The 72,089-nt window shown below is 30.9% G+C and overlaps 2 protein-coding genes across 2 annotated transcripts; both read right to left on the bottom strand.

The window, feature by feature from the left end:
- Positions 1 to 18,627: 18,627 nt before the first annotated feature.
- Positions 18,628 to 21,701, bottom strand: LOC134683290 (G-box-binding factor-like). The gene is made up of 3 exons (XM_063542482.1): positions 21,542 to 21,701; positions 19,731 to 19,849; positions 18,628 to 18,965 (listed from the first exon to the last, which is right to left on the bottom strand). Exons 1-3 carry the CDS (start codon positions 21,645 to 21,647, stop codon positions 18,765 to 18,767), a joined length of 426 nt encoding a protein of 141 aa, XP_063398552.1. The 5' UTR covers positions 21,648 to 21,701; the 3' UTR covers positions 18,628 to 18,764.
- A 5,796-nt stretch (positions 21,702 to 27,497) lies between these two features.
- Positions 27,498 to 67,352, bottom strand: LOC134683289 (uncharacterized). Its single transcript, XM_063542481.1, has 20 exons — positions 67,267 to 67,352; positions 58,027 to 58,731; positions 56,589 to 56,715; positions 55,630 to 55,779; positions 54,811 to 55,131; positions 54,233 to 54,385; positions 50,947 to 51,027; positions 49,337 to 49,444; positions 44,914 to 45,228; positions 42,381 to 42,563; positions 41,840 to 41,884; positions 39,511 to 39,567; positions 38,075 to 38,131; positions 36,934 to 36,987; positions 36,106 to 36,254; positions 32,030 to 32,054; positions 31,520 to 31,714; positions 29,124 to 29,229; positions 28,175 to 28,348; positions 27,498 to 27,638 (listed from the first exon to the last, which is right to left on the bottom strand). The coding sequence occupies exons 2-19, from the start codon at positions 58,708 to 58,710 to the stop codon at positions 28,207 to 28,209; spliced, it is 2,952 nt and encodes a 983-aa protein (XP_063398551.1). The 5' UTR covers positions 58,711 to 58,731; positions 67,267 to 67,352; the 3' UTR covers positions 27,498 to 27,638; positions 28,175 to 28,206.
- Between the last annotated feature and the right edge of the window lie 4,737 nt (positions 67,353 to 72,089).

Here is a 72,089-nt window from a genome sequence, read left to right as displayed (position 1 = left end):
GAAGAAGCAAACAACCGTTTAACGTCAAATTAATCAGTTCTTCTTCACTATAGGTGCAAATCCAGGTGGACATCTTCACTGTAAAAGCAATAGATGCGTGTCAGATAAAGATATGTTCACAGCACTGACCTTAAATCAAGCATCACTTTATCAGACTCGTATCTAAAACTATCCGTCTATGTTTCGTTGCAGATTTCATACTCCCCAAGTAGACCCTCTTCAAAAGTCAACACATTGGTGTTAATTTGGCGTCATCCGACAAAATTTCCAGCAATTGTTTAAAAGACTAAGGTTGTTTTTTCCAGATCTAATAATTTGGTTTAAGTAGTCTTTACTTTTAAGATGTTTTAATACTTTTTTTAATTTGCAACTTCTACATGTTCTTTTAAGATGGATTATTTAATATTTCGGCAAGCGCGTCGCTTATGAGTCTTTAATTGACTAAACAGGCACCCGACCCAAATAATCACATTTATTAGAATGTTTTCAATAAAAGTAATACAAAATCAATCAAAAACAACATAATGCTTTATATATATTTAATTCATGACTTTTATGGTATTCTAGGCATTATCCGATTCTAGGAAGGAACATACAACTATATAGGCAATTATAATATAATTCATGACAACATTCTCTGTTTTGGTAGTGATTACTTGTTTGTAGATCTAACTTTACTGAACATTCCAACTGTTTACAGTTATCTCTACCTATAATGCACTTGGACAAGTAGTTTCAGAGGAAAATATTTTTGTACAAAAAATAACAAAAATTTAAAAAAAATGATTACATTGACTTTCAAGTGGAATAACACCTGAAAGAGTCAATTGACAATTCAGATCATGTTGACTTATTAGAAGGGCTTATTCCCCATGCTCAGTTGAAAGATCGACCTCACCATCTAATAAAACAGAGCGTTTTCTATAAAATGGGAATCATGGAAAAAAAATTGTTTTGGGTTACAATAATTCATATTTTGTGAAGAATCACACTGCATCTTCCAGAAAATATACTGAATATGGTATTACCAAAATGCTGGACTTTTTGATAGACAATATATTTTTTGAATTTGGAGGATTTATATTTCAACAGACAGTCGGTATTTCAATGGGTACTAATTGTGCACCCCTGCTGGCCGATTTGTTTTTCTACTCGTATGAAGCATAATTTATTCCGAACTTACCAAAAGACAAAAAGAAAAAGCACCTTGCAAAATTCTTTAATTTTACTTTCCGATATATTGATGATGTTGTATCATTGAATAACTCATATTTCAGCCAAAACTTACATCTCATATATCCCAGTGAACTTGAAATTAAGGATACTTCTGACACTAGAAGGACAGCTTCATGCCTTGATATTTTCCTAAATATTGACGCAGATGGACGACTTCACACGAAAATCTATGATAAACGGGACGATTTCAACCTACCAATGATCAATTTCTAATTTCTCAGCAGTATTATACCCTCTGCCCCTTCGTATGGTGTTTACATATCACAATAGACCACTTTCGAGTTCATCCGTCACCGGAAAAAAACTCGTCAATTATGCGCGCCTTGATGACGTTATTTAACAGATAGAGGGGCTCGCCTGTATCTATGCACTATTAACGTTCATCAAACGTCCTAGTGATCGTCTTTGTGAAGGATAAACTAGACATAATGGTTGTTCTGTAGGTACTCAATGACAATTCCCCAATTACAGCAGTGCTGATTGTCAATTTTGAGAATACAATTTGCCGAATAAATCGTACAATAAAGAATTATAGTTTTCCAACCACTCGCTCAACATTAGAATGGAAGTGACGACGCCCTAAACGCACAAATGACGTTCACTAAAACCAGAGTTTTTGGCGGAAATGCATTAAACTCGAAAGTTGTCTATTGATACTTTATTCTCGTGCTTGTTCACACTATACATACTTCATATACAGGAGTGTGCTCCTTACGCAGAAACTGCTCCAACAAAGTTATGAGGAGCACAGATTAAAATTGACACTCCGTATATTTTATGGACACCATTACGACTTTACCAAACTAGCTAAGGACATTTTTACCACATGGACATTGGTAGATTGTGGTTAGTCATTATGTCGTCTAATCTTTTAATTACCGAACGTGACTTATTCCCGATTGTGACTGTTTTACTGAGTGTGAATTCGCTTTACTATAAGACGTGTTACAGTACTTATCCCAAATTCATGTATTTAGTTTGATGATATATTTGCAATTCTCTTCGGATTTTGTCAAATGTGTTGACGTCTTTTTTATTATATTCATGTGTTATGGTAAAGAAAATTAATCACCGCCTTCATTTATTAAATTTGATTTTGTTCAATGTAATCTGTACGATGTTTTACGTTTGAAGCTAGTTTCAAAACAAACCGGACATAGCTATATAATATAGTTAATTGCTACCTTAGTTTGCTATTAACAATTGTTGCAATGTGCATTGTTATGCAATGTAATATCAGTATTTAGTTCAAATATAATCTTAAATCAATCCTTATTATATCTTATTTTGAATAGTTTTAGTCATTCTAATGTGACGTCATTTTTGTGCTGTTTCAGAATTTCAAATGTTACGTAATTTATGTGCCTTTTCACCACTTCGTATATGACGTCACTATTTTTCACATTTTGCGTTGAGGCCTTGACTAAGTCGGATGTGTCTATTTTTTGTGTTGGTTTATGTATGTATCCGGTTTTGTTTTCTGTAATTAGTTAAAACTTTAGTTTTATCATGTATATCTTTTATATTCATTTGATAAAATTTACTGTTTGCAATAGCATAAATTGTTCTAAATAATAAGGATGTTCTTATCCCAAGCAGAAAACCCTAGCCATATTTGGCATAACCTTTTTGAACTTTTCATCCTCAGTGCTGTACACCTTTGTACTTGTTTTGCCTTTCGAACTTTTATATATTGGCGTCACTGGTAAGTCTTGTGTGGACGGCGCGTTTCTGGCGTATTAACTTTTAAACCAGATGCCTTTTGTTAGCAATTATTCGTGTGTTTCTTTGTCTAATATGTTCACCTACTTATTTGTATTGTAATATTTTAATGTTATATTTAACTTTACCATTAAAGTGCGATTATTGGCATGCCACAAAACCAGGTTCAACCCACCATTTTTTTCTTGAAAAATGCCTTGTACCAAGTCAGGAATATGGCCATTGTTATATCATAGTTCGTGTCTGTGTGTGTTACATTTTAACGTTGTGTTTCCGTTCTGTCGTTTGTTTTCTCTTGTGTTTGAGTGTGAATTCACATACAATAAGACGTGTCACGGTACTTGTCTATCCCAAATTCGTGTATTTGGTTTTGATGTGATATTTGTTATTCTCATCGGATTTTGTCTAATGTTTAGTTCGTTTCTGTGTGTGTTACATTTTTATGTTGTGTCGTGTTCTCCTCTTTTATTTAAAGCGTTTCCCTCTGTTTTAGTTTGTTTCCCCGATTTTGTTTTTTGTCCATCGATTTACGAGTTTTGAACAGCGGTATACTACTGTTGCTTTTATTTACTTTGTTAAACATTTTCGCTGTGTACAGTTAACTCTATCTACAATAATATTCAAGAAAATAAACAAAAACTGCCAAATGTCCTAAAAATTACCAATTCAGGGAAGTAATCAAACAGCAGGTTGTCCGAGGCGAGTAAAACTTTCAACAGTAGATAGATCTTCATGATTAAGTTTCAGAGATATAAGCTAAACTTCTTTTTACCCCCTTTCTATTTTTAGCAATGGCGTCCATCTTGGTTGATGGGCGAAGTTTTCAGAAACATTTTGCTAAACAATATTTCCATAAGGATGGTTCAGGCTAAGTTTGGTTTAATTTGGCTCCGAAGTTACTGAGGATAAGATTTTTGTAAAAGATTACAAAAATGTACAAAAAATTGCAAAAAAATGAATTTGAAGGGCAATAATCCTGAAAGGGGTCAATTAATAAGCATGTGTTTCTCCAAGAAACTGAGACAAATATCCAGCAAATATCCATCATGAGAAGAATAATGGCAATAAGAACGTTGGACAACCACAAATTATATCGAGAGTGAAGTTGATCATTTTAGAGAAACTTAATCCACAAAGTAATGACAAATGCATTGTCGGAATGATGAGCTGTCGGAATAATTGGATGTCGGAATAATGGTTGTAGGACTAGCGTGACGTCACCTTGCCGGACCCTATCCGGCTAAATATAATGCAAGGTTGGACGGATGTTTTAAAATATCAAAAATCGTTTTTGAGTTATATTGTACGAAGTGTGGACGACGGACGGACGGGCAATGGTTATACAACAATACCGTCATAGTATTTTTTAAACGGACATATACAAATATTTGATCCTTTCAAATCCAATTTCTTCAATTTTTTCAGCTATTTCCATTTCAACTATTGAAATCTATCATCGTTTTTGTAGAATATAAATTTTACATTTTTGAAGACATTTTTATGTTGTGTCGTGTTCTCCTCTTTTATTTAAAGCGTTTCCCTCTGTTTTAGTTTGTTTCCCCGATTTTGTTTTTTGTCCATCGATTTACGAGTTTTGAACAGCGGTATACTACTGTTGCTTTTATTTACTTTGTTAAACATTTTCGCTGTGTACAGTTAACTCTATCTACAATAATATTCAAGAAAATAAACAAAAACTGCCAAATGTCCTAAAAATTACCAATTCAGGGAAGTAATCAAACAGCAGGTTGTCCGAGGCGAGTAAAACTTTCAACAGTAGATAGATCTTCATGATTAAGTTTCAGAGATATAAGCTAAACTTCTTTTTACCCCCTTTCTATTTTTAGCAATGGCGTCCATCTTGGTTGATGGGCGAAGTTTTCAGAAACATTTTGCTAAACAATATTTCCATAAGGATGGTTCAGGCTAAGTTTGGTTTAATTTGGCTCCGAAGTTACTGAGGATAAGATTTTTGTAAAAGATTACAAAAATGTACAAAAAATTGCAAAAAAATGAATTTGAAGGGCAATAATCCTGAAAGGGGTCAATTAATAAGCATGTGTTTCTCCAAGAAACTGAGACAAATATCCAGCAAATATCCATCATGAGAAGAATAATGGCAATAAGAACGTTGGACAACCACAAATTATATCGAGAGTGAAGTTGATCATTTTAGAGAAACTTAATCCACAAAGTAATGACAAATGCATTGTCGGAATGATGAGCTGTCGGAATAATTGGATGTCGGAATAATGGTTGTAGGACTAGCGTGACGTCACCTTGCCGGACCCTATCCGGCTAAATATAATGCAAGGTTGCACGGATGTTTTAAAATATCAAAAATCGTTTTTGAGTTATATTGTACGAAGTGTGGACGACGGACGGACGGGCAATGGTTATACAACAATACCGTCATAGTATTTTTTAAACGGACATATACAAATATTTGATCCTTTCAAATCCAATTTCTTCAATTTTTTCAGCTATTTCCATTTCAACTATTGAAATCTATCATCGTTTTTGTAGAATATAAATTTTACATTTTTGAAGATATTTTAAGAATTTCTGATACATGTAAAAAATACCTATTTGGTATTGATACTCATATGGTCCAGCTGGCAAATGTCCTACCATACGTGTATGACCCGGCTGTATTTAATAATATGACAACATACAATTGTGCAAAGTCGGAAGTAAATAAAACAATGCATTCTCAAGACGCACTGCGACATGAAAATAATAAAATTTCACCCAAAACTGTGCAGACCTTATATCACCATAACAACTGTGTAAAGTGTTAAGCCAATTTCAAAAGGCATTTTCAAAATACAGCGCGACACGTAAGAAATATATTCCCCCGTTAAATATTTTTTTTCAAAAGAAGTCCAACTCACGAACCTAAATACCTAAATAAAAATGTCACCAACAATTAAATAGACCTTAAGACTATAACTACAAAGAGTTTAAAGCCAATCAAATATGGCATTTTAAAGATATGTAAAAACATACCTTCCTTTTTTTAACTAATAAAAAAAATCCCATAGTTCTGGAACGAACAGTCATAACTTCACCAAAACGTATACAGATCGTTTGACCGTGCCCTGATCACACCATACCGGATAACTCGCACGGATGAGTAAATTTGTTACGATATTCATCAGGTTGCATGTTCGTTCTACATCCGTTATATATGTTACCCGTACATTTCATATCCTATAGCCTTCATATCCGGTATCCATGTGATATATATCAGTTAATGTACCAACGGAGGGAGATCTGAGGCTAACGACCGGAGAAAATATTGTCAGCGGACAAACCTTTTCTTCATCCGTTCGTGCTATCCGTTTAGGTGTGACCAAAGCGTATATATAAACAACTAAGTTAGGTTTAAAGTCAACTACACGCCATATTCAGCCTATTTAAGACGGACGGTTATATACGTTTAAATATCATAATGCGTCTATTTTTTAAGGGGGAATTTTATACTATAAAAATAAATAATTTATTTCAAAACTATTCAATTCAATTAAAACGCAACAACAAATGGAACATTACTTTGTCTAAAGATTGAAACCATTTATCTCCCATGAAATATATCAGTATCTATGTAATTAACAGGATTTAAAAGATATTTATAAAAAATATTTGTTCAGGGAAGAATATATTATTCCGTGGTAGTAATGTTTAAACATCCATGATTATACTATTCACACTAGATGGTCTCATGGTTAGCGTGCTTGTCTGAGTACAAATTGTCGTAAGTTCGAATCTTTGCCAGCTAGATCAAACAAAAGACTTTGAAATTGGTGTCCGGCTAAACATGTCGAACAAGGACAAATCAGAGTTTATTCATCATTCATGCACATATTCACATCATGAATATGCAAATATTTTATTTGCTTCTGTACGTTAATCAGAATTCATTCACTCACTCGTTAAACTAATTTGATCGATCCAAATGAAATAAAAAACATGTGCAATACCAAGGTTATTAAATTTTTTTGTTGCTTTTATTATAGTAGATAATGAAGTAACTGTTATAAAACTTTCAACTTGTTGTATTGCGTTTTTGTATGTACTCAGTATTGTGCAAGTTGTTGAAATGATGACTGCTAGCACCACACTAAAAATTGCGGGAAATTGATATCGCCTTTCTCTGCAGAATATCCATGATTTACACGTTCTTATCGCGTCAGTGGAAACTGGAATGCCAAAAAAATGAAGGCTTAAATATATATCTGAACTTTTTTTCAAAATCAAACATTTTTCATAGAAAAACGTTTCACGGAACTAGTAAATATTCCGAAACATGCTTTAATACAAGGGCAATGAAAAAAGGGGATTGTAGTTAGAATCAGAGGCATGTAATATAGTGTTGAGGGATAGCAAGCCCAAAACTAGCAAACTGCTAGGATCCGCGTCACCTGTTTCTCGTCTTGATTTTTACCCCTTAAAAAATCCCTTCCAAATTATAGATACCAACTATATGAAGGTCCGTATCTACATGTCAAAATACGGACAATGAGAATACTTTTTGTACAAAGATATAAGGAAAAGTAATAAATTTTCATATTACAATGAAAACAAATACTAATTATTACCATTATAACTAAGTTTATAACATTAGAAAATTAATATTTCTGAATTCTGAATTCCGAATTCTGAATGCTGAATTATGAATGATGAATTCTGAATTGAAGGTGAGCCTTCTCGACTTTCGTATAAGGGGACACACAAAAAATTAGGTCGATAACACGAAATTGTTATATCGAGATCTCGAATTATTATACCGTTATCTCGATTGATCATATAGAGATCTCGAACTATTATATCGTTATCTCGATTTATTATATCATTATCTCGATAAAACGATAGTGTTATAACGAGATGGCGAATTATATATCGTTATCTCGTTTTATTATATTGCGATCTCGGATTATTATATCGTTATCTTGATTTATTATATGAAGTTCTCGGATTTTTATATCGTTTTCTCCATGTACATGATGTAATATATCGTTATCTCGATTTATTAAAATGAGATCTCGGAATATTAAATCATCATCTAGGTTAAATATATTGACATCTCGATAAAATGAAACTGTATTTCTGAATTAGTCATTTTGATGTTATCTAACAAATATTCAAATTAATATCAGAAAAAAATCAATGCACTCCTTAAAATATTAAACCTAAATTCATTCATCAATTTAGTTTCGGAGAATAAACTAGTGGATTTTCCTTACTAATTTTTAAACAAAAATCCTTGCTTCAATGTATGGACGACCAGAATACCAAAACATATATAAATATTAAAATACTTAACGTTATCTTGTTTTCACGTTACCTTTGCTGTTAATCATCCCTTATTCATAAATATAACATGTCCATTGTGTTGCAATAACAATGAGAAGGGTAACGGAGGACCAAAATGCCAAAATACGCGTGAAAATATTGAAAATTATAGCAAATTTTGAATAATAAAATGTACTGCTGCGACCCTTCAGCCACTTATTACAAATATATATGATACTTCATTCGAAAGCCTATTAATAGAGGAACAAAAGGTATACAGTCAATATGTCCCACAACTCATATAAGAGGATTACCGAAGGACCTAAAAATATCAATACGGGTGAAAATTAAAATAGCTTATTTTGAATAATGGAATGAACTTCTGTTCAGTATGTACAAGGTAATACAGAAATTTACAAACCTAGTCCGCACATTAAACTATCAATGCAAGCTTACACTTTTTACAAAATTATCTTTATATATAGAGATCGATAGCAGAAATGTATTTCAACATATATGCTTAATATAAAATCTGCTTGTCATACCGGTATTGTTTGTTAGGAAATAAAATGGAAAAAAATGCCACTAAACGCATCCGTTTGCTAATTAGACTTATTAATGAGATACATGTACATGTAGTAATTCTACTTTCGTTGTTTAATTACGGCATAATATTATGGTCTTTATCATAATTTTTATGACATCCAAAATTTAATGAAACAATATGTTCAACCATATCTACTAACAAGATAAAGCTGATAAGTTACGTATTCTGAAAGGAACAATTGAATGTTACTTTACTAATATGTTGACATAATCATCATATCATATAGGTAGTGTAATTGGTCAGACCACGAATTAAATATCCCTATCTGTTCAACTAAATTTTGCAATTTTCACAGTTTCTAAGTATATTACCTCAAGTTTAACTTCATAGAAACCAGGTATATCCTTTTAAGAAGAAAAAAACTGACCTTCAAAAGAGTTGCTCCAAAAATAACCCCTCGTTTTCTGAAAATCTGTAATTAGTATACTATGGAGCGCATGAATCCTCAATTGTTAATGCAAACTCATAGACAAGAAAATTTGGGCTTAAAATGATGTAAATATATTTCTCTTTCACCAAAAGTTTCATTTTTGCAAGTTTGTTAGTTAGTTGAAGCAAACAACGACATCAAAAGCAATATTTTGTGTCAGAGTAGGGCTATTTTTACATACGTTCGAAATTGGAGAGATTTTGCACTTTTCACAGCTTTCTAAAAAAGTGATCTTAAGTTTAGCTTCATTGAAACCATTGAATTGTACATGAATCAGCGTTATGCATGCAAGTTTACAACATACCTTTAAGCCTTCTAAGGAAAAAAAATGAACTTCAAAAAGAAGTACTCCAAAAATAACCCCTGGTTTTCTGGAAATCATAAATAAGTGTACTATGGAGCGCATTTGGAGCGCATTAATCGTCAATGTTAAATGCATACTCATATACAAGTACAGTTGGTGGTATGACACCTAGGTATTTAACTAAAAATAACCTGGACGAAAGGCGGAATTTCTTAATTACCCATGTAAAATAAGTTTATGTTGGTATGGGGAGTGGAGTTTTCTGCCTCGAGATATTATTTAAATACTTATGATCATCTATAATCACAGACCGGCAAAGAAGAAATGCGCTTTATTTGTAAACTGTTAACCACTTAATTTGTCCTTTGTGTTTTTATAAAAGCAGTGTAATTTAATTAATCATAGACGAACGAAATATTGCTCTGTATTGATTTTATGTTGTTATTTTGCATGCTTTTTCTCAAACATTTGTTCCTACATTTTTTTTCCTCCCATTTATTTGCCTATTTTGGCCCATGAGATTAAAATGTCCTGAAATATTTACATTCAAAATGACAAAGATGTCCCACTACTGTTTAATGCTACTATTTTGATAATTAAAACAGGTGAAATTTTTACCTAGATTACCGCGCATTTAACCTTGCACTATTACAAATTAAATTTGGTTTCTTTTAATTTGTATTGGATAATAATAAGAAAAAACGAAAAAAAACAACAACACATATTTAAAAAAAATATATATAGAATTTACACCAGGGGTGTGAAAAAAATAGCTAGGAGAAACGAGTACAATATGTATCAGGAAATCAAAGATGAAAACATTTTAATTATACAGGTATTCTTGCAAATTAAAATCGTCGCTTGTATGAATATAACAATTAATGTTTATATAATGTGTTTTGGAATAAACAGTAAAAACATTAACTATGCTCAAATCTAGTTTTCCCAAATTTACATTGATATGAAAGACAAAAAGCTATCCTATGGCACTTTAAAATGTTTTGTTTTACAAATTTAAACAATAACGTGTAATGTAATATATAGACAATGTGAAACGTACCGTAAGACATTATATTATTTAGGAATCTCCTCATTGACTTAAACCTTTTATGTCCGCGTTTTAAATTTCGTCAAACGTATTCCGTACAGAAACTATTACACCTTTTTAATTTAACAATAAAAGATCGACCGACAGTTAAAAAGATTTACGACATAACACTCAATAATGTTTTTTCCCTATTCAGTATATTGTATGTTATGCAGAAATCTTTATTTTGAGTCTCATCATTAAGGATAATCTGGATTTTTACCTATTATACGATTTATTCAGTAAAAGATATCTACTTGAATTATCGATCAAAAATATATAATTTCTAATATCCGTTATTAATATGATGATAATAAGATGTCGTCACAAAGTATATACTTGTTTATATATTCTAAAAATAATCTTGCAATATTCCTTTTCTATTATGCATATAATTTGTACAAAAATCATCAAATATATAAATATGGTCGTAATGCATTACAGAATGCTGCTCTATACGTTTTCAAGCGAACTTTGAATATATAATTTGTCATGTGACCATTTCTGTAAGAACCGTATTAGTCAAAATGTACAACATTGTGATATAACTTATTTAGAAAATCAGATTGTTGATCAATATATATGAAACGTCCTTGAAATTTCAAATGATATCTTCTTATAAGAGTATGCAAATATGTAAGTTAACGAAAGAAAAAATATGATAAACATGATAAAAAGAAGCCTGCTGAATAACGAGAAAACCTTTTCTCAAATTTGTAGAAAAATAATAAAATAAATTTAAAAAAAACGTAACTCTTGAATATTAAATATAAATTATAACTCACCTTAGTTTTGACAGAAGCTGCCTTTGTGTCTCATACTTCCTCGATCAATACTGTTGACCTTTTTTTGCACGTGAATGATTATCAAAAACAATGTTGACTTGTGGTTCATTCAGAATAAAACACCTATTCAATCATACCCAACTATATCAGTCCTATTCAGGACCGATAACTCTGTCGATAGATATTATAGGGTATACAACATTGTTAAAACCAGATCAATCGTATCATACGTCTCTGCTGGAATGTATACAATAACTCTTTTTTTTTACACAATTTAAACTTTATATCGATTCATTGCCTGGATTTAGCTTTAAATATTGAATCAAAAAATAAATAACAATAAAATCATATTCAATGATCGAAATTCATTTAAATTAAAATTTGAATCAGAATATTTCTTTGAAATAATTATAGAAACAGGGTTGTTTATAATTGTGGCGATTAAAATTCATCATTGGCGAAAGAATTTGGCGAAAGAAATATATATAACGATTTATTTTCAGCCATCTTGTTTATTTACTTTTTTCGGGTTTCTCTGACTTTACCGATCAGACGATACTCGGAATTCACCTTGAACTCGTTAAGATTTTGACAGAAAATCAATAATCAGCTGATTGCATTCATACTATCGACATCAAAGGACTAATTAATAAAGGTGTTGATTGTATGATATGGCTTCTGTCACATGTCACAAAAGGGATTTTTGTAACCACTTTGCGACGCACGTGTTTGAAGCAAAATTTTTACGCTTCCTCTCATGTCCAGAAAAGACAATTGTTGTCATGACGAAAGATGTTCAAAAGCAAAATAGGTTTCTGATTTAAAACTTTATCATTTAACTTTCAAGATCATTGATTGGAGTGGGTACTTTAAAGTCGTTTCAGTGACACACGTGTTTCAAGCATATCGTTTTACTTATTTACGATGGTCTAGAAAAGAAAACTGTGGTTATGAAGAAATCTATTCAAAAGGTTGGCATTAGAGTAACCCTTCAATGTAATGACTACACCATACACGAGGGATCCATTCCAAGTGATAAAATGCTTTGTTTTGTTGTAAAAAACACTTCTTATTAAGGAGGGGGGAGGGCTGGAAAAAAGGAAAATTTAAAAAGAAAAATATATTTGTGTTACTTGGCGAAAAAAAAATAATAAAGTGGCGAAAAATATATTGTTTGGGCGAAAGAGTTAGCGAAAACAATAATTGACCCAGGGGAAACCCTGCATAGAAACATATAAATATTTGAATGCCTTTAAAGCAAAACATATTTTTTTAAAGCAATTTTCATAATATTAATATTCTCCTTAAGTTTATTATGAACCATACTTCTTCTGATTTGACACGGGAAGGAGAAGATATGTATTTGTACATTTTTAAAATTTTTGTTGTATATCACAAAATTTAAACTCTGGTATACCGGTAATACATGTATACACACTGACAGGATGTTGAATGTCACCTGGTTGCTTTTGGTTTGCACGTCTACCTGACAATATATTATGATGTAACATTTAACCAAAGTTAGATTTTACCTGTCCGGTCAAGGAATGTAAAGGTATAGAATATTTATCTATTATAATTGGACATCGTTTTTTTCTCTTAGGAAGACATTTTTTTTTTCTTAAAGGAATGTTTAATATATTTCTAAAGAAAAAAAAGAATATACAGAAAACTTTAAAAATATTTAAAAAAAAAAGAAGATTTTTTTTTTATTATAGATATTGTAAACTATTTTCTGGTAAAAGTATCTCCTGGATGAATATCTGTCAAAATAAATGTTCCCGTGTCACACTAAAAATATTTTTTTTTATTAAGAAATTTTGAAATCAATGATATCGAAATATCACTAAAGGAAAATAACAGAAACATCAGAGATTCTTTATGAAAAATTAGATATAATCTAGGAAAGTCTTACTATAGAAATCATTGATTTGATGCAACATTTCCATATGATACATCAGCCGCCATTTTGAAAAATCTCGGAAAATTCTCTTTTTTAAATCGATGTTTGACCGAATTTGCCCTGAAATTAAACTGTTTTAAGTAGTATTTTTCGCCAGCTATATGTTTGAATATACTTGATCGATTTGCAAAGTTTGAGTTTTATTTACAAAATTTCTTTATTTGTTGTTAAAGTAGACATGGATATCGGTAAGTTAGCATTGAGTCAACGGAGAAATGACGAGAAAAAGCGCATGTTTTACGATGTCGATTTGGCCGAATTTAATCAAAAATTAAACTGTTAGGACCAACATTGTTTGATTGAATTATGTTTGAATATCAAGGATTGATTTGCAAAAGTACGAAAACGGATCAGGTTTATGAGAAAATTAAACCTTATTGAAGAATACATGCATTTTATATGGGGAAATATAATACCAAATGGCGGCTATTATACGTCACAAAAGTCACGTGATGTCTAACTTAGTTGAATATGACATACGATATGCAAGGAAGGAAGGTACTGGAGTAGAAACTTTTTAAAGCGTTGAAAATAGGAAAATATAATATAACTTTTTTTTAACTATAAATAGGTTTATGGTGAAATATTTGTTGATATATCATTGTCCAATCTATTAAACAAGTTTTTGATAACAACATTTCGAAATTTTATATAAAAACTTTAAGAGTCTCTGTAGTCAAACTTATTGCTTTCTTTTCTAAATGTTTATCGTTTTTCTTTAGTAGACAAAGCATTATAATCGCATTTATCTCACGAATATAACTAAGGAGTACGCAAAAATGTATGGAAAACTATATTGTTCAGCCTTACATATTATCAATTGACATAATATTTCATGGTTATTACAGCCTTGATCAATTTATCTTTTTATGAATGAATGCAAACATATAATATTTTGAGTTTGCAACCATTAGACTAAAACAGTTGTGTAATAAACTAAAACACAGTGGGCGAGAGCTTGAATAAGAAGATCGACAGGAAGCAAAAACACAACTACAAAAAAAGACTTGAATAAACGATTTTAGAGTTATCATATTTACTTACAGTTTGAGCAAACAAAATTATAGCATATAAGTAAATCTTGCTCTTCTAAATAAACACTCTCTTCAGATATTTTTTATTTGTGTGGTATACATGTACATGTTTGGTTTTGGACATTTTCTTTAACTTAGATCCGTTACATACATGTTTTAACCCAGTTAAAGGATTGCTTGCCCTAACATAGAAATTTGGATAAAGCTCAGATTTTTGTGGAATATTGATCACATTTCATTTCCTTTTGCAATATTTCGCTACAGTTGTTTAAGTTTTTGTTTTCGTTTCTTTTTAGACATTGTGTTGTCGGTTTCGTTTAGGTTTTTTTTTGTCCCATTTTTTTATATTTATATAAATTGATATCAAAGTATAATTATTTGTTTTCATCCCCTTTTTATATTAATGTTAATTAATATGAAAATAGAATATTTAACTAACTTATATATTTGTTATGTCTAAATGATATGACAGTTAGTAACACTATCGAATGTTCAAATGGCACGATTCAAATACGAAGAAATCGTACGAACATTTTCAATTCAATTCGGAAATATATCCGTGTACAACAACATATAATTATTATTTTAAATATTTACATTAACTGTATGTATCAGTTACATTTCAGTTAAAAATATTGTGCATATAGAGTTTAATATATTTCTAAGGTTCTACACTAAATTGTGGTTTACCTCTATGCTAGCTGACATGCATTGCTTTAGCAAGTTTGAATGAGTAGGCTAAAATTTGGAATGCATGTAAGTATATGTTGATTTAGCCTTCACTGTACTATAGGAATTACAAATACCTTTTTCGAAGTTCAGTTAAAAATAATTTTATTTTACCAGACCTTGATGAAAGTTTGATAAGACACCAAATTGAAATACAAATGACTGTTATAGACATTAATGTCCTTACGCTATATCTTTTGAAAAAATTGAAACCCAAAAAACATATATAATTTTCCTTAAAACTATCATGCAATACACAATTCATTAAAGGGATAAACAATCTGAAAAAAAACTTGAATTAAAATTATTGCTTTATGTCATCATTTAGGAAAGAATTTGCACCTCCCTCCCCTACCATCGAAACAAAAGAACAGTAAAACTAACATGAACCTAAATTACTTATTCAGGTGCAGGGTAATTGTTACCAATTTAAGTCAAACCTGACAGCATTTTGTTCAAGTATACAATCAGAGTGCTTAAAAGGGAATTGCAGTTGTGATATATATAGAAATAGCAATCAAGTGTAACTGATTTATGAGCATTTAACAGAATTTTTAATAACATCTAGAACACTTAGCACATTTCGTTTATTTCAGTATAGACTAAAATACATTAATACAACTGTTGACTTTGTATGTATTGTTTTTAGGTGATAAAAATCTTCAAAATTGTATACAGGAAATATGAGCAGAAAACAAAGAAATATAACTCGTATTACAAAACTTAGAAAAAGTAACCCTGGGAATGAAAATAGACTTGGATTTAATACGAGAAGAAAACGCTATAATAAAATCTCTATGTAAATTAGGACATGGCAGACATCTCCTTACAGCAAGTTATACAAACATTCTGAAAAATGACGTAAACGTAATGTACAAATTTCAATCATCAACAGAAATATAACAAATGATGTGCAGAAGAAATGACTTCTACAAACAACGACTACGTTAGAATATGCCTGCTTAATATGAGAATGTTTATCAATATTTATTTAAATGCAATTGCATTAAGGCATCGGTTATATACGGCTGGTGATCCTTACATGTCTTAAATTTAAAACAAGTGGCCCTTTATTCGTTATAAACAGAACGTTTGTTTAATCTTACATGAAAGAGTGTTGTAATCTGTATAATTTCGTAAAATGCGTTTAAACAATGTTAACATTTCATTTCATAGTGTGTTACTTGTTCATCAACCCCTGGAATAGCATTTTCATACTGTTCAAAAATGAATAAACTCATCATAGATACCAGGACTAAATTTTGTAAATACGCCAGACGCGCGTTTCGTCTACAAAAGACTCATTAGTGAAGCTCGAATCCTTAAAAGTTAAAAAGGCCAAATAAAGTACGAAGTTGAAGCGCATTGAGGACCAAAAATTCCTAAAAGTTTTGCCAAATATATCTAAGGTAATCTAATTTTTTTCAACAAAATTCAATAAAGAAATTTATTTTAATATAAATATAGTATTGCTTTTAAATGAGCGAGTTTTCTTCGAAACATACTTAGGCCTACGCAAATCAATGGAAAACAATAAAACAAACTCCTACAAAAAAATGGTGATCTCAAATGTTCCAAAGGTAAACAGTTTTACTGAATGTTAAACTTTTGTGATTAAATCGTTTTGTAGTAAACTATGCTTTCACTTCAGAACACCTGAGATCACCCCCGGTTTTTGTTAGCGTATATCTGTTTTTTGCCATGACGTTGTTAGTTTGTTTTCGTAAAATAGTATTAGTTGTTAAATGTGGAACTTACCCATTGTCATCTTTAACGGTTGAACGGTTTGTAATATATTTATTTGTAAACACAAATCTCCTATCATTATTAGAAGCAAAAGCTCTGGAAAATCATATCAATTTGGAGATGTATATTCGTATGCAGGTTCTGCCATAATGTGCCAAATAATACAAAGGTTCTAACTTCCTCAGCAATGGTGACAACAGCTCTGTTGTTTTCTTTCTTTTTTTGGTTCAACAGATATACAGCTACGTGTATATGCAGACATTAAAACAACCTTAATTAAGGTAAACACAGAAAAGCGCTTCGGATGCACGACTTTCATAAAGTATGAAAAATAAATTACCCCTTCAATCATGTAATTAACATGATTAACCTTCTTTACATGTATTTGTCAATTATTAGATGAAAGTCAATTTTTGCAACAGATTTAACGGCTTCTCTTGTTTCTAAATAAATTTAATATTATTTAGAATTATGCAGCCAATTAAGTCACTTAAGTCTGAATTTGTCTGTGAATGGACATTATCTATAAAACGGAACGTTATGATAAAGGTTAACGCTATTTTCTTACCAGTTTGAATAAGACGATCGTTTCATTATTTTTACACGTAATCATCGATAGTAGCAGCAAAACCTCAGCTCTTCCATGATCTTCGTGATTGCAGTTGAAATCATGGCATGTAAATTAAGGAATGATAATAACATTTAAGGTTTTGAAATGAAACTTGACCATTCACAACATAATTTGAAAATGTCCCAGTTAACAAATGATACCACTGTTTTCCTTAAGTCAAAATATGAAATTATAGCAGCATTAAACGTTATTGAAATATTAGCCACATTTTCTGGTCTTAAATTGAATGAAAACAAAACGGAAGGCATTTGGATAGGAAAACTAAAAAAGTGGAAAGATGAAGTCGATGATATAAAGTTTACAGATAAACCCGTTAAAGTGCTGGGATTGTATGTCGGCATAAATAAAGCAGAACGCGCAAAACTAAATTGGGAAAATAAGTTCACTTATGAAATCTTTGGAGAAAAGGCATCTCACTATCATCGGTAAAATCTTGATAATCAAATTACTTATTATTCCACAATTCACATGCTTAGTAAGTATGACAGTCATAAATAAAACGTAAATTGGCAATCTAGAAAGAGAAATGTTTAATTTCATTTGGAACGGTAAACAATATTTTAAAAGTCATCTGTGTCATCAACGAATTGTTTTTCCCGTTTATTTGTGTACCATATCATAAAGTAACAACTACTAGTGTAATAAATAAAATTTGTAATGAAAACGAAAATGTTAAAAAAAAATCTGAAATTTTTGTACCCGCGAGCCTCCTTAAAAAAGATGGTACACATCATCATGTCATGTCCTGTAGATGAATTTTGTTATGTAATTTTAAGGAGTTGCATGATTGAAATAAAGTGTGGAACAAGACAATAATACCTGATTCCTTTGTATGGTGACAGCTTCGTTGTTAGGCAAAACTATCAATGACTGATGACCTTTCGTTGGCTTAATATTGTATTACAACTTATCGTTTTGTCTGGTACAACTCAGAAACCAGATAATCTTACACTCACCTATTACAATATACCTAAATAAGAAAGCAATGTTGTTCTAAGGCAATTAATGATATTTGATAAAAATTTCATACAAATAAATATTAAATACTTGCACAAATCTATAAAATGACAAAACATTTATTTTCTTGGTCATTATAAAATCTTTAATGAAAAATGTCAAATTGCACTTCTATCTCAAAAGATATGTAATCTCATTCTGAATATTTTCTTCCTCCATAATAACAGAAAACAAGTTTTTAAAACAAATCATCGAAGTCGAAATTGTCTAATAAGTTTGATTGATCTTGATCCATGACCTGACCTTGCTGACCCATCTGCATTGAATTAGGGATCATCTGTTGTGCCCCTCCCATCACATTATGTTGTCCCTGTGAATTTGGTCCTCGGAGCTGTTGCTGCATCATCATTGGTGACTCTCTAATCTGCTGGCCTTGTTGCTGTGATGTTCAATTTAAAAATTAATAATCTTAATGACTCATATCAACTCCTAGCAGGAGTTTAACTATAACTACATAATCCGCACAAAAAGCAGCATTTACTTGCATTTTGACTTGTTGATTGACTCTTGTTGCTACTACCATGAATACATTTGACAAAGAAATAGTTGTTGTAATTTATTATTACTGACTTCTTCATTGTTTCTTATTATTACTAGCTCGAGTGTTTTTTCTACTTGGAAATAGTTGTTGGAGTTATTGATTATTGTTGTAGCTTACTGTAATACCAATTGACTATATAGGTGTTGTTGTAGTTGTTTATAACCGCCTTTTTGATTGACTCTTTTTGTTTTTAATGATTTTTTTTTTTGGATTTTGTCGTTGAAGTATACTGTATTGTTGATTGGCTAAGGGTCTTTTAACTCACTTGCTGACTCCAGGGTAGTGGATGACTACTGACTTGTTCATAAGCTCATGTTGTTGTAACTTACCTCTTGTCTAAGCAGTAGTTGTTGTAATTGATAATCATAGATTTGTTGATAAATCTTTGTTGTTGATACTTCCCCAAATTCATGTTGACTCAGTGTAAGTTGTTGTGATGATTACTGATATGAGTTGACACATGTTGGTGTTACTTACTTCAATGGCATTTGTGTTAGGATTAGTTGTTTCAGTTGATGATTACTGACATGTTGAATAACTCTTGATTTTACCCATCAGTTGTCTAAGCAGTACCATTATTAATTGGCTTATGTAGGTATTTACCTGTTGACTGAGCAAAAGTTGTTGAAGTTGATGATTACTGACTTGTTGAAGAAATGCTTGTTGTTGGTGTTGATGTAGCTGATGCAGCTGTAATCTTTGTTGATGAAGCCTTTGTTGAGCTGGAAAACAATGAAGGTGGTTTGATAAACTCATAAAACAAAATTATGGAAATTGGATATTGTTCTACACAAAATTTAAGATCTGTATTAAACCTTAGTTGTTTTCTTTTTATATCTGATTTATGCTGGGGAAAAAGCAGGCAAAAAATAAGAAGCATTCCAAATATTAGTATAGAACTTTTTTTACTCTTATAAAATTAAATTAAAACCTGAATTTTGATTTAAAATCATTTTGATACACTGATATCATTGATATACATCAAATGCTTGAATTTTGGAATACAGCTATTGACATTGAGTATACTCAAAGCTATGGTGGGATTACTTCAAAGAAAATATAACTTTTCATCTCCATACAGAAATTAGTTTGTGTTTGGCAGGTCTGAAAAGTGTTTACATATTACAACTCATCATTCTTAAACTAATGATCAAATATAAAGCGACAATCTGTTAATTAATTTCCGAAAGTTCTGTGGCGAAAAAATTGTTTTTATTCAATATGTTGAAAAATTCATAGTATCAACAAAGAGGATGTGATAACCTCATATATCTGGAAACCACACACAATTAATACTTATTTCTTATTTCTGTCAAGATGTGGACCCAATATGAAGTCATTCTTTTCAGTTATTTTCTAAGAAAAGGGCGATGAATATAATTGGACAGGGTGATTACAATCCAGAGATATAATGAAACCGCTCCACATTTAATCCTTATAACGATTGATTAAGACATATGACATGTAGAAGATGAAGCCCATGTTATTTTATCGTGTCCTTTGTATGATGATTTTAGAAAAACATTATTTGATGAAGCAACACATTTTAATAGTGATTTTATGTCTTATGATGATAAACAGAAATTAGTGTTTTTATTTACAGATAATAATATGATTCGTAGCTGTGCCAAAGCCTGTAATCTTATTTTAAATAGACGTAGAAATGTTTTATACTGTAAATAATGTTAATGTCAATATGTTTTATAATAGATGCATTCTTTATATAATTTTTAATGATATAGTCTCTTGTAATTCTGTACAGAATGGCTCTCATTTTATATTTATATATTTTTACATTTAATGTAATGTTGTATTATATTTTATTGAGAGATGAGACTTAAATAAAATATTGAATTGAATTGAATTGTATTATTTATATAAATGTATATAGTTTTTTACAGTCTTCTGTTGAAAATCAAAAATACCTTCAATATTATGATTATAGTGAGCTTTAACGATACGGTATTAAAACAATCATTTCATACGAAAGTTTTGCTTTTCTATGATACATTTTAAATGTTAACCTTTTTGACCTGATAGTTTTAATTTTAAAAGAAATGCAAAAAGTCTTCAGACTCATCACACGAGTGCTATAGTTTACAACACGTTTGCAGATGACTTAAAGCTGATTCAAATACAATATATACATATGGCGATTTGGTGTCACGATATCACAGTAGCATGGGTTCGAATCCCGGCGAGGGAAGAACCAAAAATTTGCGAAAGCAAATTTACAGATCTAACATTGTTGGGTTGATGTTTAGACGAGTTGTATATATATATATGTATATATATGCAAGTCTAAGTAATTCTGTATTGATCTAAGTACAGAGAGAAACCATATATGATTCATGCCTATGAAAAGAGAGCTGTGCAACAAATATAAATTAAATAAATTATTGATTGAGGCTTACTGTAGTGTAAAATGGAGGGATCTTTAAGTCTTATTTTCAAACATTGTTGGTAAATTCTTCTGCTTATAAAATTGTAATTCAGGGTATAAATAGTGTCCCTGACCATTTGTTTTAGATTACTATACAATATCAACAAAAGCTTCCAACCATTGATGAATAGTTTCTTATTTCAATCCTGCAAAAAAGTTCAATAATAAGATTGAAAAACTAATTCCCCTGTGTGTATTACAAAAAAATCATACTGGGATTCATAATTATTTAAGGGATGTCTATTTTCTTTGATTTAGTGGGTAAAGGTTTCTCTGGCTTCTAAGCTAGCTTCCACTGTGCTTAAACGGCTGTGGGTAACTTAAATTACCCACAGCCGAAGATGGCAGACTCGTTGATATATAATTGATACAAAATCTATGTTTTGTGACGTTTTTCGTGCTCCTTGTAAATATTGATAGGATTATAGAATAAAGAAATTACTTATCATCACAATAAATTTGTTAATTTTTAGTTCACATTTGCGCAAGGACAACTTTTAAAATATGCATAAGATGTCTGTAACTTATTAGTCAAAAATAATCAGACTGTCCGTAACTTTATTCTCGAATGTGGGAAACTTTTTTTTTTCAAAATTATTAGACTGACAATCTGAACAATATAAAGGACAAGAAACACTATTAAACCCCTGAATTATTACCTAGATTTATACAATTACGATATGCTACAAACTAACCAAGAGACAAAAAGAACACAGCTATTAAAAAGAGCGTCATGGATTTACCGTTAATTTTTCCCAATTTTCATCTTCCGCCAATACAGTAGATTTTGAGCAGGTATTAAAAGGAAGGACCATCAGTATATATTATACAGATACCATTACGTAGTTCAGTATTTTGTGATTTAACTTTGTAATGCCTGTAATGAGTCATGAATATGACCGTTGTTTTCCATTCATTTGGTGTGTTAATTTGCGCTTTTGGCTTTGCGATTTGATAATGTACTTTCCGCTTTTAATATTCCTTTGAGTTCGGTATTTTTGTTATTTATCATTTCTTTAAAACATTTACATCCATGAATATCGATTCTTTAAAAATAACAGATATCATGCTAAAGTTACGGACATCACTATTGGTATAATGAAAAAAGTTACGGACAAGTTGTTTTCAAGTTTCGAACATCTTAAGTGTTTTTCGTGCTGTAATAGTTTATTTCAAAGTATTTAATCATGTTTTACATTGCAAACTTTCCCTAAAATATTGATATAACTTTTTAATATCTGAACATTTCTGTTGTACTCATGGTATTGTTATTATATAAGAACAAACTTTCTTACCGACGCCAGGTGGCTCCATCTTGGACTGTGGGTAACTTAAGTTACCCACATCCATTTAAGCACAGTGACTTTGAAATAAAATATCCATATTACAATACTATTTTTCCTGTATTCACGAAAATTGGTACCAAATGAAATTTTATCCACAGCATCTTGTATATAAGGGAGGTTAAGTAAATAGTATGAGATTTAACTTAGACATATTTATGTAGCAAAATATGGTATCCCTCTCAACTAATATTGCTTGCCTTTGTATTTCAACATACTGACATCGATCATTATAAGATCCCATTAATAGAGTTATTGATACCTCCATCCATTACATTAACATCATATATTGACTACTTTTTAGCTTTGTATTTTAACTGTTCTGACATCATAGTCACTTTTTTAAAAAGATCAGATGTGAAAGAACTGTCCAAAAGGAATGAATCTCAATTGTTCTCACTTTAGGGTTCTAAGGGGTTTTATTCACAAATTATTTTAAATATGACAATCATATAAGGAAGAAAAGTTATCAGTAACAGGACAACAGTTTGTTGAAGATAGTTTATCATTTTTGTACAGTAAATTCAGAAATAATCGTGAGATTTTCACTAATGTGAATAATGAGATTGCTTAAGTATCGCAATCATACGAATTCACATTCTGATATAGTGTGCATATATCTGTATGTATCTTTATCTAAAATCTCAATAATTAAACTTCCTTGTTGGTTCAATTTTCAAAAATCACAATAATAAATGTGTGAATTAATTTCTGAATTTACAGTAATTCACATTAGCATATGTTAAAAACCTTGTTTATAATTGTTTGATTTACATCAGCATACACAATAAAGAACCTTTTTTATTATATGTTTAATTCACATTAGCATACATAGAAAAGAACCCATCTAACTATAATAATAAATACCCAATGTCCCCTATTTTTAGAATTAGCAGAGGGAAAGGAAGTAAAATTATAAGATACAGTTTCCTCATCCAAAAGCCATTTATCCAATATGATTGTATTTTTAGAATGACCTGAAATAAAATGTAATGCACCATCGATTTAACAAAGTATGGGATGCTTGCCATGCATCATGGGATAGCCATCACCATCGCGACAATGTACCTACCACTATACATATTTGGCGGTGGACCAAAATATATCTCATCTAAAAGGATACAGCAGGAAATAAGAGTAATAATGTTGAAGAAGATGGATTCTAAAAATAGTTGTAATGTAACAAAAATACTACTGTTTTATAGATGAAAATAAAACATAGAATATATCTATGGGTTGAAGAAAAAAGAAAGGTTCCTAATATTTGAAATCAAAAACTTAAAGATATTAAATAATAAGATAACATTTCAACATATCTATCAAATCTTTAATTTCTAATCGGAACTTCATTTATACACCACTTTACAAACCAATTAGGAAAAAAAATTATTTTAAGTACCTTTGTTTGTTCTAAAATAATTCTAATTCATACTAGAGGATCTGTAGAGCCTGTGTAGCTTACCTACAATGGCCACTTTTTGTCGGAAAAAAGTATGGAAGGGCAACAACTCTATAGAGAAGTATTGGTAAATAGTCCTGCTGGTCATTTTCAATTTTTAAACTTTCTATCAATATACTGTACTTGTATCAAAAATAGTTATCAATATAAAAAGCAAAAATGCAAAAAAAGTTGTAAAAATTAGCATTAAAAAGCAGGTTGCTATCTAAAGCTTCTATTAAAGGTATTAATAGAAAAGGGTGGGAATCGTCATTACAGGGCAATATAACTTCAATATTAAAGGAGTTATGAGTCAATTTGACCAAAATGCTGTATTGCAGCAAAAATACTTTTTTTTCACGATCGAAATGAAAGTGGATTTCTCTAATATGAAGGCCCATCCATATATTATTCCTTATAAGTTTTGGTATGATGGGGCAAGGTATTGTCAGAATCAAATGTGATTCTCCTAAACGGTAAAACCTCAATGCAATGTAGTATGTACTATCATTGCTGCGATGAATTCCACATTTATAATAAGCATGACATGACAGAGTATATAGGTCATGCATAAAGTCAACTTTGAAATGATTTAGTTTTTCATGTTCAGAAAAAATTGCAAAACTCATTCCAGAAGGTTTATGAAGTTTTTAGAACTCAATGAGGCATTTATGTTTTTGCTTTAACCACAAAAATGGAATGTTTAAATTTTTACACAATGGTTACCAAATTATGGTTTTCAATCACATGGCCTTTCAGACAATAAATAATTTTGACATAAAATATGAATAGAAAATTGTCACAAGCTCATTCCAAAACTTATTTTATAACATCTTAAAAACAGAAGTTAAAATAAAGCAGAAACAATAAAATGTTAATATAAAATAAAACACACATCACATCAATTTGTTTAAGCAGACACCAACCTAATAACTGTTGTTCTGTTCGTTGTTCTGGTAATTTTGCTTCCTGGATCTTTTGTTGCTATAAAGAATAAAAAAAATTCATAGCAAAACAAAGAAATATTTTTTGTCTTCTCAAAATGATTCAATTGTATCATTCTGACTGACATATATCTGCTATATATTTGATGTATAAATATAAACATAAACCATTGAATTATGATAATGTGTGAATGTCTAAATGGGAAAAAAAAGCATGGATACAGCATTATACATAAATCTTGTAACTTATAAAGTTTTTGATTCTTCATAATGTTTTTCTATACAATGATTCTATATGAGTATTTATGAATCCGGTAATAAAATTTGATACAAAATAATAACTTTTTTGGTTTATTTAGTAATCAAGGGTACCAGGCTTATAATTTAGTACACCAGATGCGAGTTTCATCTTCATAAGGCTCATCGGTGACTCTCAGATCAAAACAGTTATAATGCCAAACAAGTACAAAGTTGAAGAGCATTGGTTTAACTCACAGCATAACAATGATTTATTTGCAATAATGAGACCCAAATATTAAAGCTATATTTTAATTCAATAATTACCATCGCCTGTTGTTGCTGAAGTTGCTGCATGTTCCCAGCCTGTGGCACCTAGTAAAGTGAATAATTGTTGTCATACTATATATTTTATCCTCAGAACAAAAACCAATTTTAATATATCATGTAGTATTGATCATAAACTGTACATAGATTCAATATTTAGTTACAAAAATTGAAGAATTAGAAAAATTGATGAATTTTAGAGTATGATAAAGTACTTCTGTTGTTTTTATACTATAAATTATAAGTCTTTAACAAATTTGAAACAGATAAAAAGGGTTTGCAGTTTAGTCAGGTTTCACTATATTTGGTAAGGTATTAAACTCCCTGATTAATAGATGTCTATGCCAAGTCTTTTATCTTTCTATATATTTTTATAAAAACACATATATGTGTGATGCTGTTATTACTTTATATAAAGCAGAAACTGAACAAATTAAAACAATGTCAGTACCATATTTGAAGTCTGTGTAACCATGCCAGTAGATGTCATTGTATGCGATGGTCCAGGCTGCTGCATCTGAAAAAAATGTCAAATAAACTTATTAATTGATGTTTTTTTTTGTTTCTTTTAACAATATACCCTTATCATGATGAAGTTTAAAAATTATTAAAAAAAAACAGATGATTTTTTTGGTTCTAAAAGATAAAGTAGCCTTCCCAAAATATATTCTAGACACATGATTTGTACCTAATTTGAGTTATTGCCTTTCAAAACAAATTCTACTAATTTCCTGAAACGAAAGGTAATAGTAAAATAAAATAGGGATACAACTATTCAAATGTTACACTCCAAACATTGGACACTGTAGTTTTTTATAGTTGACTGAAAACTAGTGAAAGTAACAGAATTGTATCCTAAACGAGATGTTTTTCATGTTAATTAATTAACCCTTCTAGTGTTTTTTTCTATAATAATCTTTTTTTACACAAAATCTACTTGATAAATGAAATTTATAGGCACAGATATTCTTCAGTTCTCATATAATAACTATAGGGGTAAAATATTACACCTATAACTTTGAACAATAATTACCTGTTGGGAATTTGCCATGCCTTGTCCCATTTGTAAACCACCTTGAGGCTGCTGTACAAATTGATGTGGACTTCCTCCAGCCTGCTGCTGGGCCCGTGCTTGCTGTAAAACATAGTGATTGAACAATCAAAGAGGAAATAAGTTTAAACCATTCCAGTTGATTAATTAGCTTGTGAGAAAAAATAGGCATTTGCCATTAACATTTGTGGCTGTATACCCAACTAATCACTGTATAAAGTTCTGCCTTTATGAATTATAAGTCTTTTATTTTTTCCTACACTATATAGGGATACAAAACAAATGTAATAGGCTTTCAGTCTAGGATTTCAATTGAAAATTATTATTTAACAAAAAGAGGTATCAGAAAAAATTTCAGTCTACGTATATACTGTAAATGCACAAATTATTGCATGCATTTATTATTGCTAATTTCTGAAAAATATGGATTCAGATATATGTATCAGATATTAGATGCAAGTTCTTATTATTCATGTTATTGCAATACTCATTCTGAAGCATTAATTGCAATCATATAAACGTTGCACTATTTTTTCAATTTGCAGTGCATGTTAACTAACTAGCAAATAACTTACCTTCAGTTTATGGGTAACTATCAAATTTCTTAAACCATCAACAAATGCTTTCTGATCATTAGGGATCACCCCTATAAAGGCCTTCCTCTTGTTACTAAATAGGATGAGTAATACGTCACACTTGGTACCAGGAGGGAAATGACCACAACCAGCCTAAAATTAAATTTGAGTAAAAAATATAAATTATGTCCTTTATTATACACATTGATATCCAAAAGCCCGGTCCAAGAGCCGACTTACACATCAAAACATACAGCTATCATCTGAATAGTCTACCACTATCACTAACTGGTTGATATTACACACATTTACATTTAGGCACTGTACTATTGACCTGTATCATTTGTTTGACTGACAAGATCATGTACTGTCACCACAATATAGAACATGGGAGGTAATTTTGTATTTTCTTTTGATATCTACACTTCTTATATGGAATATGTGGTAAGTTGATTGATTTACTTAAAATAATCAAATAACATCAACTTTATTAATAATAAAATATATTTCCGTATGTTTCATATGATTTTTAAACAATTCATTTTGTGGTTAAAAAAGAAAATCTAGTTATAATTCTTAATGTTGTTTTAATTTCAACAAAGCTGAAAATACTAAGTATAAAATTGAAGCTGTTATATTTTTGGTATTATCAGTTATATTGTTTTACCACATTCATACAATTAACTTACAAAACCAGAACTCATTGTTCTGCGGAGATTCCTTAAAGAGTCCACGTTGTAGTTACCGAAGTGAAAGGACACTTGACGAGAACTTTTATACAATGGCTGAAACTGTGGAGAGCTAAGCAAAGACCGCGTGGTATCAACTGCATTATAAGTTCCTTTGGCCAATTTGTAGTAATACTGAAATACATCAAGTAAAACTGTGAATAAAGGATTTTCATGAAAAAATTTACTTAATCCATAATTTTGATGTTAATATATGTTTTCAGTCTCAGCGTCTCTTAGTCTTTATAAAATATCTGTCTCTTAGTCTTTTTAAAATATCTGTCTTTTAGTCTTTATTAAATAATCTGTCGTTTAGTTCCATAGTTTGTAATCTGTAAAATTCAGTTGTAAATCCTACTTTAAGATGATTAGTCATTTAGATGCTAAATCTTGACATGTCTGGTACATTATTCTTTATCCGAAAAGTAGAAAAGTAAAATTTTGCATGAATTTTGAAATATTTTTCTAAAGTATACATTTTATTAATTAAGTTCTAGAATTCCATGACTTCTACTTTAGTTAAAAGACACTATTGAGAGTTGACACTGTAGTTGACGAGCCATTTGAGGCTTTGTTGGACCAATACTTACATTTTTGGGTCTGTAGCCCCTATTGAGAGTTGACACTGTAGTTGACGAGCCATTTTAGGCTGTGTTGGACCAATACTTACATTTCTGGGTCTGCAGCCCCTATTGAGAGTTGACACTGTAGTTGACGAGCCATTTTAGGCTGTGTTGGACCAATACTTACATTTTTGGGTCTGCAGCCCCTATTGAGAGTTGATACTGTAGTTAACGAGCCATTTTAGGCAGCGTTGGACCAATACTTACATTTCTGGGTCTGCAGCCCCTATTGAGAGTTGACACTGTAGTTGACGAGCCATTTCAGGCTGTGTTGGACCAATACTCACATTTCTGGGTCTGCAGCCCCTATTGAAAGTTGGCACTGTAGTTGACGAGGCATTTTAAGCTGTGTTGGACCATTTGATATAATCTTCTCCTGATATTCAAGCATACCTGAGGTTTTATTAAAATTAGATAAATTAGATTTAAGCCTCGCTCACACCTTACCGGATAGCTCGATCGGACGCCTAACGGATAAAAAAAATTATCCGTTGACAAAATTTTTATCCGTTGGGAGTCCGTTGGTGTACTAAGGGACATGCAACGAATGCCTAACGGACACACAACGGACATTGAACGTACGTGAAACGGATACGTACCGGACAGAACGGACGTCGAACGTACATCCAACGGACGAGTACCGGATAAATCGGACATCTAACGGAAGCGTAACGGATAAAACGGATGAACAAAATATTCTGAAAATTAAAGGCAATAAAAAGTAAAAACACAAAAATACCGAAATCCGAGGAAAATTCAAAAAGGAAAATCAAAAATCAAAAGGCAAAATCAAAAGTCCAAACACATCAAACGAATGGGTAACAACTGTCATATTCCTGACTTGGTACAGGCATTTTCTAATGTAGAAAATGGTGGATTGAACCTGGTTTTATAGCTAGCTAAACCTCTCACTTATATGACAGTCGCATCAAATTCCATTAAATTGTCAACGATGCATGAACAAAACAAACATACTCAAAGAGTAAAAATGTCAAAAATAGGGGTACAACAGTCAATATTGTGTTATCATCTTAATATCTCTACATAAACAACAAATGTAACAAAGAAGCACAAAAAGGCATACATTAATTTAACATTCTCATTTTGCTTTTCTTATACGGCTGAATTTATCTATGTAAAGTCTACCCATAATGATAGAAGGTTTCATTACTGGTTTAAAAATGCGCGTTTGAAATTCGCACAGGTAGACATAAAAATAATTGTCGTATGACGGCATACATAAATGAAGACTTACGTAAAGTTGATATAACAAAAACAGACTTAACAGTAAAAGTAATAATAATAAATAAAATAATGGTGTGGTTCAAAGTATGACGGGATACATAAGAACAGTTTCACGTCAAATACGGCTGAATTTATCTATGTAAAGTCTACCCATAAATGATAGAAGGTTTTCATTACTGGTGTAAAATAGCGGGTTTGAAATTCGCACAGGTAGACATAAAAAATAATTTTGTCGTATGTCGGCATACATAAATACAGACTCACGTAAAGTAGATATACCAAAAACCAGACTTAACAGTAAAAGTAATAATAATAAATAAAATAATGGTGTGGTTCAAAGTATGACGGGATACATAAGTACAGTTTCACGTCAAATGTATATCATGAAAAATAGACTAAACAGAAAAAGTAGTATTATTGAATAAAATAGTTTTGTCATTCATAGTATTCAAGATCCTTAAGTAAAAGTAATATCAATCAATGAAATAATTTTGCCGTTCAAAGTATGTGGTTTCTAAAAATTAAATGCAATAAACCATGAGAAATTTCAATTGGCATTTGTCCGTTTTACATTTGGTAGGCATCCGTTTTATCCGTTATCCTTCCCTTAATGTCCGTTTCACATCCGTTTTATCCTTTAGGCGTCCGTTAGGCGTCCGGTAGACGTCCTTTGGTGAATTAGTCTACCGGATCTCCAACGGACGCATAACGGACTCGTAACGGATACAAAACGGACGAGTACCGTATAAACCGGACGTCTAACGGACGCCTAACGGACGTTCAACGGTCATTTTATCCGTTGGACGTCCGTTCAAAGTTTTGAACATGCTCAAAATTTACCACCGGCCAGAACGGACGTCAACGGATAAAACGGACGCTTAACGGACGGCTAACGGATATGGACGGACGCCTAATGGATAAGAACGGACGTCTAACGGACATGAACGGATTGAAAAAAAGTTATCCGTTAGGCGTCCGTTCGAGCTATCCGGTAAGGTGTGACCGAGGCTTAAGAAAAAAAATCTGTTTCACTTCATAAAGGATATTGTATGTACAACTAGTGGAGCAGATTGCTATTTCTTCCATATTATCAATTTCTCACAACGATTTTAGTTTTGTTCATGTTGTTCAAATTTCAAAGTTTTCTGTGCGGTGTCTTCTCTTTTTTTGCCATGGTATTGTCTGTTCTTTTACTGTTTTTTTATTCTGACAGCTGTTGATATTTTCTTGAACTTGTATAATGGAGAGATAATACAATTTACAATAATAGTACTGTTTACTCCACAGCTATACAAGTGATATGTTTGTCCTTTTTACGACATATAATATTGGTAAAGGAACCATTTGTGCTGTAATTCTAAACACAATCTATAATTCAGAACTCTATTGACATGAATATCTAATACTGTATTTTTATTTAACAATTTGTTCACATTACCTGACCATATGATTTTCCTGTCTTTGTTCTGTCCTTGTATTGGAGGATTTGGAATGATGGAAAGGTTACCAGGATCTATTCCAGCCTGGATTGGTTGTTGGGAACCAGATTGCTGTGGTAATTGGATGGATGTTGACATGATGCCCATGCTCTGCTGCATAGGGTTAGGAGGATTTATTGCTGGCATTCTGATGGCTGAAAGCAATAACAACAAATTAATGATTAAAAAGATGTAAAGACCAATAGAAATGCAGATGTGTCTATATGGATAATAACTATAATTTAAAATAGTATCATTAGTTACTCAAATATTTAATCCGTAATTAAGAAACTTCATTTTGGGACATTTTATTTTATTTAAGCAGTTTTGATACCAATTTGCTCAAGTCCAAATGAATATGATATATGTTTCGCTTCAAACCATTTTAAAATTTATCTGATTACGATTCCCGCTCCCTCTCAAGAGCATATGAAAATATATTATTTCGAAAATATTTTATTTTCAATTACCTTGATTCCCTGTGTTAAATTCCCCCTGAAATATATAAACATTTCACTTTTTTAATAAAGGACAACATTTTAAGGTTATTTTCTATATTTACAAATATTCAGTACATCTGGTGTGATATATAACACTTGCTTATTAATGACTTATGGTGTGATATATAACACTTGCTCATTAATGACATGTGGTGTGAAAATGTGATTTTATAAACTATAATACATATATACCAGTGTATGATTGCTGTTTGTTATATATAGTTTCAATCTGAAATTATTAGGGTTATTTCCCTTGGGAATCTTGTGTTGATTTCCAAAATTAAAACATATGATACAAACAAGTCTGATCAAAGAACCTAACTAATCGAAATGATGTATTTTAAACAAGGCTATAACAATTGAAGATGATAAAAAAAAAAAAAATTAAAATCTCAAAATCTAGCACTCCATTTTGCAAGTTTTTGTTTGTCGAGTAATAAAGAATTTGCCTATGTTGACATTTAAGATGTCTCAAATTATTTTTCTCACCGAAATGCAAAACTGCAAAGATTTTATTATTAAATCACCATAAAGTATTGAAGCGTGTGAATGCTACTGCTATTATTATATAAGCTATTAAGTGAATGTGTATATGAGTGGGTGGGATTATATAGAGTTGTCTACATAAAAATATAATTAGAATATATCAACCATGTCAACATAAAAATATTTCAAAATCTCTAGTCCAATTTCATTAACAAACACTTTTCTCTTCATCAACTATGAGAAGATGCATATATTCGAGCAAAAGTCAGTGACTCTTGCTCCAGTATAAATTTTTCAACGGCGTAAAAAATGTCAAAACTGATTTTTTTTAATTATTTCTTTTAAGTGTTTTCTATGCATACTAGAAAGCTTTCTTTAAATGGAAATCTAGATTACTTGTTGAAATATTATTTAAGCTTAATACTTTCTTTGAAGATTGAAAGGGAGATGAGATTAATGATTTCAGATAATCTCCCATTGTAACTTATTAACAAGTTGTAATTCTAACCATGTCTGATTCTTATATAGATATAGAACACTTTTTAAAAAAAAATATAATACGAAAGCTTAGATTAGACATTTTTTAAGCAATTAAAAAATTACTACCTCTCACCTTTCAAATGATTCTTTACATTAACAATATGTATAGAAATTTGAACAACATTTTCATAATAGCAATCAATATCACTAATGAAACCCCTGCCTGCTAAAAGTATAAGGTGACCAGGAAGTTGTTTAGTGATGCATCTGAAAACGCACAACACAGTATAGACTTATATAGAACCTGAAACAAAATTTCAGAAATTCCTGAGAGAGATGCGACGAAATATATTCATTGGGCGGACAGACTGACGGACAGACAGACATGGATAAAACAGTATACCCCAGCTTTTGTAAAGCTCGGCTATACTAGCAATAACTGATAAAACTTGAACAAACCATCTGCATAAAATAATCAAAAGGGTTAAGGAATTTATCTCTGTAATATTCAAAATCTTTTTTCTTCAATTTTCCTTTGGAAATTTTTGGGTCTCAATGCTCTTCAACTTTATTTAACCTTCACTGATGAAGAGTCGTTTATCATGTTTATAGCCTGGTTTCTTTGATGATTTTTTTTTATGATGAAGACTGCATAATTAATTACGCTATCAAAATGTCATTCCTAAATACGATAAAAAGCAAATAAATTAAGCATTTTTGAAACATGAAAGGTAGAAACTGTAGAGTATATACTTTCATTTTGAGTTGTTTATTCAATTGTTAGTCATATTGATGAATCAAAATGATATTTTGGGGAGGGCAACAACATTTGGTTTCTACAAGTCTACAAGCAATTATACCAAACAATAATTAATTCAACTGAAACTGAGAAAATAAACTATTTTCAGTACAAAAAAGTACAAACACATATAATAATGTATAAAAAGTGAAAATGGATGTCTACTGAAAAACTATATTCGTTAAGTAAAATCACATTTTGCAAAAAATAAAGGTAAAATATTGATTATAATTTGCTGATTTTCATAAATTCAATTCAGTACGTAATGTTTGCCAAACATTTTCATTCTCCAATGATTTGCAAGACATCACCACAAATATAATAATAAACTACTAACAGAAACAAAATTATTGCCTGCCATAATTAGATGAAGGTGTTGTCATGATATCTGCCATGGATGGGCTACCAAACCCCACGGTGGACGTTGGTTGTCCCATGTTCATTTTGTTCTGTGTAAAACCAAATGGGTTATCACTTACACCAGGTTTTGAAATAAAAACAATGTAATCTCATGATAAATCATGGATTGATCACAGCTAGTGCAACACAAAAGTTTCTGTTACCCTGGTTGATAAAGATAGATATGATTTTATTAAGCCACAGCAATACTGATACAAGATTTGTAAAAAACAAAACATTTTTTAAACTGTGTAAAAATATGATTCAATATCTGTACAAAAAAATGTAGGCATTGGAAGACATGAAAAGCATGACCAAAATGATTATTAAAAGTTTATTTTAAGAGAAATCCTCTACATATCTGTCAGTTAAAAAGACCAAGAGAAAAAAGCTTCCCTGGCCTAGATGAAATTAATTAACACTATGTCCAATTGACAAGATATGAGGGTGTACTGCAATTGCTTAAAAATTCTGACTTAAAAATTTCCAGACAGGAAATTTTGAAAATCCTAAATCATTGCCATGAGGATATAAGTATTTTTTTATTAGATCACTGTAAAAAAAAAAAAATTATTTTGCCATTTTTTTTTTCATATTTGCTGATTTATTGAAAAGAACAGAAAAGCATCATTACAAAACAATTAAACAGAACTGTTGTACTATTACAAGCATTAGTTCACAAGCTTTATGAGGACGTTTCAATATCTGCTGTAAATGGGTTAATGTGTGAAAAATAAACTTTATATATTTTCCTTCATGGTAACAATCTACCGTACACAGATCAGTGGATCATAAGGGGAAATAATATGGTGTATAAAGTCAACTCTTTTTATGAAAAATACAATTGGATCAGAGCGTAACAAATGTTTTAATTTTTTTCAAAAGAATAGTTACTGCTTAAATGTGATTGGAAAATATTTATTCATTATAAAACTGTTGCTTTCACTTGTAAACTTTTTGTTAAATCTGTGCTTGTTATAAAAAGAATAGACTTCATATAGAGAATTCCCAATACAGTTTGCATTAGGTGACATGATTTCACACTTTAGTGTAAGCTAACAAAATCTACAACATGCATTAAAATCAGTTACTAATCTAACTCCAATCTGTCAATTTAAATATACCTGGGAACGCTGTGCCATACCAGGATGAGACAAATGCATACTGGTTGGTATGGTAACAGATGCAGACATGGAATGGAACTGCTTCTGTTAATATTTTATATAAAGATGATGATAATCATTGAATTAAAACATCTGACTGACTAAGATTAACCACCACCATGCACTGGTAAATTCACTGTGTATTTCCCTCTCCTAGCTCATGTTGTGATATAAGATTGCTTCTTTTATGAAATAAATTTCTATTTCATGCTAGATGTATATCTTTACATTAAAAGTTTTAACATGGCACAGAGAGGAAATTACCTTTATAAACTATTGTAACTGAATAGTTAATGAAAAAAAACAATTCTTTGAGTATACTTCATTCTCCTATAATCTGATCTGTGTATTTTAGATATCCTGCTTTGAATATAATTTGAATGATTATTTTTAAAACACAATTCGGTATGAATAAAATAATTTGTTTTTAAAAATGTTATGCCTACTATTTCATTTAGCATTTCTCTATTTGTACTTTATTTTTTATTACACTTACATAAACAGCATAGTATTTTTTGTTTAAATAATGATGTTTCGTTACTGTTTTAATGATATTAACCAAACATTTCATTAACACCACAGAAGAGACATCTCAATAAAATGAACTATACTCAAATAAATACATTTAAATGCAAATCTAATTCTAAAGATGATCAGGTAAAACATAATGATTCAAATACTATCTGGTAATAATTCTTTTTCATCCTACACATATTTACTGTAGATGGAACTTTGAAGAGATTTTGATCCTGTGGCTGAGAATGGTTTCCATCTGTTGGACTAATTACAACTGTACTTGAAGGTGAATATGCACGACTGACTGGAGCATTATGAATGGAGAAAGGTGGGGAAGGACAAACTTCAGATCCTAAAAAAAATTATAAATATAATGTTTATTCAGTCATAAACCAATCCACTTTATGATAATTATTCTTAAAAAATGTTTTTTTGTGTCTTATTATTTTATGATTATGTTGTGTCCATGCATTACATAGGTTCATTTGTAAAGTATTCAAAAAGACATTTTTGGTGTTTGAAAAAAATCTTTATCATGTTTATCTGTTCATGTTATTTTGTATATTTATCTATGTAGTGCATACTATATATTATCCTGATCTATAACTAATGGAACTAAATATAGTATCACAAGTAAGCAAGCATTAGCTCTGGACAAACCAAAAGGCAATGTCTTCCAAATATACTACTGTAATTTCAAAAATCAATGTGTGTATTTATTATTGTGAATCCTTGAACAATGGCAAAAACATGAAATCTAATTAATGCAACAATTATATGAAAGAAAAAATCACCTCAGAAATTATGAATGTAAGGTTTTTTTAATGAGAGGCTGATACTGTCATATTTTTCGTATTTAATAAAAAAAAAAAAAAAACAACATTATAATCATTTCTGTATTTGAAGTTTACACTTAACTTAAAGTGTAATACATTCATCAGTACGTATAAATGTATCAAGACTACAAAAGCAAAGTCAAATAAACTCTGTATTTTTCAAAAGTTAACGTTTTCAATTTTAAATATACATACTTTGGTCTGATTTTATATCGTTGGTAAAATCTACTGAAGGGCTTAAAGATTTTTCTGAAAATATAAAACCATGCATAAATTAAAAAGGAGAAACTTTCTTAAATTTCACTACGATCCATGTATAAATTATAAAATGACATTTATATATATCTCTTCCCTAATTCTATTTTTCTCTTTATTATATATATTTATTTAAAATCACTGAGTACGTTGAATGGGTATGCCGCTATCAGTGAATTTATTTCAAATTCAAGGCATCCTTAATTATAATGCATTATTGTGTTGAAATTGAAACCAACGTCTGCGTTTTAAAAATATATGTATCAGCTTCTCCAGTAAACAAAATTATTATTATTGACATATGTCATAGCTTATCTGTATTGATGTATTGTATAACACGTATATGATGAAAGGATAAATTAAGTGAAGTTGGCCCTGTTGAAGATATCTTATAATGCGTTAAATTTAATATAGTTTTAATTGGTGTCGGTTCTTACTCAATATTTTATACAAATCTGCACAATACATATACATCGATCCGTGCATGTAACCAGATACGTGAATACTGCAAATGCTCTAATATAAGAGTCAAATCGGTGAATGATTAATGATGGATGTTTTACTGTAGATGAATGATCGGTGATCGATGCCCCCTAGAACTCATCTGATACGTCATATTAGCTTTTGTGAGGGTAAACGTCACAACGACCAGCGATCGTTTGGTAAATTTATTTCATGTACATATTTTTGATTAAACCAGACATCTTTAATTCTGCTATCGCTACATCTCCAACAATTCTTAAAACTTTAAGATAATTAATATGTGAAAAAGTAATGCCATGTAACGCAATAAAATGCATGAAATTACACATCATTTGGATAAAGTAATGCATTAAACTAAAATAACATGTAATGCAAAGACATTATTACATTAAAATATTACATACAATTACTTAAACAAATGTTTTTCATTACCATGCATCACTATAAAAAAAATTACAGTACCCCATGCCTAGTTATAAACCTTCTTTTACATGCAATTTTTCGAATGTAATTCTGATTTCAAAATATTTAGACTGTTTCATACTTGCTTGTTTTATAAATACAGTAATATTAAAAAAATCCTGAAAATTATTTTTACCTTCAAACATTTCAATTTTTCTTGTTGTTACTGAATTTCCTGTATAGTACCTGGGTTCTAAGTTGAAAAATAAAAACATTTTGCAAAAAGTCCACTAAACACAACGACAAGTAACAAATTATTATAACTAACAACATATAATTAAAGCAATGCATTGGTTCATTTTTTTTAAATATTGTGATGATTTTAACAATTAGCATTTGTACCTTCAGATTAATCACCTGTTTTGAAGTTGCATAACAACACGACGGATGCCACATGTCGGACAAGATCTGCTTACACTTCCGGAGCATCTGAGCTCATCTCGTTGTCTTTCAATTGTTTGCTGTATTGTTTTCAATTTTTTACTACTGGTTTGTTTAACGATGAGTTTGCAGTGCAATATCAAATGCATGGATTCCAAAATAAAATAGGGACAAAAGATACCAAAGGGACAGTCAAACTCATAAATCTAAAACAAACTGACAACGCCATGGCTAAAAATGAAAAAGACAAACAGAAAAACAATAGTACACATGACACAACATAGAACACTAAAGAATAAACAACACGAACCCCACCAAAAACTAGGGGTGATCTCTGATGCTCCGGAAGGGTAAACAGATCCTGCTCCACATGCGGCACCCGTCGAGTTGCTTATGTGATTACAAATCCGGTAAATAGTCTAATTCGGTAGGTCACATTCATGAAAGGGAAGGGGATTGTAGTTACGACGTAAGGAACGTATCCGATATCATTTGTGAAACGGTTATTGCATAACGGCCAACCAACTCGTGATGGCGTCCGTAAAATTTACGAAGGGATGATTTCAACTTCACCATTTGGAACTCTTGGTTTAATAGCTTCCTTGTGAGCAGCAACCCTCTATCAAGAAAAATCATGATAGGAAATGCACGCACGGGAATATCGTATCAATTGGGAGATATATACCCCGTATACAGGTGCTGCTGGAATGTTGCTACTTAGAAATGGAAAGTTCACAATTGGGAAACTGAAATCATGTCTTTTGTCGTAAAGTTTTGTTTTCAACCGACCTTTGTTGAAAAAAACAGTATTATGGCAAATTATAGTGGTGTCTGTTTCCTACGACTATTTGCCCTTTTTCCACTTTCTTTCAATTTTATATGCTGTAAACTTTTGTTTAAAAACACTCCACACTCCACAGTTTATTCATGGAAAGTTATGCTCATTATAAAATCTTACTTTTAATTGATTGTTTATTTTGTAATTCAAATTCGAGACTTTTTACACATATGTTGAAGGAAATCAATGCACCACTTAAGATACTAATAAAACCTGTTTGAGGAGTTACCTTCACATAAAAACAACTAATACATTATCCAATTAACTCGCTTAAAACTCTTTAAAAAGAGAAATACTGTATTCTCCCTTCATTCTATGAATTAGAACGTTCATGATGTTATTTTTGTACATACCTTCGTTGATTGTGTTCTTTTCGGCAGAATAATAAGAGTCATAGTCAGATTCGTCCTCTATAAGAACACATCAATGATATGTTTGAACGATATAAGAAGATAATAAAATGAATAGAAGTAAAACTATATTAGATCTTTTATAATAAAAAAAACTATATTAAAAACATGTTCTCATTGTATCTTGTTACGTGTTGACGTAGATGCAAGCAATCTCCGAAACTAGAAAAATGTATGAGAGACAATATCTGAAAAAGTCTAGTTTTTGGCAATAATAAAAAACACAACAAAAAATATTTAGACCGGGTATTGGAATAGCAAAAATTGAAGTACACACAGTGGGAATCTAGGAACTGTTGTCTGTCATTCAAACAATTGTTTAATAAGGAAACAATGGCAATTTTAAAAATGTACAAAAAAAATCCAATTCTTTCCTGTTACCAAATTTTCTATAAGTTTAAGACACTATTTGTGGTTTACTAGTATATCCTGCGATAGTTTATCAAATGCCAATTATTGAGTTTAGTATTTGCAATACAAAAGGTTTACAAATATACTTAAATATAGTCAGATATGTTGGTAACATGGAAGAATCTTGAGTAACAGGACAACGGTATCAGGACAGAGTTGGTCACAGAAAGGATTTTTCTGCTTTATTTTAAAGTTGAAGAAAAAATTCATCATTTTAGATTGGTCAAAATTGGAAGATAACAGCAAACAATGTCATTAATCCTTTGAAACTGTATTTGCAAGATGAAAAAACTGCCTAGGTAATGAAAAATTCTAAAATAAATTCCTTTCTGTTACTATCTACTATACTAGAATTGCATAAATGTTCTCTGCTGTTATCAAAAGCAAAAAAACTATTTTTTATTCAATATACTGTATATTATTTTGAAATTCTTCAGTGAAATTGTCTTGAACATCCTCCCTGTTACTGATGATGGTTATGCTGTTACTTTTTATCAGGTAACATGACAGAACGTAACAGAAAGGAATTACGCGATAGTTTTTGTCCTTTTTATCACAGAAAGTGTAAGAAAAGGCCAAAACAGGAAAGAACACCAATAGGTATTTTTCTAAAAATTCTTACCTTGGATTGGCTTGAATTTTTAAACCTAGCTGCCTTTCCAACTATTTCTTTGTACTAATGCATTCAGGAAATGATGCTCTTCACAATACATAATTGGAAAATAACTCTTGGTCTTGTAAACGTTTCCACAGGTTAAAAAAAACAGTGGTAACAGGAGGGAAATCACCCCTGGGAACAATTTTTTTTTCTCTTAACTATAGTTATAATATAAAAAGACAAATTAGGGGCCAGATTATTATATAATTTATCATATATGTGAGAATCAGACGCCTGTTTAATTAATTTGAATATTATTTGAATGATTTAGTTTTCAAAAAAACACAGGGGACAACATGATTTTAGGGGGTTGAACATTTAAATTACAATATTTATCGGAAGAAATATAAGAATGAGTGTGTAATTGGCAGGGGTTGGTGCATTATATAATTTAGTTTACACCGAAACTTAAAATTTTCAAAAAAGATGGTTGAATAAAATTGATTGGGAAGTAAGAGACATGGAAACTATACTTTTTCAGATATTGTCTCATGAATTATTACATGAAATATGATAAGCGATACCATGAAGATTATATAACGATATGTCATAAAATGTTTTTAATTAAATTCAAATATTCTTTTCAACTTTCATACATATTTTACATTGAAAATTACGATAGTCCCCTAGATCAATTATCATGATACAATCGAATTGAAAACTTAAACTATTGGATTCATGAATGTTGTTTGGTCAAACTTATTTTATTTGAAATTGAATCTATGGTCATTTATGGTTCTATATAAACACATGTGTTTCAAATGTACATTTGATGTGGTGGCATTTGTAAACCCTGAGTTATCATTCGAACTGCATTCTGATGGAATATTCGTAAAAATTAGAATTTGCCACTTAAAACTTGAAAAATATCGAAAATATTGTGTTGGTATGATTTAAACTGCATCAAAATATTCCCACAAAGGTATTTGAAATTGATAACTTTAAATAGATGATAATTTTATCGCGCATTAAACTGTGTCATTTGCCGCGTTTGCTTTTCAAAATGTGGTTAAAAAGATCTGCAAGTTATCTTGTTTTGGGGTTTTGTTTACACTTAAGTAGTGTCGAACAACCTCCACATTTCTTTTTGTCCTATCGTTCTTATTCTCCATTTATTTTTAGCAAAGCTTTGATCATATAGATGCAGGCATCTTGGCAAATTAACTGTAGGTCTTGGAATTACATCATAAAAGTAAATCATACCTTCAATCGTTTCTTTCTCTATCTTCGTTAATGCCTTTTCAAACCCTTGTATTAGAAACAAATGTTAAGTTCTTTACCCATTCATTGTTTGACTATCAACATGATTAACACAATGAACTAAATCAACAATTATTGAAGTCATTTAATTGTAACGGTTTCTTTATTGATGTCTTTATTAATTGGATATTTTTTTTATTTATTGTGGTGGTATCAAAATACCTATATGTTTTTAATTTGTAGTAGCAACAACCCGTCAATTTCCCTCGAAAGTGAATGCATCGATTGATAATTTTACAATTGCATATCTGTATGGTGCATAATATTTGGACCCTTCAGGAGCATGCACGATTTTTTGCAGGTTTCAGTTTGGTTTTTATTGCTTAGTTTTGAGTATTTATAGAATTGTTCTGTTTTTTGTTTTTCTCCATATTTGTTTTCGGTTTATCGCTTACTTTTTTATTATTTAAAGATATCTTTCTATCTTTTTGTTTGTATTCATGTTCTGACATAAACAATGCGACTGTTACGAACACATTCTTACTTTGTATAGTTTGATCCTTCATCTTAAGTGCTTGATCTTGTCTCCTGATATGGTTTATCTTTGACGTGCATTTTTTGCAGTCAAAACTCTGTTTGCAATGATCACATATCACAGTTGTTTCTTTCAATCCAAATATTGATTGGTCTGTTCTCGCCTCTTTCTTGAACTTGGCTTGAAAGAATTCTGTTTAATACGAGACAAGACAAATAAAAGAGAGGCAAAATATATCAATGGAATAATCAAACTCAGAAGTCAAAACGAAATGACAATGAAATGGCAAAAGAAGAAACAATTATAAAACAATAGTATACAGAATCAGAGACCGACCAACACGAACGCAGGCAAACACCGAGGAAGGGAGATCTCAAATGTTCTGGCAGATCTAAATCCCACTCTACATGAAGCATCCGTCGTTTTGCTGGTGTTAGTTCAAACCGGCCGATAACTCTAATAAATGATCTATTTTATAAATTACATATTACTTCTTCTCTGACATATCGCAATAAAAAGCGTTATATGATTTTCGATGCTAATTCTATGGAGCCTCAAATAGTACAACTACAAACACGGTGTAAAAAATATTACTGAAGCTCAAACATTTTATTTGATTTTCCTAAAATCAAACATTCTACGAAATTACACCAATCTATTGACCAAATAACTGTTGCCTTGAATAAGCCTGGTTAATAAAGACATATGCTATACACATTAGTATTAATAAAAAAAAACTAGTTAAAGACAATACGTGAAGTGTATAGATATTCACTGTCCATTGTTGCAATCGACACATCAAAATGTACCATATTGGGCTTTGCCATTTATAAAAGTTATTACGAAGTAAAATTACAAAGATACTGAACTCCGAGGAATTTTTTTTTTTAAATCCCTAAATATACGGCTAAATCAAAAGCTCAAAGACATCAAGCGAATGGATTTTAATATTTTTAAACACTAAAGCTATTTCTTAAAACAGGTTTTTTAAGTTACATTTAATTCTTATATTTTTATTCATTTAACTTTTGTTACCTAATAGTATGCATTTATTCATATTTTGTATGCATGTTTTTTCGTTCTCTGCAACCTTTATATTTGCATGTTTTTTATGAGAAAAGAATTATCTATCTTTTATAATATCTTTACATGATTTCAAGAAGGGGTCGGAAATTGAAAATACTGTTCGTTCTAGATCTCCCATATAATTTGTATGTTGGTTTTTTATTTGATGTCACAATATTCAACCTGTGTAATCCATTGTTGATTAATATAGTTTATATGTTATCGTCCTTACAATGTTTTATTTTGAAATGCGATTGGCCATAAAAGCGATTTGATTAACCAATCGGTGAACATTAAACAAGTCTGTAAATCACATAGGAATGTTATTTAAAATACAATGTAATAGTTATTTTCTGTTAATCAAATAACGTGAACTTAGCTTCATTCGATATCTTGTACAATGATTATCATTTTATAGGCATTAATCCTACGACGCAAGCTAACCATAAATATATTTCAAAATGGCGTTTAACCATTTATTAAATTTTAATATTCATAAAGATAATAATATAAGAAGATGTATCATGAATTACTATTGAAGCAAGTACTACATTTGATTTTTTTTTTCATAACTTCAAATCATACAATTTGGAAATAATGTGTATGGATTGAGATAAAAGATCACAACTTACTTAAATAAGAAATGGAAGAAATACTGAACTATGGGTTTTTTTACATGATAAATGATATCAATTCTATATGGATCAAATATTAATTTTTGGGGATTTTAATTTATCAGAAAGTTTAAGTCTAAATTGAATATATTATTTCTATTCTTATATTAAACTCTGTCACTCTGCACATTGTGTCCCTGTTGACGTGATGTTCTGTAATATGCGGTGTTGCTCACATGAAATACATTGAATCATTGGCTTTATGTGGTTTCATTGAAGTATTTAGTCTAAATGGAAGCAACAGCCATCATGGTTTGATTGCTTATTATCGAATATCGGTGCCAATTTGACTACTAATTTGTTTCATTTCTTAAACAACCTCATTTTATGACTTTACCTATAGAGATTTATTAGCGCATTTCTACTTCCTAAAACATTATGATGGGTGCGATATGTCAATGGTATTGCGTCTCTCTATTTGACTGGTCAATTTTGAAAGCCCCCTTTTGGTACAAGGTACGTCTTTTTTATTCATCATAATAACTAACTATTTGACCTGCAAGAGTTTTAAACAAATGAAAAGTATCAGGATGCCGTTTGTGTTTCGGGAAGATTGTTTTTTATGCCTCATTATATTACTGCTAATAACAATATGTCAGAGAAAAAAAAGGATATGCTTGTAAAAAAACTATATAAAAAGACTGAAAAGGAAATTCACCACAAAATTGCTGTATAATATATTGTTTTATAACGATACGGTAATAATGGATGTTGCTTGTTTGTGGGATGCCCCTCAATTCCAGAATAAATTGCAAAGGTAATATTGAATATGACCTTCAGAATAACCCATTACAAGTATTTACCTCCATCTTCTGGTTTGGTCATTATCAAGACAGAAGCAGACAATTCCGCTGGTTCAGTTGATGAAACGCTGGATACATTTATAATTTTACCAATGAGTTTTACAACTGCAGCTTCCAGTGATGAGTAGGATATAAAAGCAGATCGTTGTGCTGTTGTATGCATTATAAATGTTTTAGTGGTCTCATAATACACATAGTCAACGGGGAATCCGTCAGGAAAAGTAGATATGTTGTCATTTATACTCGAGACAATCAATGGCAGATTCCATTTTTCGGGACATTCAAATGTCCATTCGAGATAAAGTAGTTGATTACCTACAAAATATTGTCTGAATTAGAAGACGAAAACACAGTAAAGCAGATGTTTTAAAAGTAGATCTTGCTATCCATGCCTCTTCTGTATTAACTTTATTATCATATTGTATAGTGAATGACATCGTGTGATCTGTAGGTCTTTAAGATTGCGTCTTTATGTCTCAGATATATTTAAATCAACCTCTATTAATTTTGTCTTCCTGGAATTCTTATTTGTCGTTTTAAACGACTGTTTATAAAATGTCGATAAATCGAATGCGAACAAAATAAATAAGTTTTAGAAAATGGGTGTTGTTTTAGATCAAAATATATTTATTAGGACAAAGGTAGATTATAGATAAAACTATATGGAATCTTAAACAATATCTCTTTTTCAGGAATTTTTTATTAATAGGACTACAATAGAAAAATAAAAAGGTTGGAATAAAAACTTGAAAATGGGAAAAAAAACTAGATATCATTGAGATGGGAGCCATCTCTGTGGGCCCCGCTGTCAATAACGTGGGGTAAATAAGTTGTAAGGATAATCTGATATGAATTTTATTTGAAGTTATTACATAGTCTCACGTGTGATTTCAATCTAAGATTTTAAGTTAAAACTGATAAATATTCTCAACTTACTTTCATAGTATAATAGTGATATGACTGCATGATGTGAACTCATTGTTGACTACTCTAAGGTGACTTCTGAATATATGGATTGATTTTTGAACAATATGTTTAAAGGTGCTGCCCAATTGATATTTGTCACATATTTTTTGAATTATGCCTTCAATATATTATGACCCACCAAGTATAAAGTATGAAATATTAACGGTTCTCGAGAGGTAGAGCGGACACAATTCGTTAAGAACAACGAACGGATGGACAGACCGACGGACTGACCTTTGACCTAGGATGCATACATTATGACACATTCTCTGGTGTTGGTTAATATATATGTTAAGTTGAAAATGTTTGTCAGGTATAAAGTATGAAATAATAACAGCTGTCCTCTCAAAATATAGCTAGTGTGGATCAAATGTGTTAGCGATGGACAGACCAACAGACAGACAGACCTTTGACCTAGGAAGTGGTTAATACATCATGACACACCCTCTGGTGTTGGTTAAAATGGATGTCAAGTATAATATTTGAAATCATAACGGTTCTCAAGATATAGAGCGGACACAATCTTCACAACAGGACACGGGGTTGTCAACTGAAACCAAAGTTTTTTTTTTACCTTGACCTTTGACCTAGGAAGTTGTACATACATCATGACACACCCTCTGGTGATGGTTAATAATCATGTTAAGTATTAAGTAAAAAATCATAACGGTTATCTAGATATGGAGCGGACACGATCTTCACCAAAGAACACAGGGTTGTCAACTGAAACCAGTTTTTTACCTTGACCTTTGACCTAGGAAGTTGTACTTACATCATGACACATCCTCTGGTGGTGGTTAATATACATGTAAAGTATAAAGTATGAAATCATAATGGTTCTCTAGATATGGAGCGGACACGAAAGTGTTACGGACGGACATACGGACGGACGGACAGACTGATCACTATAGGTCGACCCGCCTAAAGGCGGGGCTCTAATTATATTGGTTTTACTATAGTTCGCAAACTATTTGCTTTTTTTATTGTCCTGTATAACATTAAAAGCTATTCTAAAAGAAAAGTACAGAAAATTTCAGATGAATACAACTCATCAAACAATCCACTTGCAAATGTATGAATTCAAACAGAAAATTTCCTATGACTTTCAAAATCAGCAACTATATTCAAACTGTTAATGTCATTAGAAAATACGAACTTGTCAATACTATACAAGTTCTTGTAACCTTTTCTGATAGTCTTTTTTAATGTTTTCGTCTGTTCTAACTTTCAGGTGCAACAATAATAGAATATTTGATTTAGACTAAAATATCATAAGGATTGCAAAATTGATTTGATAAAATTGCATACATGTTTATTAGCGCAATGAAATCCGTATTCTCAAGCAACTGTTACCTTAAAAAAATGACGCAATTATTATCTCAAGAATTTTACAACTATGGCAAAAGGACTGCAGTCATTAAGGTATAGAACCACTAATTCAGGCCCGGTCGGAAAAAACATACAAGAAAGTAGTACATATTTAAAACAAAATAGTTCCTACGCATAGCTCTATCTTTGTCAATAGTGGAACTATTCGGGTAGTTTTAGTATCAAATGAAAGCTTGGGGACATGGGATCACTGATGAAAGTTTTACTTGAATGATAAAGAAGTATATGAAATTTCAATAAGAGGGCACATTTGGCCTGTTGTTCAGAAGTTCAGAAGTTCCTGTTTTTGTATTATCAAATTTCCGGGAACCAGTACGCTCAAATATGCAATTAACGGTATATTGATTTTATTTGGCATAAGTCAGGATAAGGTACAGTTTTGACATGAAATAACTGCCACTTTATTTGAACTTAAGACAAAGTAGCCATAACTGCTTGACATTGCAGAATTTAACATAGAAAGCAATGGGTCTACGCATTAGTGTTTTTATACCTTGATGATATCCTTAACAGTTACCTGTAAATATGTATACTCATTCTAGAACTGTCAACAAGAGTTATGCCTTTTTCTGAGTCTTACCCATAAACAAAGAAATACATATACATTGTATTTATTAATGGAAACCAGAAAATATGATGATATTACCTAAAATTTAATTGAAAGACTAAACTTACCTAGACGAATTATATAACTGTTTGTTTTTATTCAACTTAATTTGAATTAGACGTATATTTAAAATTACTAAGACTGTTTATTAAGGGGTACGGAACACTAACTACAAATGGTACTGTTTTTTTGAAAAAAATAAACGACACTTTTTTTTCCAAAAAAAAGTTTCTTCTTCAAATACAAGACCCACATATTCATTTTAGGGGGGTTGACTCCAATACCCTCCTTTTATTAGCTTAAACGAAAATTAAAGTCATAAGAAACGAGTGACCGGTGAAAAATAATGTTCTTCTAATTCTTGAACCAATGCATACAAACATCATAAACTTAGTCTTCTGTGCACGAATTTATCATTTTTTTCGAATAAATATCGTTTAATCCTCATTTTTTTTTCTCAATCGGACAGTGTTGTTGTGAGAATATGGCAGTTAATTAAAGTTCGTGTTTTGAAGCCGAAATTTACTGTCACCTGTTTGTCAACAATCGACAAAAAATCAACAAAAAAGCATGGAAAAAAGCACGTGCTCAACATGTAAATTCAGATAATAGTTTATTTTAAGGACATCCATGCGTATTGTGATCATAGGATTTTTACGAGATGGGTCTCACTGAGGTCACTTTGCATACTGAAAATATGTCAGGGGAATTGTTTCCTAGAAGGAAGCAATTAACATGAAGTAAACTTCTTCTAAATATGACTAAATTAAAGAGTTTTCTTCTGACAAAAAGTATATGTACATAAGTTTTATAAGAAAAGCTATCCATTGAGTTATAGATAAACATATGCATTATTTTTTTTGATTTGAGTTTTTTTATGACTTTACGATCCATAATTAAAAAAACTAAAAGTAAAGGGCTATCGGTGAACTAACATTTGCCTCATTTACATATTTACCCCTATATCCATACTTCTGGTTCAAATCTTTTAAAGATTAACAAGATGTTTAGCTACACCTTAGTGTATCAATGAGAAAGAAAACTAGAAATACTAATCGACAGAGTTTGTTTGTGTTGAATTGGATACCAGCATATTTCTCATGGGTTTTTTTTGTTGGCAAATCAAAGCATGTAGGCTTTCAAAGACAAATCGTCTTAACAATATTCATTTCTTTGATTTGTTTGTCCTGAATAGTCTTAAAATGTTTTGTACTGGGTGTTAAACAAAAGACACCATTTCAATTTCAAATTCCAGCTTATTAATGCAATAACTTCTTTTTAGAATTACATCAATTCATATAGATAAAATGGCATTAAACCAACGATAGAATCCTTTTGAGTTTAAAACAATATCTGATTTGATGCTTCAAATTTTACCTTTCCTTTAAACACATTGGAAATAAATATGAAAAACATATACATGATGTATACGCGAAAGTTGCATTAAGTTATGTCAAATACCTTGAACATCATGTGACACTTCTATAGGTCCAGTCTTATCGAGGTCATTTGGCAGTCCATTTAGTTTGAGCAAGCACCTCAAGTTGTCTACATTTACGAAAATCTCATCTGGAATCGCGAAAAATAAAGTATATTTAAAGGTTTTATTGTTATTGATTGATAATGAACCATTACTAAGAAATAAATCTACTCCCTTTCATTTATTTCTTTCCAGCCATGCGCACATCATAAATAAATTGATAGCAAAAGAAGGGTAGTAAAAAACAACATAAACCGGAAATTGATGATTCATTCTTAATTTATTTATATATATCAAATGTTCGTTACATTTTAGCAACAGTGTACAACCACATTAAACTATACGCATTTCATCAAGATTTGTAAGTTGACCAACGGTACTCATTGTATACGAACATATATTAATCAGCAAAAGACATATATATAATATATGTATTCCCTTCTTCGTATTTAAGCCAGCCATCAAATTTAAAATAAGGGATTTCACATTAACAGAAAAGTCTGTTATCTTGACTTACAAATCGCCAATGAAGATCATTTAAAAGCAAAATTTTGCGGCATAAGAGATGATATCCGCTGATCAACTGAACAATTTCAATTTGTATGTATCAACATTCAGCTGCGCCTTCATCCCAGTTGATATGACATTCAAAAACTTTCGTTTCGCATCATGATTTCACTGAAAGTGGGTAGCTAATTACAAGGTTGCTATTAAGCAAAGCATCCGAAGGGATAAAGATTAAGTGATCTTTTTGAAAATGTAACAAATGGTTTCACATGTCGGTTGACAGTTATGAAATATCTGTTTTAAAGATGACGATCGGGACTGATATGCCCGTTTACCTTAACCTCAATATAAATCCTGTTTTCCTTGAATATGACATAACCGAATGAGATATTTCACTTTTTCACAGAATTTGCAAGTACATTAACAACCTCTCAGATGCAACATGTGGAACTTGACCTGCTTACCTTGTTGTTTATGGGCTTCATTTTGCTGAAATTTCAGTGTACTGGTTTTGTTGTTTGCTTTGTTGTATTTGTCGTTATTCTTTGTTGTCATTGAGTTATCAGTTTGTGTTTTATTCATTAGTTAGTTAAATCCTATGCTGTTGTACATGAACACATTATATTTTATTTGAATGACTTGCATTTATTTTCCATTTTATTTGTTATAAATACAAAAATTCTAAATTCTACAGTTTTCAATTTACAAATCGACATTACCCGAGAACAGGGAAAGTAACCGCACCCAAAATCCAGTTTGGGGGTGAGAAGTATTGTGAATAAGTTTCATAAAATCTAATTAAGGCACATGGAAGTTAAATTGAGGGGAAACTGCAAAGTTCCCACTTTTTCCCTTGATGAACGGACATAAATCGGGAACAGTGAAAGTAAAGAGTGTTTGATCATAAAAATCATTTATCAGTTTTATAACAGTTATTTGGGGCAAACTAAAGGTAGAGATTCGAAACTTATTTTGGAACGTATGGACGGACGTACAGACTAAGGTGAGTAAAACGTTATGCCCCATCCCAGGAGGAATAGGCATGATTTCATTTCATGTTGACAATGCTTTTGTTCTTTCTCACCATATTTTCCCTCATTTGTTGTTTCCATTTTAACCTGCTGATTTGATACGCAGTCGTCTTTATCTGTGAAATCAGATTGATCTAAATGAGAAAACATTCGATTTTATGTTGCAGTGAATACATCAGTGGTTTCCAGACACATGCTCTCAGTTCAGAAATTTAAAAAATTGAAATGAGTACACGACTACAGATAATACAATGTTAAATGAAAAATTAGAAAAGAAATCATTATGATAATGTGATATTTCATTTCGGGAATAACAAATAACTGATGGCATACTGTTTTGTAATTTGAAAGGTGTTTAATAACAGAAATTTTCTTACTTTATTACTAGGGATGGTAACAAGTACTCGAGTACTCGAGTACTCACAATGAAGGCCGAGTACTCGAGTACAATTCTAGTACTTTGATACTCATTGCTCACTTTAGTTCCGTTGAAATATCCCCTTCGTAATACTATTTAAAATTCATTAACTACGCAGATACGTTTAACATGAGACTTTTATTTGGTACTAGCATTGAAGTTTTATATTTCAATATTACCTCCATGGTACTAGTATATAGTAGTACATTCCTTCCGATGGGTATTTAATGTGCACTACTTGTAACAAAAATTAGAAAGCCAAACAGACCACGTACAATTTGTCTATGTCTGTTTTACTTCATACTGACAGTTACAAAGTATGTGTACCATTTTTTTACCTGTACATGAATGATTTTTTTTTATCGAATCAGTCAAACAAATGAGTCATCCCTGTTACACTTTCATTGTTAACATTCTTTCCTTTTAGTAGCTAAAAAGATACGAAACCTAAATAAAGCTAGGATGTTTAAATGAAGGATAACTTGAATCCGGATTTATTGAAATATTCACTTTCAAATGATCGATGTTTCTTAACTTATTTTGATTAATTCCACCACATTGGCTGCTTATAGTTATCAAAGGAACTAAAATTGAATTAGTTTTCATTATTTCACTTTCATTTAATGATTGAACAAAAACAAAATTCCTAATTATGTTTTTTATATCTCGTAGCTAATGCCGCTCTTATAAATTCTGTATATAACAGTAAGTGGCCAACACTTTGGGGCTGTTCTTTTTTTTTATTGTCATTTCACACCTTTCCATTTTATCTTTGTGGTTTTCACTTTTGCTTCTTTTGATTATTCTTTTTTTTTTTGTTAAGTTTCTAGAATAGAAATCAATAGATGACTGATAGATTCTTAAATATCTTTAGTTCAAATTACTTCGTATGTGCATTGTTGCTGTTAACGTCACAAGCAGTGTTTCCGATTGAAGTTATAAAATTTGAACGTAGGATATAGACAAGAAATTTTAAAAAAGAGAAGAGACGATACACCGAGGACGCAATACCATCAGATGAAAAATACAGAAAATGGCATATCAAAAAGGTATTGACGAAATGACAAACAGCTGTCCAAACGAAAATACGTAACATATACAGAATAAGCAAAACAAACCAACAAAACTCCACATTAAAATCAAATACACTCGTCACTCGCATGCTATATAATAAAAAGAGTACAAATTTGTTAAAGCAGATGAAAAATCGTGTACAAAAATATACAACAACCAATCAAATCATTGTGTCACTTAGGAAACTTTTGATGAGACTAATATCAAATTCTAAAGATTGATAAGACGTAACTCTCTTTTAACCTATCAACTTCATATGAGAAAGGTCCCTTCTAAGCAATGTCATAAAATCATCACAGTCATAACTGTTCAATTAAAGTTATTTTCCACAGAATTAATCACGATTCATAATACTTGTAGATTCTAGATTCTTAACTCAAAAGTTAAGACCTATTGGTCATCTTACAGCCTTTGGGTATATTTGTTATGAGTACAAGCGGGCATACGCTAAAATGTCTCGCCTTCTCTACCTATCATTGCTATTATGTTGATAGACCTAAGTATAAAGCTTTATTACAACTATCCCATCAATGTAACATGATCCAAGAAAATGAGGTCAAAGTTATTAAACCAAACAAGAAATACATGTAGACCTGACAATCGTGAATTACACTAAATAAAGTTGACCTTTTGCTTATAGTTTCTAAGAAACAGACTTTACCAAGAAACCTAAACATTGATCAATGAACCATGAAAATGAGATCAAGGTCAGATGAACAATGTCAGGCAGACACGTAAAGCTTACAATCCTTCCATACAACATATATAGTAAACTTATTGCTTACAGTTTAAGAAAAACAGTCCAAAACACAAAAACTTACCTCTGACCGATGTACCGTAAAAATGATACCAAGGTCAAATAAAATCGGCGAATACTGATTCATCATATCATATTTCCATACACAAAATATACTTGACCTATTGCATAGTTTTAGAAAAAAAATACTCAAAAACTAAACTTTAATTATTGAACCATGAAAATGAGGTCAAGGCCAGATGACACCTGCCAGCTAGACATGTACACCTTACAACCATCCCTATCCCTATCCTATACTATACGACATTTTATACAATTGAAGTACCACTCACAAATAAAAAGTGTGTTTTTAACACATGTAGTGAAAAATTTGGCTTTCACTGTGTGACTACAATCCCACCAACAAACCAATATCATTCATTTTACTAAGTGTTAATCTTATTACGATATCGGGTAATTTTCCTTAGAAATTTTCCATGGGTAAACACTTTTTCAAGACAGTGCACATAGAAAGGTCCAAATGACATAAAGCGAATAAATGAAGATGATCTATAACAAATACCTCTCCATTTCAAAAATTAGTTTAATGTACGTTTTTTTATTGCCAATTGATATTTTATAGTGTGTTTTTCTATGTTGTGATGTTATGCTTTTGTTTCAGAAAAAGGGAGAAGGTTTGGATCCATTAAACGTTTAATCCAACTGCAAATGTTTGCACCTGTCCTAAGTCAGCAATCTGATGTACAGTAGGTGTCGTTTGTGTATGTAGTTTATACGTGTTTCTCGGTTCTCGTTTGTTTTATTCTATATAGATTAGACCGTTTGTTTTCCCGTTTGAATGGTTTTACACTATATTAATTTGTATGCTAATTCTTTATGGCTTGTTGTTCGGTGAGAGCCGAGGGTCTATGTTAAAGGCCGAACATTGACCTACAATGGTTTACTTTTTTTTAAATTGTTATTTAGATGGAGAGTTGTCTCATTGGCACTCACACCACATCTTCCTATATCTATTAAAGGAGATATTTAAGTAATAGGTGTATTTTAAGAACTAAACTTTGTGTTGGTATGAATATGTAAACATACTTACCATCAGATCTTTCCAAGCAATCAGGTTCTAATTTTAATATCCGAGTTATTGAATTGATATTGAATAAGTTTGTTTTAACGTCAATCTCCGTGGCTGTTGACTCCTCTAACATCTCATGTTTGTCGAATACTGAACAAACGACTGTTAACTCCTCTACAATTTTGCAAAATAAAATGTTTGCCTGAACAAAATTGCATTTTCGGAAAAAGGTAATTCATTCTTTTATATAGAATACATAGTGATATGCAGACCAGTTGCACCTATTCAGTGTTTATTTAATTATTTTTAGATTGTGCAATTTTTTAAAGCAAATATCAAATGTAATAAAATTAACGGTACCGATTTTCTTGCACCTGATGAGCATTTCGACAAAACGTCTAGTGGTAATATCTGACATACATATGTTTTTAAAACTCTGTAAGATGCTGATAGATGGAAAATACTTCAATTTTTCAATTCAAAGGACCATATAATTAATACCTCCTCTTTCTTAACCCGTTTCTTAATTTATGTACTCATTTTTTATGTTGTGATATCATAATTTTTTACGTTTAATGACGAATCTGTAGCAGTTTTACCTTTTGTAAGGGGTGTGTTCACGGTAAGCATAATTTCCAGTTTGCCAGGAATATAAGTGTCAATTTCACCAGCTTTAACTAGCTGATTAATTAGTGATTTTACAGCTTTGCGTAAAGTTTGTGCATTTTTGAAAACATCTGGAAAGGCAACCAGTTCTAGTTGTATGCATTTGTGTTCTAAAGATTTCACATGGAACTCCTCTTTGTCAGCACTTTGTGTATCAATTTCTGTGGTCACTATCTTTGACAAATTTCTAAGTGTATTCTCCTCATCCCAACTTTTGGAGTCTACTTGCGTTCCTATGTTTATTTTCCTGTTTTCTACAATCAGAAAGGTGCAAGTTGTAAATTAACATTTGTATAAATGGACCGAAACAGCTTCAAGAGCACATTTTAGTATGCATACATATAATCAAGGCATTCGATCTGAAGTGAAGTATCTAAATTCTTCTACGTTCTTTATTTGAAGGCAATTAACATATTTTAAAAAAAAAATTGCAAATTGAACTTAAATTGTCTCCTTTAAAGGTTTTCTAGTCGGGAGATTGAATTGCACAAAAACAAGAGATTATTCCATAAACGTCAAGCACTTTTTCACAAGGATTTGAATGAACATTATTGCATTAATATAAATTAAGGTACTGGTATGTCTATAACTTTATTCATTCTGGATATGTCTTCGAATGATAAATGTGATCGTTCCTTCTATAGTGCTAAATAATAAATAATTAAAATTTGTGTTGTTCAATCTTGAGAGGAGGATTATCTTAGTTTTTTCTGTAACTGGGAGAACTGTCAAAACGATAGAAAAGCTATTACCAGAGTTCATGTGTTTTCCTTTTTCTTCACCTATGGCCTGAACTACGGCTACTTTGATGATTGATTCAAAGTTATTTAACATGTGTTTAACCTCCCTGCGGCTTTCTTTTGTTGTCAATTGTATTTGAGTTAAGATATCTTTCGTTTGTCCTGAAAAATAATGCTGTTTTATAGAATGTTCAGTGTGCAACATACTGAATAATTATTCAGAAATTTTAAAAGTTATTACAGGCATGCATAGCACATCTCCGAATTAAACAATAAGCCATATAATCAAACATTTTGCTATGTCCCGTTCTAATTATTGATGGCAAATGCTTTGAAACGAATATCCCAGTAAGATATGTGTTCCTGTACTTGTTAATCAAGGTCAAATTTGACTGTATTTTAAACATATTAACTGACAGAAGTTTAAAACCTAGATAATGTGAAACAATTATATATGAAGCTATCTCGGGGTGTCCAAGGATCACATAATCATAAATTTTTGTGCCAATATAATCACTTATTCATTAAATAAATGTTTTTTAACAAGATAATCAGATAATCAAAACCACAATCCTAGATTATCAAATAATCTTATAATCTTGAAATATTTGGTTTGGTAAACATATAATCAGTATAAAAATGGCCATGTAATCACATAATTAAAAACCCTTAGTTGTTTCTGTTGAATATTGAGTCGTTATGGACTCTAATTTGATAGGTATCATTATAACGTTTTGTTTCTTATGTCACATTTGGCACATTTGTTTGATTTTCGTTTATCAAATGAATAGATTGGATTTTGAAAAAAATTGGCATGCTACGAACTGACAATTGACACATAATGACCTTTTTGTGGTTTTAGTAGGGATATTTCTACTTCTTATGTCTAATTATACAAAACGAAATAAATAAAATAGAAGCCGCGTAAATCATCAATCAACGATAGTATCACAATTAATTCAATAAATTACCAGTCGATGACTCTATTCTGTTCAGCTGCTTATCGTGTGCCTCTTGTTTCAGATGGACTAACTTTATATTTGTTTTGCATTCTTCAGCTGTCGTTTTTAAAGGATGAAATCCATTCAAATCAAGCATCTGTAATACACATTTGAAGATTTATGTATTCTAGACAGTACGTCTGCTAATAAGATCAACTGATATAAATCAAATGAGGGCTTGCTTCATTATTATGTGTATAACGACTTAAGATCTGTATAACGACTTAAGATCATAAGATATATTTACAGGGGAGGTAATGACGTTGCTAACGTAAATTGTTATTTTCGCGGCGTCAAGCTATGACCTATTCGGAAAAGATTCAGTTTTCGACTGATGTTTATCATTCAAACTTATTTTTTCTTAAAAAAAAGTTCTTAGACCCTTTTTAAAAACATGCCATTTGGTTTGATTACGTGAGAAGATTATTTGTGCCAATTTTCATGAAAACATCAATAGTGCAATTTTTTTAATTTGATAAATATACAGCAAAAATTATGTGTTTTCTACATTCATGAAAATTTGATGAATGAGTTTCTTTGAAAAATCAAAATGCACAAATTTAAAGGACATTTATATAAAATCGAATTTACAAATAATTTAACAAACCAACAAAAACAGCTTGTGTTCGTCTTTTAAAACAAAAAAGTTTTGTGTTTCTGTCGAAAGGAATGATACGTCCACAAATCCGAATTTTCGGCAAATGTAAAAAAATTGAACTCATTTTACTCAAAAAGTAGCACATGAAGGTGTTCATTTTATTATATATTTGATTTAATCAGGCAAAAAATGTATGCAAATTGTCAGCAAAATATCAATATGGGATTAAAACTGTATCGTATGCCCTTAAATATGAGAGTTAATTTGTTTACATCACTGATGCCACAAAGCTGAAAGGCATCTTCATGTGTAATATACAATGTCTTTTCAAAGAAATTCCAAAGAGATTAAAAATCTAAACGTGACTGTAATTTCAAGGGACAAAAAAAAACTTACATTCTCGCAAAAATTTACTACTCCACAATTTTTAACTCCTTCAAACACAAATATATCGTACAATATAATACATGTTCAGTTATTGGAAATTGTCTAATGGAAAACATTCATTATCATAGTGTAAACTTAGGCTTTATGATATCCAACCGAGATTGAATTCGAAAACTTAACATGTGTTTTTTTTTTATCAAAAGAATCACATTTATTTTCAGAACGCTGTTGATAAATTCAGTTAGGAATCGGAACATGTTGTTATTTTCATATTTCAGTTCAACAGTCTCCATTGAAATTGTTGGTAAATAAATTATACGGATATATAGAAAAACAAACTCAAGGTCAGTCTTAACAGTTTTTTCCGTCAAACTGTGTGTGAGACAACCGAATTGTGTGACACAGGTATTCAACAAATCTTACATTTTTCAGATCATCATTTGATTTCTCTAGCATTTCTTTCAGTTGGTCTCCGAGTTGGTCTGTTGAAGAATTGAGTATACGCGAAATTTCATCCTGGAACATTTCTTCACATACATCCCCAATTTCACCAACAAACCCTAAAGTGGCGGTTTCCAGTGCCATCCAATGAGCCTCAAAATCAGCTTTACTTATCTTACCATGCCCGGCGTGTGCTAGAAAGTTTCGTATGTCTTTTACACTCTGACGCCACATAAAATTCATTTTAGACGGACAGCAATGTTGTATGATATTATTAAAAAGCGTTATATCTAATCCACTAACTTTGATTGAGCGCTTGGAAGAATATTTACATAGACAATATTGATTTACTTTAGAACCTGTACTAATTTCGTGATTTGGTTGTGGTAATCCAGAATTATCATACAACATATCGAACTGTCTAGAATTTAAACATCCTCTTTTCTTCGGTGACGCCAATGAAACTGTGACGCATTTACAACACGGTATTGTAGGGAAGCAATGATGGAACAGTATATGCATGTTGTTTTGATCATTTAAAAAACTTTCAAATTTAGAATTGTTCAGGATTTTCACTTCGAAGAAATGTTTCATAACTTTAACTGCTGGACCCGTTGTTAAAGACCAAAGCTGTAGATAAAACTTTCTTTCTTGTATGCTAGACATAATTTTTATGTGATGATATATCTAGAATTAGAAACGGTTTTCGTATAACATTTACAAGAAACAAACTAATTTAATATACATGTTTGATGTTGTCTTAGGAAAATGTACACAGAACAATTCTATAAACGAAATAACTAAAGCGAAATATTAAGCGTTGTGAAAAATATCTTTGTGTCATTAAAAGCGATGGTTCTTTTCGTACCTAGTTAGCCTTAAAATAAACATGGGAGTTTATATTTTGGCGTTTTATTCATTGACATAAGTTTAATAGATTAGACTTTTGGGTTTCCCATTTAAATTGTTTTACACCTAGTAAATATTTGGGGCCCTTTATAACTTGCTGTTTGGTGTGAGCCAAGGCTCCTTGTTAAAGAACATACGTTGACCTATAATGGTTTACTTTTATTTAATGATACTTAGTTGGAGAGTTGTCTCATCGGCACTCATATCACATCTTCTTATATCTATTAACTCTTGTATTATTTCACTATCAAATGATACATACTTATTGGCATATTTCTGATAAGGATGCATTATTATGTGTGCAGACATACCTAATTTATTTTGAAACCATATCTAATGAATGCATTTTAACGATTACAATGTAAAGACGAAGAATAATTAGTTTTCTAGAAACTTTTAAGTCGAAACGTTGTACATTTATTGTGAAACAAACAAAATGACTTTCCAGAACAAGATGAAAGTTAATATATGGAAGTTTTTCAGTAAATATGATTCTTCAGATGTTTCATGAATAAATAAAAACTGGTGCATGATTTTTAAACATTAGTTTTCAACTATTATGAAAGTATCTGAATGAACATCTAACGGAAAATATACATTAATAGATACACATAAATCAACATTACAAGATGAAAAGACCACATTATGATCAAACAACACAATGGTATTATAACATGGGTACACAAATTACTAAAGAAACCCCGAAAACACAATGGTATTAGATGTACTAAAATCAACCACATTCATTTAGTTTTAGCCAAGCTTAAAATAGTAATGATATATAAGTTTTAAACAGGTCAACAAAATGGAAAATCACAAAAATACTGAACTTCGAAGAAAATTACAAACGGAAAGTCCTTAAACAAATTTGGCATTCACCTATTGTTGTGGTCAATATACAAATGGTATAATAGCAATATAACGCCAAACTCAAAAGGTCAATAAACATTGAGTTTGTTCTGGTGGCAAATTTTCATTGGAAATCGTAACACATTTTCTTAAGTTTGAATTGCAAAATATGTAAAATTCAACTTGTCTTGCTCATAAACAGTAATATTGAGATTTTGCTAAGGCAAGTAAGAATTTTTGAAAATTTCAAATCTAACACGGGTATTTTCTCTTGTGCAAAGGGAAAGTTAGCAAAAAGTATTAAGTACTTGGAGCATATTGGTGCTAATTTTTATATTTTAGACACATTTAAAATTGTTATCTTATTCCATTTGTTGATAGTCCTTCGAGCATGTACATGAAAAATAACAAATCTTATTTTCAGAATAATGAATTTGATACCAAATCTTTAAATGCACTTGTTCTTTCAGGTTGCGTTATTGATGTTCCATTTCAACTTTATATTGTCAATCCGCTGAGTGTAGCTACACAAAAATCTTGGATGAGGCGTCAAATTTTAGATTTGAGCACTTTAAATTAATCGGCGTAAAAAGATAAGATTAAATTTGAAGATTTTAAAATTGCTGTACAATACTTTCAGAAAAATTAATATCTGTATAAGTTTGATTTGAAGTCTGGTTATTTTAATTTGTATATATGTCCACAGCAGCATACATATCTGAGTTTTTCGTGGGAAAACAAATTTTATTGTTTCACCGTCTTAGCATTTGATCTTTCCACGGGTCCTTATATATTGCCAAGTGTCTCAGACCATTGGTGAAGTATTGGAGAAAAAACTGGTATAAAAATAGTTTTATATCTTGTTGAGGGATTTGGTATGAAAAACGACAATAATGAATTTATCAAAGACGCTGAATTTGTGAAACAATCACTTTTAAATGCAGGTTTTCTTCTTTTTAAAACGAAGAAAAATCAGTTTTTACTCCAGTACAGAAGTTAGAGTGGTTGGGAATTTTCTGGGATTCATGTAATTTCACCTTAAGCATTCCTCAAGGGAAAAATGGCGAATTATTACAATCTATTCATAATGTTTTTAGACAAATTCCATATATTTCTGCCAGAAATTTAGCCCAGGTATCCGGTAGAATTATAAGTATGTCTCCTGTAAACGGAAAAAAAATAATAGAATTATGACTAGATATTGTTATATGTATATTGAAAGTAGAATGTCATGTGACAGTTATTTAGTTTTAGAAAGTAAAAGTTTCGTTTTATCAGAATTAGGTTCTGGCTTGATAACATTGAAAATGTGAATTGCAAAACATTAAATCAATATAGTCAGTCGCATGTACATGATGTAAGGATTTATTTTGATGCTAGCAGCATAGCTGCCGGAGCATGTATAGTAGGGTTTGAAAGTAAGAATTTTCACAAGAAAACCTCTGAAATGTTAGAGAGTTCCACGTGGAGGAAACTGAAAGCCATAGAATTGGCGTTGATGTCTTATCAACATGCATTTGCTGGATAATCCTTAAAATGGTTAACTGATATTCAAAATTGTGTCAAAATTGTTCAAGCAGGCAGCATGAAAGAAAAACTGCAACATATAGCAATTTTCATTTTTTGTATTTGTTTAAAAAAGGGAATATCCATAAACATACAATGGATTCCGAGAGGCGGAAATTCGAAAGCTGATTATATCAGTAAAATCATTGATTATGAAGACTGGGGTGTTTCAGAATTTTTCTATACTGTTATTAACGACCTTAGGGGTCCTTATACAGTCGATCGTTTTGCTATTTCTCGTAACAAAAAATTAGAAAGAATCATTTTTTTTTATTTTGGAACGTAAATACAAAATCTGTAGACTGTTTTACTAAGAATTGGTCTGGTGAAACAATTGGATTGTACCATCTATTTACTTAATGTTGAGAGCTATAAAACATGTAATTGCTTCTAAAGCTAAAGGTACTTAGATTGTATCGAAATGGACAAATGATGGATATCTGCATCCTATTGGCCATTTATTGTTGATAAACATATGAATTACAAAGATTACATATCCGATGTTATTGAATTTGAAAATACTAGTGGTTTTTTTGTTGGTGGTTCTAATAGTAAATCCATTTTTGGCACTGAGCCTTTTATTGCTCCAGTTTTGGCGGTAAAATTAGATGCGACAAGGATAACAAGGCCCTAATGCACTAAGTGTATTGTAGCTGGCGAGGTTAAAGTGACGAGGCCCTAGTACACGAATTTGTATTGAAGCTGGCAAGGTTTAAGCGACGAGGCCCTAGTACACAAATGTGTGTTGTAGCTAGCGAGGTTTAAGTGACGAGGCTCTAGTACACGAATGTGTATTGTAGCAGGCATGGTCGTAGTTGATAAGGCCCAAGTGTGTATATATATCGTAGAAAGTATGGTTGTATTCAACACGGCCGTAATGTATATTATGTATATAGCATTGTAGCTGGCTTTTTTCTAATAAATATTAATTAATAATGTTTGTTTCACGATTTCACATTTTTCAGATAGTTTTTGAGTTGGTAGATGAAACAGAATTCAGATATTTCGGATGGACTTTCTACATTGAAATCTAGACTACCAGAGTATTGCTTGAGCTCACGTTCTCTGAACACTCTTAAAAACGATCAGTATGTTTTTAATGCTTTCCAGTTTACAGAGTATTAGCTTAGATAGTAAAAAATTCGGACTGCATAGTCTCTGTTCAGGAGGGGCATCGGCTGCTACAGCGGCTGGTGTAGAGGACAGATTGTTCAAAAAGGATGGTCGATGGAAAAGTGACACAGCTAAAGACGGGGATGTTAAAGAGTCTTTGCAGGATCGACTTTCTGTTACTTACAATATTGGAATTTAATTATGTACTTTTTACCCTTTCTTTATTTACTGTCGGGCGAGTTGATCCCATACATAGATGTTGAATCTATTTTTATAAATAATTTATGTTGGCTTGAAGTTATGAACTAGAACATAAATATATTTATTTAAGTTACGTACACCGGTATGTAAACATTACCGCGTGTATTTGGTTATAACTATACACGTGTTGAAAATATATTATAGGTTAAATGTTTTGCATTGGTCGAGTTAGAACTGACCATAATATTTGAATAAGGTCAATTCAAATAATTCGTGCTATACTTTTGGCGGTTGTGCGAATTTAAGATATTGTCATTCGAGGTTCGCTTTTCGTGCAGTTAAGTTTCTTACCCGACTTGATGTATTTTTCTTATGTTATTTTTGTTTATCGTTAATAATATGTGTAAAAACAGAATCTTTAAATTGATTTATAATATGTCTTTGAGTACATAATGCAAATTGCTTTTATCTTTGTAGATTGTTTTTGTGTTCGTTACCTGCAGCGGCATAGACAGTAACAGATGAAAATTTAGTATTTCGATTTGTCTTTAAAAAAAAATAAAGCTTGCTGCACACTGTCAGGCGAGCTGGTCCCATACAAATGTGTTGAGTTTATTTTTGTAAATAATTTATGATCGCTTGAAGTTATGAGTAAGAACATAAGTACATTGAATTCATTACCTAGATTACGAATTGTTATCTAAAACAAGGATAACAAATATTCATTTTGAACATACATGTACTAGTTTAACTTCTGTCTCAGTAACGAGCAAAAACAAATCACAAAACGAGAATATAATTACTGAACCATTCTAATCTGAAACCTTTTCATACTTACCTGGCACACATGTTTATTAAAGATCAGGTTATATAAATCTAAACATATTTGACAGTCAATACATTCTTGACGTAATGGTTACAAAATACCATTTAAAACAGAACTTGACTGCCGTCACATAACCCACACTCATTCAAATACAAGTGTAATGCTTAGATTTTAAAGTGGCTAGATAATTCTTCAGTGAAAATCATTTTATCTTTAGTTACGGAATTAAATTTATTACGTACATGTACCTAACTGAATAAACAAAATCTTGACCTCAAAAGTGTGCCTATTATTCAGTTATCAACAATACATAAACAAATTTGGTTAATTTTATGTGAAAGCTGATAGATTATTAAGTTGGTTTTCTTTTCAAAGAAAATCCCCCCTTCCCCCAAAAAAAATCAGCACCTACTGTATTTTCTTAAATTCTTGACCTAAATACCTATATGATTATCAACTGTCATGAAATAAATTTTAAGTCTGATCATTTAAGAAAGCATTTCATACCATTGTTTAAGAAACTTAATACCAAATATTATTTACCTACTATAAGTGGTCCATCTCAAACTATAATCACAAACATCAACATGTAAAGTAAGTTAAAGTCAAAAGTCATGACTTCGGAATAAGGCTAAAAATATTCAATAAAAATAACACAGGCCATTGATAATAATACTGCATACTATTGATCAAGTAGTTGTTTCCCTTATCGTATCACGCACTTTAACATGCATCTTAAGCAAAAGAGTCAATTGACCTTACTTGAAGTGTCGGGGTCAAAATATCACCAAGGACATCTAATGTACTAAAGCTGATACTGTATACTTATTGACTTGGTATGACTGGAATAGGAAGATTATTGTCCCGAGGATCAATTATTGTCCTGAGGCGTAGACGACGGCAATAGTGGTTTCCGAGGGACAATAACCTTACTATTCAACGATTGTCCAGTCAGTAAGTGCTTTTTTATATCGAAAAAAACAACAGACAATAAATGGCAGTGGTAAATCAACTAAAATTGTAATATTAAAAAAAAAGAAACCAGACCAATACGTTTATTTCATAGATATATTTAAATGCTAAGTCTACGTCTTGCACTAACGGCAACCCTATAATAGATACAATAGTTAAAATACGACGTCGTTACTCCCGCGTTATTTTCGAAATCATCCAATCGCGTACATGGTGCTACATTTAAAATTTCGCGAAATATATTGGCGCTTGCGGTCAAATAGTTTCACCTAGGTCCAATAGTTGGAAATTTCTGACCGGTCCAATGGTTCAAAGCTTGTTATTTGCAAAATAGTGAAAATATTGTGGACTTGTTTTATATAGAAAATGATAACTGAGGTATAATAAAACTGCATATCAAATATCATTGACCTACCATAAATAAACTCATGATAGATACCAGTACTAAATGTTATATATAAATCATACGCGCGTTTCGTCTACAAAAGACTCATCAGTGACGCTCGAATTCAAAAAAGTTAAAGAGGAAAAATAAAGTACGAAGTTGAAGAGCATTACGGACCAAAAATCTTAAAATATTTGCCAAATACAGCTAAGGTAATTTACGCCTGAGGTAAAAAAAAACCTTAGTTTTTAAAACAAAAATCAAAAATTTGTGAACAGTAAATTTATAAATATAACCCTATCAATGACAATTCATGTCAGCACAAAAAGCGCTGACTACTAGGCTTGTTATACCCTCGGGGAAATAAATCTCCACCAGCAGTGGCATCGACCAATAGGTTGTAAATAAACTCATCATATATACCAGTACTAAATTTTATATTTACGCCAGACGCGCGTTTTGTCTACAAAAGACTCATCAGTGACGCTCGAATCCAAAAAAGTTACAAAGGCTAATAAAGTTCGAAGTTGAAGAGCATTGAGGACTAAAAATCTTAAAAGTTTTGCTAAATACAGCTAAGGTAATCTATGCATAAGGTAGAAAAGCCTTCGTATTTAAAAAAAAATCAAAAATTTGTTAACAGTTCATTTATAAATATAACCATATCAATGACAATTCATGTCAGCTAAAAGTGCTGACTACTGGACTTGTGATACCCTCGGGGAAATGAATCTCCACTAGCAGTGGCATCGACCCAGTGGTTTTAAATAAACTCAAAATAGCGCTTCCGCTAAAATTTGTCTTCCCACACACTTAAAAAATCAAAAGTCAATAAACCAAGACTACAAGAATATGTCAAAAGAATGGCAACAAAAACTGGATGTAGCAATGCTTATTAAAACGATCATTGATTATCTTAGCACCCTCGGTCACTATTGTTATTCGGTATATGGAGAAAATATTGGGAAAGAATAAGTAAATGTAGTCAAGGATTGTTTTAGGTCTTGTATCGGATCTTAGAGACAATTTTTTGAAGTAGAAAACACTGTATATAAATTTTAAAAAAAGAGAAGAGGTATGTCTGATAAAACAGTTTAACACCTTGATCAGTATTATAGCAATTTATAAACTCTAGTTCAAAAATACATTACTTTTACAAAACTGAAGAGACAATTTGCTGTTAAACATGTCATTGACATAAAATATATGCAAAATTAATTTTGTTTTTATTATTTTAATGACTAATATACTATTCTTTAAACAATGTGTGGTTCTTTAGTACTGTACATGTTTAAACTGGCTCTTAATATTATTATTGGACGTTCACTTATCAGAACGTGGCTGAAAATTGAAATAGTAGTATACTTTTGGTTATTAGGATCGTGAAAAATAGGTTTCAGTTTGATGTAACCGACAAAATAATCAGGAAAGATCCATTTGCTCTTAATTTTAAATGCAAAACTCTTTGAAATCGTCAAAAATATTTCGTTCTTGTAAGAAAACAAATTATTGTTATGAGTGCAGGAAAATACTAGACTTCTTGTACTGATTAATTTTGTAAACCTTTGCTTATGTTAAAAAAAACCTTTAAGTGAGGTTTACTGCTCACAAGGAAGCTATTAAACCAAGAGTTCCAAATGGTGAAGTTGAAATCATCCCTTCGTAAATTTTACGGACGCCATCACGATTTGGTTGACCGTTATGGAATAACCGTTTCACAAATTATATCGGATATGTTCCTTACGTCGTAACTACAATCCCCTTCCCTTTCATGAATTTTACGGGTGCCGCATGTGGAGCAGGATCTGCTTACCCTTCCGGAGCACATGAGATCACCCCTAGTTTTTGGTGGGGTTCTTGTTGTTTATTCTTTAGTTATCTATGTTGTGTCATGTGTACTATTGTTTTTCTGTTTGTCTTTTTCATTTTTAGCCATGGCGTTGTCAGTTTGTTTTAGATTTATGAGTTTGACTGTCCCTTTGGTATTTTTCGTCCCTCTTTTAATATATGAAAAATTAGATATATACCTTCGGAAATCGATATAAATAATTACTGGATAAAATTGTTAACTGGAAAACAAGAAAAACTTGCTGATATTTTATATTTGTAAAATATAGAAATAATTTAACTGGGTTAAAATTCCTTATATATGTAAACTTATATTTCATGTCGATAAACATTTGCAAAGTATGAATATCAGGTGAACATCATATTGCAGCATACAAGCTTTAGGTGTAGATGGATAATGAGTAACCTTCAAGTTTCATTTTAACACTTTCTTTTTAAAAGTAATTCATAAATTAGAAAACTTTTGATTAAATACATACTGAACAAAATCCGTTTTTAATTTCTTCGTGAAACAAAACAAAAACGTTTGTCGCCAGAATGGTTTAATACTTACCTGATTTTGCGTAAAAAATCAAAGGAAGATATCCTCAGCCATTTTGATTGTTTGCTTAATGTTGTAGTCAATATGGCGATTCTGTTAACCACTTTGGGATCTTCTAAATCTATGACTAATTTTAATTGTAACCTATTTCATAAGCATAGTATTGTATTTATTTTAGCTATATAAAACATATTCATCGTTAAATTTAAATGTTTATTAACAACTGATCTTAAATAATAATTATTTGTATTGTTGAAACCCTAATGTAGCCTCTAACAAACACAAAGAAATACAAAATTCCCATATACTACAAATAGTTTGTGATAAGTATTTCATCCGGTGTATCATGAATTACACATCATATGAATGAATGTTACTGACTAAAACTTTAGGAAGTACATACTAAAATTGTGTGTAGTATGTCATATTTTGATATTAAATATAGCATTTGACAAAATTCAAGTAGAATCTTGATTTTATTTCTTTTGATTTGAGCTCAAATTAATATCTATGCAAATATGAGGTAAAAGCCCGAATCAGCCTTTTCCCACCGTATTTTATAAATCAAATATCTCGAAAAGGAGCTCCATGATCTATCAATATTTTATGCTTATTTTAATCCTCAATTAATACTCTTTCAGCTTAAAGTTTTAATTTTGAATTCTTGATTTATTTAATTTTACCTTAGAGCACCAAAGAACATCATTAAAATCAATTTAAAAAAACTGCAAAAGAAGAATAAGATAACCAATTTTAGATTTCGATAGATTTGATTAGAACGTCACTGAGGAGTAATAGTACGTCTTTTGTAGATGAAAAAAAACCATCTGGCGTAAAAAGTTATAAGCGCTGTAATCTTTGATAAAAAAAGATAGGTAAAAGATACCAAATGATCATATTCAGTCGAGAAAAAAAATAAAAACCACAAAGCCATAGTTAAAAAAAGCGAAACAGATTAAAAGACAAACAATACCATACATACCTGATGATATGGTTTATGCAGGTTAAATCGTAAAGTTTCATTTTAGAGAGAAAGAAGAAAAACTTTTAAATGCAGCATTATAGTGGATACTAGTTATCTGAACTTAAAGCAAAGGAACATTATCGTTTTAGATTAAATAAAAAAGGCAAAATTAAATGTTAAGACATTGCAAAATCATTTGAATTTGGGGAGCTAGCTTCTTTTAATCTCATTTGTCTTTCCCAAAAAAGTCTTTTAAGCACATTGCTAAACAGTTAAATGTTCACTGCATTTGTTGAAATATATGAACCAGAGATAAATGAATAGATACACTATATCAAATACAACAACTATATCATTCCCTTGTCAAATATAGCTAGGTATTAAAAAGAACACAATATTTGAATCGCTTTTCAGGGAAGACTACGGAAAAAGAGGAATAATCTGTGAACGCAACTCAGTTGGAATTCAAATCTAACAAAACAGATGACAACTTTTTTTCAAATTAGCCCTATTGTTTCAGAAGAAAAGATTTAAAAAGAAGTTTTGCATCGATCACAATTTAATTTTTCGCCTTTTAATATTTCAATCGAAGCGAATACGCACCTAATAGATCAGCGAGGGGGCTTGGATTCAATGGAGTTTGAATTATTGCGGTTTAATTGGCAATGAAACAACAATCCGTCAAAGTTCAAATGAATTGGATATAAGCAAATATTGGCAACCGTATGGTACAAAAAAAATGTTTGTGTTTAACACATTTCAACTAGAAAAAAAACAATGTTTACACTTCATGAAATGATACGTTTACAAAATTTATTCATATATTAAATTTCTAGTTTTGAATTTAAGGTCTGATTTATGAAGAATTATTTCAGTAGTTTATTAAAGTTTCATAATTTTGTTAATTTTTTTATTTTCTCAAGTTTAATTTTGATTTATGGGTTATTAAATTAGTTATTTATTTGAAAAATAATACCAGTTTAAATTTGTTATTTAAAAGGTTTAAATCTAGTGTATCACCGTTAAATTGTTCGTTTAAATATACGTTTATTTTTCAACTAACTACTAATATAAGATAATTGAACTGAAATTTAATTTGGATTAAATAACAAGTTTATTCTACAGTGGGAAAGCCAGTGACATTGAAGAGCTTCTTCCGGTGGTCACGCAGAAAAGGGGAGATAATCTAAAAATTGCGAGGTGGCGCTGTAACCAGCGTGTAAAAAAAACATAGCCTGTGCTTCAGACAATAAATTTATTAAAACAACTAAACATCCATCAGTATTCGAGGTTAATTTTTCAGTAGAATAGATTTTGTCACACGACTGCCAAAATAGGTATAAAAATAAGTGCTGCGTTATTGAAATATTATAAATCAAAAGACGTCTTCCGTTGATTTCCAAAAAAAACGGGTAATTCCCCTGTTTGCTAGGAACTGACACAAATGCATCCTAAAGCTTTTCATTGGTCGAGATATAAATAAATGTAACCAGAAACATTTGGGCACATGACTATGTATAGGACTCCCCGTCACTTTGAGTAGTGTTTACATAATACATACTTCAACCGGAGGTCAAAATTCAACATTTTTCAAACGTTTTTGTAGTTATTTCGTCGCAAAATTACGCAAATTATGTCATATTTAACAGCTATTAACCACGAAATTGATTGAGACAATGAAGGATGATGATGTTACCAGGATTTTATATATTTTACTTAAAATGATGATGGGTTGAAGGCTTTACACCGTCATTTGTTGATGTTTTTTATGTTGCTCCAACTCCTCGGTATTACATTTTCTGCAGTTATTAAATTATGCTGCAGTGTGTAACAGATGTATGTAGTACATTGAAACTGGTTTAATGTATGAACGAATTTGTCCATATAAATGACTTCAGTTGTCTAGCTGGAAGTACCCTCCCCCCCCCCTTTTCCCCAACTTTTCAAAAAGTCCAGTAAGGGGTAAGTCAAAAGTTAGTGTCTGGATAAAAAGCCTACGCAAATGTAAAGTGAAAGCACTCGGTAAATCTTTGTTTTTAACCCTTTTTTTTAGGGTAATGATTACAGTCATTCATTAATTTGGTAAATATGAATCTGAAATCAACTTGTCAATTTTAAAAAGTACCAATCAACAAATATTAATCTGATGTATAAATAAAGTTCACTTGATTTTTAGTCTTCGTTCTTGTTGTTTATATAAAAAATTATAAGCAAGTTGGAAGTTGACACTCACACATGTTTATAAATGTCTGTCCTGTCCTTATCATGCATACCAAGCAACCTGGTGTACATGTACACTAACCATTCATTTTTGGGTGTGTCTGGGCCCTGGGGCATGTTTAGCTCTTGAGAACTTGATATTAACATTCAATAGCAATGCCAAATGCCTAGTACATCCAATTCTTGATACATGTTAAAGAAAAAAGAGGATGTGGTATGATTGCCAATGAGACAGCTATCCACAAAAGACCAAAATGACACAAACATTAACAATTGTAGGTCACCGTACAGCCTTCAACAATGAGCAAAGCCCATGATCATTTAAAGCATTAATAAAATGTTTAAGGTCTACTTTGAAAATGGCATATGAATGTCTCACTCTTGATTTTGGTGATCCTGTTTTCTTGCATTGATATTAATGCTTGACCCACATTTTTATTTTACACCAATCTACAAGAAAACAAAGCTTGGACACAGGATCTATAGTTTAATTATAATCATACCATTCCTATATCTGTGTGCTGATTTTTCTGCAATATAATATTTTTTCACACAGTTTACTCCATTCTAAAAGAACACAATTGCAATAATTTGCAAAATCATGTGATTACATATAGGAAAAGGGCACCAGGACATCTCATTCCTAATACTTCACTTCATGTAGATGCAAGATCTACTTACTCTTCCAGAACACCTGATATCAATTGTATGTTGTGGGTTTAAGTTGCTCAGTTTTCTTTTTTCTAATTTGAATAATAGTTTTGACTTTTCATTAAAAAAAGGTCTGAAAAAAGAGAGACTACTGAAAATGATTTATTAAGGTGCAGGGGATACCAAACTTCATAAAAACAGTGAAAAGTCGAGTCATGATAGGCCATTTGAGAGACCTCAATGATACCTCACTATGGCTAGGAGAAGTGAACGATTCTAAAACCTTTCTGTTTCAGTCCTTCACATCTAATAAATCATTAAAGACCATCAAGTTGACTTTTTATGTCTCTGAATTTTTTTTGTCTCAATTCCTAAAGTACATACATGTATATGACTGATTTCAGTGACGGATCAAAAACTTTTTCTAGGGGGCTGCTGACTGACTTAAGAGGGGCTCGATCAAGTGATTCCCTATTTAACCAACCACTAACGCCCTATTAACATGCTAGCTTTGCATCTATGAATCTCAGTGTATTATTGTATTGCAACAGCATTATTGTCTCATTTACCCCCACGTTATCAATATAAAATGGTTGAGTGTTTCACATTGTATATTTAAAGATATAAAAATGTTTAGAAATAAACGTTTATTAAATGATAAATAAATACAGTCATAGAAATAGTGTTAAAATGTAACATCTGTAAAAAATATTTTAAATAATTGAAGAGTATTATTGTTAAAAAGTCCAAGTAAAAGTAAAATCAAGTCAAATAGTCCTTTGATCCATACATATAAATCCTCAAAATAGAAATCCTGCTCTTCTTATTTCTATTGTTATCTGAAAATATATAATTTATGCAGATGATATTATCAAATGAAAATAATTTCGAACTTTTCTACAGTTGTTATATGTAATTATAATAGATTTTAATTGTCTACTAATTTCTATGTAGTCTGTCAGAATGAGAACGTCAGAAGGTACACATTTGAATTTCACTA

Source organism: Mytilus trossulus, chromosome 9 (assembly GCF_036588685.1).
Source record: "Mytilus trossulus isolate FHL-02 chromosome 9, PNRI_Mtr1.1.1.hap1, whole genome shotgun sequence".
NCBI classification, from domain to species: Eukaryota; Metazoa; Mollusca; class Bivalvia; order Mytilida; family Mytilidae; genus Mytilus; species Mytilus trossulus.
This window is presented reverse-complemented; position numbering and strand designations above follow the sequence as displayed.

What these genes read in the sequence shown, in the direction of transcription:
- LOC134683290 (XM_063542482.1), bottom strand. Translation starts at nt 21,647, where the DNA reads ATGGTCAGGGACACTATTTATACCCTGAATTACAATTTTATAAGCAGA. An exon ending in TCCCTCCATTTTACACTACA is followed by an intron (nt 19,850 to 21,541) that starts GTAAGCCTCAAT and finishes ATTGTTTTCCAG; the next exon opens with CTCAACAAAGGCTTCATCAA. An exon ending in AACTTTTGCTCAGTCAACAG is followed by an intron (nt 18,966 to 19,730) that starts GTAAATACCTAC and finishes TGAACATCACAG; the next exon opens with CAACAAGGCCAGCAGATTAG.
- LOC134683289 (XM_063542481.1), bottom strand. Translation starts at nt 58,710, where the DNA reads ATGTCTAGCATACAAGAAAGAAAGTTTTATCTACAGCTTTGGTCTTTA. An exon ending in GAAGGATCAAACTATACAAA is followed by an intron (nt 41,885 to 42,380) that starts GTAAGAATGTGT and finishes TTCTAATACAAG; the next exon opens with GGTTTGAAAAGGCATTAACG. An exon ending in TCTTCAAAGTTCCATCTACA is followed by an intron (nt 32,055 to 36,105) that starts GTAAATATGTGT and finishes TATATATTTCAG; the next exon opens with GGGGAATTTAACACAGGGAA.